Source organism: Pseudonaja textilis, chromosome Z (assembly GCF_049901715.1).
Source record: "Pseudonaja textilis isolate UNSWEBS1 chromosome Z, rPseTex1.2, whole genome shotgun sequence".
Taxonomy (NCBI): Eukaryota; Metazoa; Chordata; class Lepidosauria; order Squamata; family Elapidae; genus Pseudonaja; species Pseudonaja textilis.
This window is the reverse complement of record NC_142008.1, coordinates 73,260,701-73,332,789: the sequence shown is the minus strand read 5'-3', so window position 1 is coordinate 73,332,789 and position 72,089 is coordinate 73,260,701.

The window sequence follows — 72,089 nt, the reverse complement described above, 5'->3', positions numbered from 1 at the left end:
GACCTTTCTGCTAAAGGATTTCACTTTATGAGCAAGAGTTGGCTATATTTTAACAATTTAATTCCTTAATATGCTCTGGTATCCTGCCTGATTTGTAACTCTGGGTTGCAGGTATTGTTAATGGAAAGGAAGGTATTCAGATAGAATGGTTTAGCTTTGCATGACAGCTGTGACTCATTGATATTCAGGATGTATTCCCCCATTTCTAATCTACTGGTATTTAGGGCACCATTTTTTGTATTTTTATACAGGTAATCCTTGACTTACATCGGTTCATTTAGTGACCATTCAAAGTTAAAATTGCACTGAAAAAAGTGAGTTATCACTGTTTTTCACACAACCGTTGCAGCATCCCCATGGTCATGAGAGGCCGGGCAAGGCTAAGCGCCCCTCGATGTGAATGACATCAAGTTGGCCCACCCACTCAGTCACATGACCACCCAGCCATGCCCACCCAGCCAGTCATTAGGGCAAAGAATTGGTGGTTAAAATATTTAAAGTCCACCACTGACCATGAGTGTCAAACTCATGGCCCCCGGGCCAGATGTGTCACTTGCTGGCCATGCCACACTCTGTTTAGCAAAGGGGGGGAAAGTTGAGATACATCACGTGATGATAATGTGTCATCTCAAGTTTGACACCCCTGATATAAACAAATTGTATAAAATAGATCACATATTAATCAATACATTAAACTGGTCAGATCTAAACAAGAATACTCTATGAAACAATTCAGATTTTAGCATCTGTCTACTACATCTGCCTACTACCTACTGCAATCATATATCGCAGTAAAATATTGAAGTAAAATATTCTGCAGGTAGCCAACTGTGGTGATATATGAGAATTACCTTGGGAAACAGGAGGAAAAGCTGCAAACTAAACAAGAGACATCTAGGTCAATAGAAGGAATGGAGGTGTGGCAAATATCCATAGTTTCTTTGATTGTAACGGCAAGAGGGGACAGATGTGTTTTGAGGCTTGCAATATTCTGTTCATGTAACTTTATGATAAAGCTAGAAAGAGTATTCTTGTATGTGTTTCTTCTCTGGGCTACCTTGGAAGGATACTAGTGCCAAGTCATAAAAGGATTTAAACATCAAAACCAGCTCTTTAAAGGAGACATTCATTTCTTCAGAATATTTTTCAGTTTAAATCAATAAGAATATCAGTCATCTAAAGTGATATCATCCTCATGTAAGCCCAGGTACTGATAACATCTTCTTGCTAACCATATTCTCTGCTGAAGTCTGTAAAGTCAACCTTGACTATTTTATAATAAAAGTATAAATAAATAAAATAATTGGGTATGGGTTGGGGTTCTTTGGATATGAAGCTTTAGATTTCTACAAGGCAGGGCTGGGATTCTTGTTTGGACTGGTTCGGGTGAACCCCTTGCTCTGAAAATCAGCTGTCTCTGAACCAGTTTGCTGTGGCAAGCATTTGGGTCCACCCACCCAACCCTGCTCTTTCCTGTCCTTTACTTCCTTTGTTTAGAGCACAGCTGATTCACACGGCAGAGTGGTTTGCCATGCCTCAGCTGTTTTCTTCACAGGGACTGTGGTTTGCTGCACCTTCACAGGGACTGCTGTAGAAGGTAAGTATTGTAGCTGTTTGAATTGTGGAGCGCACATGTGGAATTGCAAAATGCGTGATCACCAAACCAGTTGTTATACCGGTGGAATCCCACCTCTGCTACTTGGTATGAAATATAAGCTTTTATTGCTTGAATAGTGTTAAAACACCAAATTTATTCCCCCATGTTAACATGTATTCCCTGTTCACTTAAATTATAGTAATTTCCAAAATTGCAAATATAATGAAAACAGTTGTTTTAATATTCATATATCTCCTACCCATCTTTTCTCTCTTATCTCCATCAATTGATAAATATACAAATAAGGGTCTATATTTGAAATATCATTCTTGATCTGTAAAATCATCATCAAGTTAAAAAAAACTTGCTCAAACATTGCAGGATTTCAGGTATGCTAACAGTTATATATAAAATTTTATATCCAGTTCAACCTTTAAGTAATTGCTCTAGGTTTATAAGAGACAGGCTTCTCTATCGCCCATTAAGCAAGGTCTAGTCTACATATACAGAACACCAGGTTTTGGCAAATACAATCCTAGCCGCTGTTAGTACATTTACAATCAGATATTTCAATTATTTACTATATATTTCAGGTAAAATTCCCAATAAAAATATCTCTGGTTTCAAATCTATATGCTTTTTTGTCATTTTTTCCAACCACGTGTGGATTTTAGTCCAATATTTTTTGGCATCCACACAAGTCCACCACATATGGTAATATGAGCCAGGTACCTGATGAAATTTCCAACATTTTTAAGATTTGTTCTTGAACATTCTTGCTATTCTTGTTGGGGGAAAATGCCACCTGTAAAACATCTTATACAAATTTTCTTTATATGCTGTTGACGTTGTCATTTTATAATTTTGAGACCACAATTTTTGCCATTTCTCTAGATCAATCCCATATCCAAAATTCTTTCCCCAAGCAATCATTGTTTCTTTAACTTGTTCTTCTAGTTTAATTTCTAATAAATATCCATACAATTTTTTAATCACCTTTTCATCAGCACCTGTCAAAATCTTATCTAAATTTCACCATATCTAACTGTTTGTTCCTTTTTTATAGGATAAGAAAATGCTTCAATAGTCAATAGCCAGACTGGAATTTTCAAATAACATTGCCTTTTACTCTTCTCCCAGTTTAACCACAGAGACTCCCGTATATAATGTCTTCTAAAATACTCCTGTGTTTTAGTTCCTTTATACCATAAAAAAAGCATGCCACCCCAACAACAGATCATGTCCTTCTAATGTGAACAATCTAGCATTTCTTAATGTTATCCATTCCTTAACCCACATCAGATTTGTAGCTTAGTAATAAACTCCCAATTAGGCAAACCAAATCCTCCTCTTATTCTAGTATCTTGCAAAAGTTTTAATTTTATTCTCGCTTTCTTACTTTGCCATATATATTTCAACACAATTTTATTTAAATCTTCAAAATAATCTTTTCCAAGCCTAACTGGAATTGTTTGGAACAAATATAAAATTCTGGGTAGTATATTTATCTTGATGATATTCTCCCTATTAATGATAGTTGTAAATTTTCCCATTTTGCCAAATCTAGTGCCATCTGCTGCTTACGTTTAATATAGTTATTCTCTTTTAGTGACTTTCAGTAGTTCTGACCACTAGCTGAGCCTGGTGAGCTCCTTTTATAGCCGGCTGTCAAACGGCATCAGCCAATGGGAGCAGTCGGCACTCCCGCTCGAACTGCGGACCTGGTTGGGGACTCCAGCCAGTTCTATAGACACAACACTCCTTTCCCCTGGCCAGGAGCATGCGTAGTCCTGCAAATAGGCCGGTCGTCTACAATGGCGGTAGGACTGCCTGAGTTCAGGGAAGTCTCTGGCTGGAGCGAAGTTCTCCGCTCCTGGGAGTGCCTCGGGGACTGCAGGAGAGCGGGATTGGTCTGCGAGGCCCTGCAGTGGATCAGGTAGGCTTCCTCGTTCGGTTAGTTTCTGGCGTGTCATTCGGCTGGGGCGGTAGACCGGCTCGCTCGGTTGTGAGTCCATAGCCCTTCGTTGGTAGACCGGGCCCGGTAGGGAGCTCTCGGCGTCGCTTGGGTAGATCAGGTCCATTGGTGAGCTCTCGGCGTTGTCCGAGTAGATCAGGTCCTGCAGGGAGCTTTTGGTGCTGGCTGGGTAGATCGGGCCCTACAGGGAGCTCTCTGCGCCAGCTGGGTAGATCGGCCCCGGCAGGGAGCCTCCGGTGCTGTCTGGTTTGGCTGAGTAGACCGGCCCCTTGGCGGTTGTCGGGTAGGCTGGATCCTTGGTGCTTGCTGGGTAGATTGGGTCGCTTGGCTGGATGCGGGAGCCATCGGTTGTGCCTCTCCACCTCCTCCTCAGCTGGTCCACGTGTCTGCCCCACATGCGTCCATCATCTAGGAGGATTCTTTAGGATCTTGGCCCTGCAACTGACACAACCTGTCCAGGTACCCACAACGGATCCCCTGCATAATTCCTGGCGTATACCAGGTCATGCAGGGCAAAGTCCCTGACCAAACTGTCAGACCCCAAAGGGGTGTCTGGGCTATAATGGGGATGTAGCCTGTCCAAGGTGGTCCTAAGACACCTCCCCATTAATAGTTCAGCAGGTGATTTATTTGTTGTGGTGCATGGGGTTGTATGCTGGCTTAGAAGATAACGGGACAGTTTGGAGTGCCAGTTCTCCTGGCCAAACCTAGCAAGTGCCTCTTTTACTGACCTGACTGCCCTCTCAGCCATCCCATAACTAGCTGGGTGAAAAGGGGCTGTGAGAATGTGTCTAATACCTAAGTTGGCAGCGAACATTCCAAACTCACAAGATGTGAACTGGGGACCATTGTCAGACACCACTGTGTCAGGGAGGCCATGGGTGACAAACAAACAGGTCAGAGCCTTAACAATTGCCTGAGTGGTTGTTGAAGGAAGTAGAGCCAAGTCAATCCATTTGGAATAAGAGTCTACTAAAACTAAGAAGGTCTGCCCGTGTACTGGTCCAGCCAGGTCAATGTGCAGGCGAGACCAAGGTCTCCCAGCCCTTTCCCACCTGGTAGGAGTGGCCGCTGGTGGGGCAGGCCTGGTAGTTTGGCAGGGTTGGCACGAGCTTACCCAGCTGGAGATTTGGGCATCCATGCCTGGCCACCATACGTAGCTGCAGGCCAGGGCCTTCATCCTCACGATGCCCGGGTGGCCTTCGTGAAGGACCTTTAAGATGGGTACACGGAGAGTGGCTGGGATGACCACCCTTGTTCCCCATAACAGACAACCCTGTAGGCTTGACAACTCTTGCTTGCGAATTTTGAAATGAATGAAATCAGAAGTGTATTGTGTTTCAGGCCACCCCCTCCCCACCCAGTCCAGAACCTGGGCAATTACCCTGTCTTTTTTTGAGTGCGTTGCAATGTCTTCAGCTGTAATAAGTAAATTGAGTTCATTTACCTCAAAAATGGCATGAATGGGTACGGGGTCTTCCACTGGAACTGGCAGGGGGCAGCGACTAAGGGCATCTGCGTGACTCAAGTTTTTTCCAGGGTGATGCACTAATTTGTATGAATATGCGGCCAGGAACAGAGTCCACCTGGTCATCCTAGGTGACAGGACCTGTGGGGTTTGCTTGTCCCCTGACAAAAGTCCTAGAAGTGGTTTATGGTCAGTTATGAGTTCAAAGTAATGCCCAAATAGGAATTCGTGAAACTTTTTTACAGCAGCTACTGCAGCCAAGGCCTCCTTATCAATTTGGCTGTAGTTTCTTTCTGCAGCAGAGAAAGTCCTAGAGAAAAAGGCGATTGGTGTCTCAGAACCATTTGGGAGTCTGTGGCTCAGAACTGCCCCAATACCAAAAGGAGATGCATCAGCAGCCAGGACTAGGGGGAGTTGTTGATCAAATTGGATTAAAACTGCATCAGATGTTAGTAAGGATTTGACTGATTTGAAAGCGTCGGCTTCCCTGGGTCCCCAATGCCAGGGGGATTCTTTGTCTAACAGTTTGTGTAAAGGCTCTGCAATGGATGCCTTATGAGGAAGAAATGAAGCGTAAAAGTTCAGCAGCCCCAGAAAGGCTTGGAGTTCCGTCTTGTTGGATGGTGTGGGTGCCTCGCGGATAGCCCTGACTTTGGATTCAATTGGGTGAATACCAGAGGCATCAATCCTGTACCCTAGAAAGTCCACTTGCTTAGTGGCGATGGTGCACTTTTCCCTTTTGAGTTTGAGGCCATGCTGCCTGAACCTGTCTAGGACTGTCCTAACCCTTTGCATGAGCTGAGGCTTATTAGTTGCTGAAACCAAAATGTCATCAAAGTAAGGGACTACCCCTGGAAGCCCTTGAAGGATCCTTTCCATGAGGGACTGAAAAATACCTGGGGCTACACTCACGCCAAATTGGAGGCGCTTGCATTTGAATGCCCCCCTATGGGTGACTATGGTTTGCAGCTCAGCTGTCTGATTATCAACAGGGAACTGTTGGTATGCCTGGGACATACCCAATTTGGCAAAGATGGTGCCAGGTTCAAAAGTATGTAATAGGTATTGGATCACAGGGACAGGGTATGCGCTGACCTGCAGAAAGCGATTGAGGGTGGTCTTGTAATCAGCACAGATTCTCACGCTGCCATCTTTTTTGAGTGGGGTGACTATGGGGGTCTCCCATTTAGCAAAATCTGTTGGCTCTAATACCCCTTGCTTTAATAACTTGTCTAATTCTAAATCCAATTTTGGGCGGATGGCAAAGGGTACCCTGCGTGGCTTGAGGCGAAGGGGAATTGCCTGGGGGTCTACAGTGAACGAGATGGGGGTGCCAGAATAGCAACCCAATTCATTGCTAAAGACATCAGAATAGTCTGTGAATAGGGTGTCTACTTCAGAGGTTGAGACAGCATGGATTCCAGTTATACTAAGGCCAAGGGAAGGGAACCAATCTAGTCCCAGCAGACTGGGGAGGGCACCATTAACAACCACCAAAGGCAAATGGCCTTTAAAACTTTGGAACTGAACTAAAAACTTGCCTTTCCCGAGGACAGGGATGTTCTTGCCCTGGTAGTCCTGTAGGGTCAGGTGGCATTTCTGGAGCTTCTTTTTGGAAATTCTGGGGTGAATCTTCTTCAGGGTCTCCCAGGAGATGATTGAAAGTGCAGATCCTGTGTCCACCTCCATTCTGCAAGGCTTACCTTCTAAAAAATCAAAAATACTTATTTTGTTAGAGGTTTTAGAAGTGTGGTCTGCATGGTAGCAAGTATAGCAATCTTCCACTTGCCTTTGGAAATTAGCAGTAGGTTGAGGTCTCTGAGGGAAGGTTCTCCCTGCTTGGCAGATTCTAGCTAGGTGGCCTTTCCTCTGACAGTTTAGACAAGTAGCATTCCTGAACCTGCAGGATGCCCTAAGGTGGGAACCCCCACAGCTCAGACAAATGGGAGGTTGCTTGGGGGTGAAGTTGTTCCTTTGTCCTGCTCCTTCTTGTGGGGGCTTTTGCTGCCTAAGGCGGTTTATGTCTGTTGTGCCTATAGGGTCTTCCTCTAGGGAAACTTCCTCAGAGTGGATAGTGGAACTGCCTGGCCTGATAGGGGTTCCTTGAATCTCAGCTGCTGATTGAGCAGAGAGCTCAGCAGCTTGGGCTTCTTCTATTGCTATGGCCAAGGTTAAGTCTTTTTTGGCTAGTAAGTGTCTTTGAAGCCTAAAGTCCCTGACCCCACAGACAATCTGATCCAAGAGCATGTCTTCTAGGTAGTCTCTGAACCCACACTGTAAGGCAGCTGACCTCAGGGCTGCCATATATTCGCTAATTGACTCCCCCTCAGCCTGCCTTCTGATTCTGAAGGCATGTCTTCTAGCTATCTGGGAGGGTTTAGGGGAGTAGTGGTTGGAAAGAATCTCTTGGAGCTCTTCCCAGGGAATGGTTCTGACAGAGCGAGGGGCAACCAGTGCTGTAGCGGTGTCAAAAACCGCAGCCCCACAGTAACTGAGAAAGAAAGATTTTTTTCTATGCTCCGCAGCGTCTGCGAGGTCGATAGCATCCAGGAAATAGATAAAACAGTTTTTGTACGACTCCCACGTTTCTTCGGCTGGCTTGAAGGGTGGGAATGCTGGGTTGGTGTTCATCTTGAGGCGGCAGTGCCTGTCACCTCAGCTGCTGCAGGCTTCGAAAATCACGCTCTTAGAAGAGCGTTTTGCGGCTGCGCCTGTCAGGCGGCGTCTGTCTCCTCAGCTGAGGAGGCTTTAAATTTCGCGCTCTTGGTGAGCGTCGGTGGCTGTGACTTCAGCGCTCGGTGGCTTCGCTCTTTTTAGTGACCAGCTCAGCGATCAGACGTCTGGTAGCCTCTTATTGCATCCCACCCTCGTCGCCAGTGTTGTGGAGCGGCGGAGATACGAGGCTGAGCCAGAGCGTTCGTTAAGGAAGGCTTTATTCAGGTGAATAAAGGGTTGCCACGTCTGCCAGGCTAACTCGGCGGATCAGCTGGTGGCAACAGCTGATGCCGTTTGACAGCTCCTTTTATAGCCGGCTGTCAAACGGCATCAGCCAATGGGAGCGGTCGGCGCTCCCGCTCGAACTGCGGACCTGGTTGGGGACTCCAGCCAGTTCTATAGACACAACACTCATATTTTTAGTTCTGCACTAAGCGAACTGTTTGTTAAATTATGTGATGTCCACTTCTGACTGTGACCTGCTAAATTGAGGGCATATACTAGTCCAATACCTGATTTTTAAAAAAATATAAATGATGCTATGCTTCAATTGTTAGATGGCCTAAACACTGGTGTTTGAACATAGATCTTTTTAACATTTATATTTTATTATGTTTTATTAAACTAAGTGATGCGTGTGTGTGCTAGCATGTATATGCCCTACGTCAAATAAATAAATAACCGAAGAACATGGAGATAGTGTTAGTGCAGTAGAGTGGGCTTGCCATTTCAGACTATGTGCTCAAGTATATTTTGCCAATGTGTCAAAAAAAATTTAAAATTAAATTAATACTTAAAAGGGATCAGTCTCACCAGATTTCTCTGTCATTATAGGCAAAATCCAGATTATGGATCAATCAATATTTCACAGTCCTAAGCAAGCAGGAAGCCACTCATCAGTATTCTTCCAGCACCACCACCACCCCCGCTCCATTTTGGGGCCTTCTGGGCCTCCTAGGGGGATATTTTGCTCCCAGAAGACTCCCCTGGGCTTAGGAAGTAGAAAAAATGGAGCCTAGATGGGGTTATGCAGTAACCCCCTCACTCAGTTTTGGGATTTTCTGGGCCTCAGGGGAGTCTGATGGGGGGCATGTTTGCTTCCAGAAGGCTTCCCTAGGGCTCAGGAAGAAAAAAAATGGAACCTGGAGGGGGATGCAGCACACACACCCCACACTTCATTTTGGGACCTTCTGAGCCTCAGAGAAGTCTCCTGGGAAGGTGTTTTTGCTCCCAGAAGGCAGCAACCCCCCTCACTCCATCTTGGGATGTTCTGGGCCTCAGGGGAGCCTTCTGGGGGAGCATAACCTTCTGGGGCACAGAAAGAAAAAAAATGGAGCCTGGAGGAGGTATGCACTACCCCCTCACTCCATTTTGGGGCCTTTTGGGGCCATGCCTCTCCCTCCATTTTTTGCTTTCCTGGGCCTCAGGGAATCCTCCTGGGTGAAGCAGTAAGACAAGCTATAGGAATCATACAACTGATTGTATGAACAGCTGATTGTCAGGAGGCGGGAAAAAGACATACCTTAAGGGACCAGCGTCAGGCAGGCAGGTTGAGCGAGCATTGGGCAGCCAGGGCAAGTGAGCCAGTGGCAACCAGGCAACTGGGTCGGGGCGTGTCCAACTTACTACTGGTTCAGCAACCCATGCTAAACCCATGCCTGAACCAGTGCAAACCAGCTGAATACTACTGCTGTATATAGCCCTGCAACACTAAAAAATAAATGTGGTGCTTAAGTAGAAAAAAGTATGTCTATCATTTCTGTTTAGCTCAATTCTTTTAAGTAACAGCAGGCCTAGAATTATTTTCCAGGATTATGCTATATATCTAGGCCAGAGGTGGTATTCAGCAGGTTCTGACCAGTTCTGGAGAACAGGTAGCAAAAATTTTGAGTAGTTTGAAGAACTGGCAAAAACCACCTCTGACTGGAAATTTTACAGTATCCTTTCCCTGCCACGCCCACCAGGCCATGCCCACTGAACCAGTAGTAAAAAAAATTGAGTCCCACTACTACTATTGAATCCCATCTAGTCCCACTACTGTATGCTTATATCATCTCTCTTGTTCAAATTCAGTGCATGTACAGTTCATTTAAAAGGGAAATAGCAACAGCTGTGGCAAAAATATAAGGCTCTAGAACAAATTTGAAGAGTTTTAAATATATGATGTCAAATTTTTGCTTTACAGGGGAAACTTTATATAACCAAGCTGCTCTGATAGCGAGTTTGAAGTCTAATGTTTTATATTTGAGTAGCAGATTATCTGAATATTTGATCAGATTGCAGTTAGTAATATTTTCAGTGAAAGCTTTAGTGATGCAAAAGAAGCATATCTCTACTCCACAACCTATATGAAGGAACTATATTTAATTGAATAGGAATATAAGAGGAATAATATAATAGTATATAGTAATATAGTATATAGTAATAACAGGAATATAGGAGGAATAATAGAATATTAACACAGGAAGAAGGTGTTTGACATAATTCAGCAATATTTCAGCCTTTTCAAAGACAGATCCATAATCAACAAGGCCACATTAAATAAAGCAATAGAAATAACTTTTCCTGAAAAAAATCATTATTCTTTCGGATTCTTAACTAACTTATTACAACTTTAAGAACATCTCATCAATTTAATTAGCAATAAAAAGAGTTCATTTTTGAATATATTTCAGTTAAGTAGGACTATATTTTATTCTCAAAGCTTTTTTGTAATTCATTTTATGCAGACTAATTTATCCTTAAGGAAAAAAATGTTTTCTAAATGCGAGAGTGATATTAGGATGTCTTATTCTTGCAATACTTAACCATGGTTACTGCAGTACTAATTTTATCAAATCATTTACATTATGAGCAAATAAAATGTTTTAAGATATTGGAAGATTTTGTTTCACTGAACATTAAATATATGTTTAACTTGTCATCTTTCTACTTGTTGGGTTTGATTGCACATGACGTTATGTTTTGACATATAATTTTTAAAAAATAAATAACTATATAAAAAAACCTTTACTAAATGTATAATTATATATACAAAATGATTGAAGCAAAATATGGTGTGGTTTATAATGATGCACAAGAGTCAACAAATATATGTTTATGGTGCTGAGGAGAAAGTAAAACTCTTGTTTATCAGAAAATCCTCCCCTGTATATTCAGTTGACAGGTACTGATTTATGATGCTCGGTATGACCAAAAGGCCAAGTTATTAGGATCGTCACTATATTTACTGAATTGTGTTCAAAATGATGTGAAAAACATCTGTCAAATTGCTTTCTTCACTCAGTTACAGGAACTCATTTCGGCAAAAATACTTTTATGCAAGTATTTTATTTTATTGTTGAATAACGTTCTGTTTCCTCAGAAACAATGGGAAGAGGAAGAAAACGACCGAATGAAGAGTGAATTGAGAACAAGAGTAGTAGAGTACCAGCAATAAAATGGATGGAGGGATCACCCTTCTATCACTTAATATAAATGGACTTAATTCGCCATCTAAAAGGAAACAAATGTTCAGAAAACTCATAAACCAAAATGCAGATATTACATGTCTACAGGAAGTACATATTTCAAAACAGTATACATGCTTATTAGAAGTAACCAAATTGGGTAAATTACATTTTGGCCCTGACAAAAAAAGAGAGGTGTTGCAGTGTATGTCAAGAATTGGTTATATCCAAAGTTAGTATACAATGATGAAGATGGAAGGATACTTCTTATAGAAATAACAACAGAACAAAGGAAGATATTATTGGCAGTAATCTATACTCCAAATACCAATCAAAGGGAATTTTATTATAAACTCCACAATGAAATCATAGAAACTGAACTAGCTAACATATGGATAGTAGGGGCTTATAATGCGGTGTCCAATATAGAAAAGGATTATAAAACCACTAAAAACAATAAGAAAAAGAGAAGAATACTCCCAATAACATTCGATAAATTAGTTCAAGAAATAAACCTAAAAGATGCCTGGAGGGAATTTAATATATCTAAAAGCCAATTTACTTTCTTTTCAAACCCACACCAATCATGGTCCAGGATTGATATGATATGGGTGGATCTGGAATTATTGGAAAAAATAGAAACAGTGGAAATTTTACCAAACACCTGGGCTGACCACAATCCAATTAAATTGATTTGGAGAGGAATGAAAAAGACAAGTAGATGGAGCTTTAATAAGAGTATCTTGAGAGATAAAGAATATATTCAAATGATAAATAAGGAACTGAAAATATTTTTTGAAATTAATATGAATGAACATACAATGACTCAAAACTTATGGGACACAACAACATATGTGAGGGGTCTGACAATGTCATTTGTAGCAAAAAAAGAATAGAGATAGGAAGAATCAACAGATTGTGAGGCAAGATAAACTGGAAAAATTGGAAATTAAATTACCAAAAGATCTGGGTAATGAATCAATTAAAAAAGAATTAAACTTGACTAAACATGAAATAAACGTAAGCCTCCAAGAAGAAATGGCTTGAAAATTAAAATTAGCTAACAACATTACTTTGAGAACACGAACGAGCCTGGGAGATGGCTTTCCCACAAATTAAAAAAAAGAGCAGGAGAAAAGAATTATAATAGCCTTACAGGATGAGAATGAAACACTGTGTTCACAATTAGAGCAAAAGAAAACAATAGCCCAAAACTTTTCTGCTAATTTATACAAAAAAGAAGAAATTCTAGAGGAAAACATCACACAATATTTTGAGGACAAAGAATTACCTATCTTATCGGAAACTCTAGAGAGATACTAAATTATAAAATAATCTTAAAAGAGGTAAACGAGGCAATTGGAAGACAGAAAACCAATAAAACCCCAGGACCAGATCGAATGCCCACGTAATTCTATAAAGAATTCCAGGATATACTAGGCGACCTGCTGGTGGAAATATATGATGAGGCCCTGAATTGTGCCAAAATACCTCAAACCTGGACGGAAGCTCTGATATTCCTCATTCCCAAGGAGCAAACAGATCCTCACCAAATTAGAAATTACAGACCTATCTCACTCCTGAATGTAGATTATAAAATTTTAACAGTAATACTTGCAGATAGATTAAAAAAATTATTGAATGATATTATTCATCCAGACCAGGATGGTTTTCTCCCAAATAGATATATTTTTAAAAATATAAGAATAATAATGGATGTCCTAGAGTATTATGAAACTAAATCTAACAGCCAGATGGCATTGATGTTTTTGGATGCCCAAAAGGCATTCAACAATTTAAATTGACAATTTTTGATTGAGCAAATATCTAGGATGACATTTGGTGAAAAATTTATAGGACTAATTAACACAATATATTCTATACAAAATGCAAAATTAGTAATTAATGGAGAAACCACAAACAATATAAAAATAAGCAAAGGAGTGAGACAGGGATATCCGCTTGCTCCATTATTATATATCTTATCAGTGGAAGTGTTGTTAACCCAGATAAGGAAAAATTGAAAGATCCAAGGGTTGACGATTAAACAGGAAACATACAAATTGCAAGCGTTCACTGATGACATGGTCTTCATAATGGAGGATCCATAAGAGTCAAGCAAAAATTTAATACAAAAGATAGAGGCATTCGGTAAAGTAGCAGGACTCAAAATCAACAGTGAAAAGACTAAGATAATAACCAAAAACTGTACTAAAAAGTAAAATGAGGAACTGACAAAAGAATTAGGGATTCAGACAATGTAAAAAGTAAAATATTTAGGAATTTGTCTTGCAGTGAAATGCTCTACAATAAAGGCTGATAATTACGACAAGTTGATAGACCAGATACAAAAAGATCTAGATAGATGGGTAAATTTACAACTTTCTTGGATGAGAAGGATAGCCACCATTGAAACAAATCTACTTCCAAAATTGTTGTATCTCTTTCAAACTGTGCCAGTCAAACTAGGGAAAAAAATTCTTCGAAGATCTGAACAAAAGAATTAGTAAATTTATTTGGCAAAAGAAAAAAGCTAGAGTAAAATTCAAATTAATGCAAGATAGTAGAAGTAAGGCAGGATTGGTGCTCCCAGACTTTGAGTTAAACTATCAAGCCGCAGCGAGTACCTGGATCAAAGATTAGATTAAAGACTGGAGAGCAAAAGAATACTGACAATAGAAGGCTTTGATTTACAGATTGGCTGGCATGCATTTCTCTGGGGTGGAAAAAATAAAACCCATAGTTACTTTCAAAGACTGGATAAGGGACACTTTGTTATGTATATGGGAAAGAATTAAAGGAAACCATTATGTGAAAATACCTCTCTGGCTATCTCCAATGGAGGCATTAGTATATCCCAAAGTTATGGATCTGAACAAAACAATAAAATACAAAGAATTAATAACAGATGAAAGTGACTTGAAAACACAGATACAATTAAAAACACAGGGATTTGAAATTGGGTGGTGGCCATATGCTCAAATTCAAACAAAACACAAAAAAGACAAGGAACAATTTGGATTTTATAATACAGATCAGGAAATTGACAAAATTTTACAAGGAAGTGAAAAAAAGATGATTACCAAAATGTACAATTGTTTATTGAAATTCAAAATGGAAGAGGAAACGGTTAAGGAGAGCATGATAACATGGGCTAAAAATTGTGGCCACGATATTGAATTAGAACAATGGGAACGAATTTGGTGAACTAACTATAAATTAATGTTATCAGTCTCGTATAAAGAAAATATTTATAAAATGTTCTATCACTGGCCCCTTCCACCAGCAAGACTTGCTAGAATGTTCCCTAATATGTCACCCAAATGTTGGAAGTGTAACTTTAGTCAGGGAACATATTTTCACATGTGGTGGACATGTCCTAAAGCCCAAAAATTCTGGTCTAAGATACAGACGTGGTTAGAAGAGATGACAAAACTAAAGATTAAATTCAACCCAGAGACCTTTCTACTTGGAATGACAGAACCAACATGGAGCAAAAAGCACCAACATCTGATATCACATATCATTACAGCAGCAAAGATAATCTTTGCCCAAAACTGGAAATCAACAATGATACCCACGGACCTGGCAATAACTAATAAAATCCACTAATATGCAGAAATGGTTAGACTAACCATTGTATAACCATGTTACTAAAAAATAAGGAAGAGGGGGAGTTTTTTACAATTTGGAATATATGGTACAAATGGTTGTATAAAAAGGAAGTAAAAGATGTCTTGTGAAACTGATTAAACAAACAACAAGGGAAAATGGAAATAAGGATAAATGTATATGTATATATGTAAAGTAATAAGTTATAGATTTATTTGTAACAAATGACTTTAATTGACACTAGAAATGTACACTACTATGAAAACATTGCAAAAATGTGAGAACATGTTTCTCTTTTTTTTAAATATATTCTTTTTTAAAAAACTTTCAATAAACATTATTTTTAAAAAAAGAATAACATTCTGTTTCCTAATTGCAATCCAGTTAATTTTTTTTTAAACAAATTTTATTGATTTTCAAAAACAATACACCAACAAACAAAACATAAAACATAAAAACATAAAACATCTTTTCCGAAAGCAGCTTGATCCCGGGTTACATCTCTTCATACAGACACAAATTCAAATTCATGCTCATTTTATATACCATTCCATATCTTATTGCCATTTTACATTTTCTATATAGCTTTTCCCCTCTTTTAACTTTCTTGATTTTATTTTATTTATCTCAGTTCAGATCATTATGCTTATTATTCTTTGTCTGTCCTGTTTCCAGCTATCTATTATCTTTTCCCTTTAAACAAAATTTCTCCTGTACACTGATTGGAATATGATGCCTTTATCTCTTTTCCCTAAATTTATAACACTTAGTATAGTACATAACTTCCATTTGGATTCTGCTTAGTACATTCTAAAGTTACACACTATATTTTTTTAAAAAGAAAAGATTATAAATATGTAATATAATTAAAACAACAATCCATACCAATTCAAATTTATTATTAATATTCATTTAAATCTTGAACATTTTACACATTACTTTTCAGTTAAATATCATACTTTTATGGAAACACTTATAAATTTTCCATAGTTATTCCCCACCCCACTTCACTTATATTTTAAAACATTGTGTCATTAAAATGTTCCCATTCCTTCCTAATTCAATTATCTCATTTATTTCATTGCCTTCCTTTCGTTCACAAAAATTTCACTGAATTACACTGAATATTTTATCCCACTTTTTAATCACATGTTATTTCCAATTTTCTAACATTATTTCTAATACAAATATAACAATACAATCTTATGTACCTTTGCAGAATCCCTTTTTCAATTAAATTTTTACCCATTATCTCTAAATAAATCCTGTTTCTTTACATCTTGCTCCACACCATTGAAACTTCTCATCCCTTCCTTCCTCCCTTGCTTCTTCTCCCTGCCCTTTTTACCCCCTTGTCTCTCCACCTCCATTTTCCTCTTCTGTATTCCCCCTTTCTGTTGTTTTCTAACATTATATCCAATTTTCACCTTATTTTTTCCTTTTTGGGTTGTTTTTTTAGATCTTAAAGTCTCCATTTTCTTTTCCTCCTTTCCTCTTTCTTCCACAAGTAAATTTACTTGTTCATCGAAGATGGCTTCTTCTTTGTCCCAATCATCTTGTTGCGCAGTCAATTTCTCATAGGTACAAATTGCCATTTCTAAAAATTGAAAAAGAGAGCCAAGAGAGCCCTTCCCTTCTTGTTCCTCTTCTTTATATTTTTTGAATTCAATTTTCAGTTCATCCACAAGTGATGCCATTGTAGAAAAAAAAAAACTTTTTTTCCAAACAACCACCCAAATGTTTTTAGTGCTCCAAATATAATTTCCAAAACGCACTGCTACCTGAATCTGCACTGAATAATAGAAGCTTCAGGCTCAGCTCTGCTTTTACATTAGCTATAAAGTAAAACATCCAATGATTTATTGCTTTGTAGCTAATCTAAATCTCCCAGCACAGCAGAGCAGCTGATGGGGGGGCGGGAGGAAAAATAGAAACTTAGCAGGCATGTTTGATGGCGCACATGCCAGGTAAGGAGTGAATGCGTGGGGCAGGGCCAGCCAGTGGCACAATTTGCTGGTTCTCTAGTAGGTAGAATCCCACCCCTGGTGAGAGTGCATTTTGCATGTGTGTATGCAGACCATTTCCCAAAAAAACCCTCAGCTATGCCGCCCGGACAGCTGACAAGCACTGCGTGCGGGTGTGCAGCATTTCAAACTCCTCTTCTTTCCTGCTTTTTCAACCTCAGTTGTGCCGCACAAAGCAGCCGAGGCTAAAAAAGCAGGAAATAAAGGACCGACAAGAGCTCAGGCAGATGAGTATGTCAAACAGAGCAGCAGAAACCAGGCTGATTCAGAACCGGGCTGAACCAGTAGCATCCCATCCCTTCAAGAAGGGCTCTCTAATTAAGATTTTGCTGAAGAACTTGTCTGTTTCCTGTTTAAGATGAATATTATCAAGACAGAAAAGGTTACAGATTGGCAGATTAGTTGTGATATTTGCCAAAGATTCTACTATTTTTTTCTGAAGATATCCTCCAACTGATCACATCCTTTGTACTATTATAGTCAAATAAATTTGCTTTATTCAGAATGTCTTTATGATTTTCAGTTCATATCAAGGCACCCTACCATCTTTGTTTTTTCTTATTATGCTACATGCACTTTCCTCAGAAAAGTAAGAGATGCATCTTAAAATACAGTTAATTCATACATTTGAGCAGCACTTACTGGTTTAGCTGAGCCCTTGTCATACTTTTTAAGACCTGTCAGCATTTTTGCCATAAAGTTGTTTACAGCTCCACAGGTTTACTTCCTAGTAAAAGAATAATGTAGCAACATATACATAAAGCAGCTTTCTTATAATACAGTTATTTACATAAATCTCAGTAAGGTTTATTTTAATTTTCCATGCAAAATAATTTTCAAAATGGAGCCACAATTTGTAATGACATTGCATAATATTGTTTATATCAAATAATAACAAAACTCATTAATGGGGTAAAAAACAAAAGAAAACTGCAAATTCAGTGTTACTTCTTCAATTCACGCAAATGTAAAAATGTGATAAATACAAACTAAAATAAAATAAAATAAAAATTTAGTTCCTAAAGTACAATCAGGCAGGCATCCAGATGAGGCCAAACACTGCAGTCCCTGGCAATGATTTAAAATACAATGACATACTGTCTTTTTTGTGGCTTTCAATAAGACTAAAAGAATCTATGCCAGGACATTACATTGTACTCCTAGAGTTTGGCATCACCTGTGAGGAGAGGTTTTAAAAATGACAAAAATTGTAATGCTTTTAAGGAAAATGTATTAATTCACATTCTCAGCAGCCCTGCATTTTTGCAATGAAGCAAATTATTCTTGTATACTGTACCTCAAAAGCATCCCAAATCCAATACCTATTAGGTATTACATTCATTAATGTAACTAAAGAAATGGGCTTTTAAAAATATTGTTTGGAAGATATGTACCATTGGGTTCAGGAGATGTAACTCTATACGTAGTGCAACTGCAAATTGAATACGATAATTAAAAGTGGGAAAACTTTTAATTATCATATTAGAAGTTTCCCACTTTTAATTAGAAATATTCCTTCTAGCCACTTGCTAATATAGAACCCTTGACAGGGTATTCAGCACTGTGGCTTTTTGCCAGCCAACTAACAAACATATGCAGGAAACACACAACAATAATAATGGGAGACTTTGATTATCCTGATATCAATTGAAAAACTAATTTTGCACCAAGTGAGAAATCAAATAAGTTCCTAACCAACCTAGCTGACAACTTTGTTGTCCAAAAGGTAGAGGGTGAAACTAGAGGGACAGCCACATTGAACTTAATTCTTACAACAGAGAAGAAGTGACAGAGAGAAACTGCAGGAACCTTGGGTGAGAGTGACCATGTCATACTAGAATTCAACATAACACAAACATAAGCAACAGAACATAATGACACCAGAGTCTTGGATTTTAAAAGAGCTGAATTCAATAAACTCAGAGAGAACTTGGGAAAGATTCCATGGATGAAAATCCTAAAGAGGAAAACAACTCAAGAATCTTGGGAAACTCTAAATAGTATGATCATAGAAGCCCAGACCAGCACAATACCACTGAGAAAGAAAAACAAGAAATCCAAGAAGAAACCAGCATGGCTGCACAAAGATCTCTCTGGCAAATTGAAAACAAGAAAACAAGAAAAAAAGGACAAGTACAAAAAATGGAAAGAAGGACAGACAACTAAGGAAGAATATCAGCAGATACCCAGAATCTGCAAAGACGAAGTCAGGATAGCAAAGGCTCAGAATGAACAAAGACTTGCAACAAAAGTCAAAGATAATAAAAAAAAAGTTTCTTCCAACATATAAATAACAAGAAAAAAATCAAGGAAACAGTGGGTCCACTAAAGAGAGAAGATGGCAAGGAAGTTACAGGCAACAGAGAGAAAGCAGAACTGCTTAACTCATTATTTGCATCCGTCTTCACAGAAAAAGAAACTATAGCTCAACCCACCAAAAACATAGCTGTGAAAGACAGGCCAGAAATAAAAGTTAAAATAAGCAAAAAAAAAAAAAAAAGTAAGAGAACATCTGTCTGATCTTGATGAAAACAAATCACCAGGGCCTAATGCATTACATCCCAGAGTTTTAAAGGAGCTGGCAGAGGTCATCTCAGAACCACTGCACCATATCTTTCAAAAATCCTGGAGCACCGGGGAACTACCAGAGGACTGGAAAAGAGCTGATGTGGTTCCCATCTTCAAAAAAGGGAAAAAAACAGACCTAGGAAACTATACACCAATCAACCTAACATCAATACCCGGGAAGATATTGGAAAAGATAATTTAAAAAAACAGATCTGCCAGGGTGATTAGGGGACTGGAAGCTAAAACATACAATGAACGGTTGCAAGAACTGGGCTTGGCTAGTCTAGTAAAGAGAAGGACCAGGGGAGACATGATAGCAGTCTTCCAATATCTGAGGGGCTGCCACAGAGAGGAAGGGATCACGCTATTTTCTCATGCGCCTGTAGGCCAGACAAGGAATAATGGATGGAAACTGAACAAGGAGAGATTTAACCTGGAAATAAGGAGAAACTTTCTGACAGTGAGAACAATCCACTAATGGAACAGCTTGCCCTTGGAAGTTGTGGGAGCGCCATCACTTGAGACTTTCAAGAAGAGATTGGACTGCCATTTGTCAGAAATGCTTGGGCAGGGACTAGATGATCTACAAGGTCCCTTCCAACTCTGATTATCCGTTATCTGTGCTAGGAGAAATTTCATGATTTGTTATATAAACAAATGAAGTTTTTGCAACTACCAGAGACTACCAAATATTGACTGTTGCTACATTTTTGTTGTCAAATACTTTTATGCAAGAACTATTGAAAAATCATTGGATATTGAATGATGTTCAATCTCAATTTTTTTGTCCTATAGTATTACTTTATCCAGATAATATTAGGAAAAACTCATTTCTTATAGCTGTAATGAGAAATACTGAAGAGAACTTAAAATTGGGAGGGAAATGCAGTACCACTCTGCATTAAACTGGAAGTTGGTCCAATATTTAAAAAGAATGGAATAGTATGAATCTCTTAACTGAGTGGTAAATTTATGATGATAAATTCAAAACTCGCTCTATTAATATAGAGTAAGTTTTATTTAAAATGATGGGGTTCATTTCTGATTGAAGATGTAAAAAACATTGCTGCAAAACAGAAAGTCCTGATTCCTGGAAACTCTGAGACCATGCTCCAATGTAGGAATCCCTGAGAGAATAGGACAATGTTTTTTAATTCATTCAAGGTTCAAGTGCTGATATCCACATCCAATTTGTCCCAGTCCAGGTATGACCCAGTAACATTTCTTGAGGGCAGAAATGTATAAATTGGTTCTCTACTTGCCTACTTTTCAAAAGTACACTTTTTTCCATTTATACTTTTTCCATTTATATAAGTAATGCTATCCTGTAGACCTGCTTTATATCTTTATTTTGTAAACATTCGTTTCATCCTGTGGTTCATTACTTTGTAGCCATATCTTCCACTATTATTTACAAAGACAGAAATATCCCTCCTTCCTGGTCACAAAGCTAATTTCATTGTGGGCTAATAAAAATAAAAATAAAGGAGTCCCTGTAGCTCTTACTCCACTAATAGTTGTCAACTGTGGGGATGCTGCTCATCTTTATTTCAAGGCCATTGAGCCAGCATTGTACGAAGATATTTACATGGTCATGTGGCCAGCATGACATCATGGAGTACTGTTACCTTCCCACCAAAGTGGTACCTATTTATCTACTTCTTTTCACATGCTTTCTATCTGCTTGGTTGATAAGTGCTGGGGTGAAGATGGGAAGTCACCGCATTACATGACACTCACTGTGTTGAACATGGGCTGCTGACTAAACCATTGTGCTACTCTGGGCTAATAAACAAATTTAAAAATGATCAGAGTGAAAGATGAGTAGAGACAGAGATCCTTAAATAGGTTCAACAGTGCAATAGAGAAAGACTAGCTGTTTGTTTTCTTTTGTTTTACATGTCCATGGGATAAATAGAGAATCTTTTTTCTTTTAACAAGGCAAAATTGACAAGTTCTTCAAGTTTTCCCTTATAATGACAGTAATAACAATAAAACTAATTTCTTTTCTTCTTGTCCTTTTTTCCTTATTTCTTTGGACAGAGAAATAATAGGCTGTTACTTATTTTCTTTTTTAACAAGTTTAAATTTGAGATGAATTCTAGCTTTAGAAAAGAGCAAAGGGGAGACAATTTGTTGCTCCAGTCCTAGAATCTTGTGATGATAAGAGAATTTGAGCATTTTTTTTGTCTAATGATTTACTTACCTCATTGTTTCCCTCCCCTCACATTTAAAAGTTTTAGTTTCAATCTAGTAGCAAAGATGCAATTTACCAACACTATTTCCCTATTATTTATTTATTTATTTAAATTTGTTTCTTGCCTATCTGGCTTCCAAGTAAATCTTGGTGGATTATAACATTAAAAGCAATAAAAAGATAAAAGATAACTATTTCCACTTGTCTGGAAAGATACAGGGTCTCCTGCTTGAACAGTGAGTTAGACTAGAAGACCTTCAAGCTCCCTACCAATTCTATTATTCTGTTCTATTCTGAAAACAATAAACAATAGAATTACAATTCAAAGTGAAGTTTTACAGTTAAAAGATTTTATTTATTTATTTATTTTTTTGTCAAACAATTATTAGACAACAGGTATAAGTATAAACATGGTAATAAACACATGAAATGGATACCAACAAGAAAAAAGAAACAATAGGACAGGGACGGTACATTGGTGCGCTTATGCATGCCCCCTCTTAGGAAAGGGGTGAGGTCAATAGTAAACAGTCTAAGGTTAAAGTTTTGGGGGTTTGGGGAAGAAACCACAGAATCAGGTAGAGTATTCCAGACATTGACCACTCTTTGCTGAAGTTGTATTTCCTGCAATCAAGTTTGGTGCAGTTTATCTTTAGTTTGTATCCATTGTGTGAAGTATTCATTGACAGGTAGGACATTGCAATATATAATTTTATGTACTATACTTAGATCGAACCGAAGGCGACATAGTTCAAGGTTGTCTAGGTCTAAAATTTCAACTCTGGTGGCATAAGGTATTCTGCTATGAATAGAGAAGTGGAGGACTCTTCTCATAAAATATTTCTGGACTTTCTCAATTGTATTAATATCAGATATGTAATGTGGGTTCCAGACTGATGAACTGTATTCAAGTATTGGTGTAGCAAATGTTTTATATGCTCTAGTTAGTAAAGTGATATTACTGGAGAAAAAACTACGTAGGATTAGGTTAACAACTCTTAATGCCTTTTTGGCTATGTAGTTACAGTGGGCTCTAGCACTTAGATCATTTGAGATGAGTACTCCAAGGTCCTTGACTATTCAGTCTTGTCTATTCAGCTTGTATTTTATTTTCTGATTTTTTTGCCAATATGTAAGACAGAGCATTTTTTTGTTGAGATTTGAAGTTGCCATTTGTTTGACCATTCTGACACATAGTCGAGGTGTTTTTGAAGGGTAGCAGTATTGTCATTGGTGTTGAATAGCTTTACATCATCAGCAAAAAGAACACAGTTGCTCTTAATATGATCGCAGAGGTCATTTATGTAGTGTATGAAGAGAATATGAAGATAGGAAGGGGCAGAGCAGGATTTGTTGTATTCATGTATCACACTAGGCAAGATTACTAAAAGTGTGACTTACAAGCAGTATTCAGCCTAGTGGGGCATCTGGTAAGGGTCATGATGCTTTCACATGCCTACCAATATTAGCCAAACAAATTATGATCCATAATATACAAACCACAAAGTCTTCTCCTTAAAATGTGCAAAATTGTGGAGAGATCTAGAGCAACCACAAGAGTTAATAAGAGGTGTGTTAGCAGTTTTTAGCCTGAGCAAAATAAAAAGAATAAAACACTTTAGCAATGTTGTATAGACAGGTGTGATTAATCAAAATACTAGCATAAGGAAAAATAAACCCTGATGACAACTTGTGTTTCAGACAAGCTTCTATATTCATTCAAGGACTTTATTTACTTAGATTTGGTAGAGTGTGTCAGTAAGAGGATGGAAATTCTACATTTAAATATTTATAGATGCATTTTGAAGTTTATACATCTTAGATAATAATATTCTCAAAGCAATGTATTACTTTGTTGCAGTTCAGTCAGGAGATTTCTAAGAATTCAAAGATAATAAGGACTGCTCCAGAGTACAGCTTCCTTAAATTTTAGTACACAAACCAATCCTGTCTGTAACCTAGAGGAATCAACTGGTCAGTGATCACTTGCAAAAGAGTGGTTTCTTGTCATACCAAATGACAACATGATGTTTTTCACACTAGGCTGTATCAAACTGACACTCAGTCCAGAGAAGACACCACATGTGGCTGGAATATCCTCCCCAGAGCATTTGATTAACGTCATTTCTGTCCCAGTTGAAAATGATTATTTTCCTTGGCTTTTAAACACTGATTTATATATTCTGATCACACTTTAATTTATATTTTTAGATTTTAACAACAGCCTTCCTGATGGCTAGTTTTGATTTGCTACCTATTTTGTATTCGATTTTCTTGTATGTATTAATTCAAAATGAATTATTTTTTCTTTATTTGTATGTTTGATAGGATTCGGTTTTAGAAATTGTAACGTATAAATACAAATAAAGTAAAATATGTCAGATCCTCTTCAATAAAGTTTTGTGACATGATCTCCAACTCGCATTTAAAGAGTGATGTTAATAACAAATACTCTTTCTATTGGCTTTAAGTGAATTTAAAAATGACCACAAATGCTACTTTTTATGTTACCCCAACTATCTCTGACTCTGAGCAGTTTATAGAGATCCATAAAGAAATTTAAGACTAAGCTCAAAATATAACAACAGAGACAGATGAAGAATCATTGCTCATTCTTGCCTAGATACACCACCAAAGCATTATGAACAATTTGAAGCCAATGCGAAGGAGTATTAATCCTAATCAGAATATGAAATAGAAGAGTAAGAACAAGATTCAGAAAGATAAGAGAAAATAAGTGTGGGGGGAGGGAGGAGGGAGCTGTAGCCTGGAATCTAGAAAGTATACAAATCACACAATTCCTAAATACAGAATGGCAAGAGAAGATACTGCAAATATTGGTTTCAGTGACCTATGCATTTATTTATTCCCTGGATGGCCAAGGATGATCTAAATTCAGCTTGCACGTGATAATTCATGCTTAGTTCCTATACCTCTTAAAGAGTCCACATTTACAGCCTCGCTATTCTTGCCATTCAACTCATCAAGGCCCCATATACTATAATAGCAAAGTTGCTGTATTGGGGTGAGAATAAAATAAAGTCATGATTGTGGTTTCAGTTGCACTGGCTACCAATTGACTGTTTTGATATCCTGTCCCCACTCAGATGTTCATGATTGCTTAGGTTTAGATCTCGTCTCTCTAGCTCAAAGTCTACTGAAGCAATTGGAAGAGGTTTCAGTTTGTATTGTTTATAATGGTCTAAGTCTCCAAGATATTAGAATCCATCTATTTCCTCTCCTTTTCATAGTGTGAATTGGATACCACGGAAATACTTTAAATTAATCAGTTTTGGCTCAAAAGGCATATGATCTCTCTAAACAGCAATAGCAAGTCAAGTATCTAACTCTGTAGAAAGCAGAAAGTGAAATTTCTTGAGACGTAGAAATGAACTGGCTCATATATTCATATTAACCCCCTATTAAAGTTATGGAGAATAGAAACAGTATGTTCTTTCTGGGGAAAACATAATGGGCAAGTCATTCTGCAAAACATTTCATATTTGTCTTCTCAAGTGACAGATAATAAATAGATTAAATAAACAAATAAAGAAACAAAAAACAACATAATGGAACAGGAACAATTGCATGCGTCTAAATACATTTTAATCAGCGATCTAGTATCTGCTTAATTTATCTGGCACACTCATCAGCTAACATACCAAACATGAATTATAACATAATAAATGCAACAAAAATCACAAGAAAAAATAAAATAGTCTTATTAGTAAACAGAAAAATGTATGTTGGAAACATAACACCTTCAACTATCCACATTACAGAAAAGAAGGAAAGATCAATCATATTAGGGTTTCCATATACAAGATCTTGCCATTTTGTCCCATTAAGTGATTTACATTGTATTGAGATGTTGTTAAAAACACCTATATAACTGTGGTTAGGAAATGAACTTGCTAGTAGTATGATGCATTATTGGGTCCCCTGGGGTCTCTATTTCTAGATGAAAACTAAATCATTGCTATTTTTAGTAGAGTTTAGTTTTGATCAGAATAGGGTGGCATTATGCCTTTACTCTGATAGATCCCAGACAATAGTTAAATTATTGAATTGAATGTAAATTTCAGTTCAGTTTATTAACCCTTGTCTAATTAATGACGAATTTAAAAATGACTCCAAAGTACAAGGAGATAGCAAGGAGAATTATAGCTGAATGTCTTTTATGGTTGATCTATTTTATATCTTTAGATGATCTGGTATTTTCATGCAAATGTTAAAAGAAGATAGGATGGAACTCTCGGGATGTTATAATTTAGATGCAAAGGTGTCACACTTGTATTTTACTAGTCCTGTGTTAGATTCTAGGCAATCAATGGAGGTTCAGCTGGAGGATTCAAACAACAACCTTTTATTAAGATCAGCACAGGAACATGGAAGAAACTAATCTGAAGCATGCTGGCTGGCAGTGCTCCTTTATAAAGGGCTGTCAGCCATTGACCAATCAATTTAAAGTATTTTCCTGAGCATAATGCAGACCAGAGTAAAACCTCCTGACTACACATGCACATACACAATACCCCTCCCCACCTAGCTGAAACCTGTCTTCAGTCCTTACGCTACAGACATAGTCCTATAGGTACACAGGGCGGCAGTGGTTTTGTTCTGACCTGTGCGGCTCTTCTGTCATTCTTGTATCATTGGCATATGGAGCAGGCAGCTGGGCAGAATCCTCTTCAGGAATCAAGTGCAGCAGCTATGGGGCCTCAGCAGCAGGTGCTTTGGGTGCTACAGGATTCAGCTCCACAGATACCTGTGCCTGGTTTTCTTGCTTTTGTCATTATGCGTCCCTTAGTTGTTGGGCCGTTCCTCCTTGACTGGTGCCTTCTATAATTGTCCATTCTGGCCGGCACTGGGTGGAGGCCCTGAAGTGGCTCCATAGTTGATCAATATGGCAGGGCCACACCCTGACATCTAGCTCCACGACTCTGGCCAGTAGTTAAGTGGGGCAACCCACGTAGTTATGGGAATACATCTGGTTGCCCCTGGCAAATGTTCAGGCTTGAGTGGTCAAGTCAGTGGGGGCCTCAGTCGAATAGTCTGGGTGTAATCAGTCCAAGTTCATCCTTAGCCAGCAGTCCATTCTGCTGGGCTCCAGTTTGTTGTGGTGCTGGGTGTGATTTTTTTGGACAAGCAGGTATTTGGTTATTCACACCTGCCAGTCCCTTGACCCCATTCATGCCAGCACCTCTTTTATGGTTCATATCATTCTCTCTACATGGCCATTGCTGGCGGGGTTAAACAGTGTGATGAATGCATGGCAGATTCCATTGCTTGCCAAAAACAGTTCAAACTGGCTTGCAGCGAACTGTGGCCTGTTGTCTGACATTAGAACTTCCAGTAGCCCGTGGGTTGCAAACATTTTTTGAAGTGTCCAGATCATGGCATCTGAGCTGGTTGACTTCATCAGCACCACCTCGAGCCACTTTTAGTATGTGTCAACCTCTGAACAACTGCAGAATTATCAGAATTATCCATCCAATTTTCCCTCTTAAAAAAAAAAAGACTACCATGTTTGAAGATATCAAAAGTAAATGAGAAGTGAAGCACAGATTCCAGGGACAACCTTATCTAATTCTTGACCATTCATTATTTTAAATAAGTGTGTTCTAAAAGTGACCAAAAGCAAAACCAAAAGATATATTTTTAAAAAATTGTGTCATTTGTTGCTTTGGATGCTTGCTGTCTTAACTCTATCCATTCCCTGGTCTCTGCTAAGTTGACTAAAAGTGGATTTACAAGGCAGACTTGTTTTTTGCAGGCTCATTAAATCCCTAAACTAAATTTCTTTATCCTCATCTCTCTAGTAGCATCCTTGAAACTGGTTCTTTTCATTGTTTAAATAATAGATTTGTGAGGAAAGGCAGAGCTAATTCTAGAAATGAATGATTTCTTCAGACCAAAGGTATCAAGAACCAGGTAAAGGAAACTAGGAGCTTCAATGGAAATGATTTGTGTTTGCACTCATTATTATTAATAAAAGTGCCCTTTTTGTCACCAGCTGGAGTTAAGTGAATATACAGTGAAATAATAGCTTGGGCTAAAAAAAGCTTTTAGGAATTGACACTACCTAGAAACAGGGGAGTTTTTAAATAGGAATGAGGCTTGATAAGTGTGCAGCCTCTGCCAGTGTGAAATATAAGCGTATTATGAATAAAGCATTTTCTTTCTCTCTCGACTGTCTTTTCACACTGCACAATAGGGTAATGGAAGAACCTTGAGCAGCAGATGGAGGTGTTATTAATCTCCCCTGCTGGAGTGGAGAGTTTGAAGAGAATATGAGATCACAGGTGAAAGTTCACACAATGCAACAGGATTTTCAGACACCTCTTCATTCTTTTTTTTTTCCCTTTAATCAAAATTCCACGGACTATTTCAAAAGGCTCAGCAGTATAGTGTAACTATTTCATGCAGCTCCTTATTTATGCCATAACTTGGTTCTCTAGTCCTGGTTCTCTTCATTGAGGATCGTTGCTGCTGGCCTCTAATTTCCACTTTGAGAAATGTTGAAAATAGCAGGCTTTGATTGTGCTGCCAATGGATAGTTCTATTCTAATATAAAAAGCATTTTGCACCAAAAGCATTTTACCTGTGACATTATTTAACTTTATCAAGTATTGGATTAACACTTTTTAAGTATGGAAAAATTTCCTAAATCCAAACAAAAGTTCTAAGAACCAGTCAGGTTCTTTCAAAAAGCCTATAACTAGAACATGGACTCAACACTCAGATGTTGAAAGCATATACACTATATAGTATAGGCTAGATTAGCTGGTTCATCATATAGCTGAATTATTGTAGAGCCTTTTTCTAGGGAACAATCAGCATTTAGAATAATGCCTGTATAGTATAAAATGTTCATAGAGGAAAATACTAGAAACTACCCTGGCCATGCAATCAGTCAGAATTGCCAGCCATGGTTTCAAGGATAACTTCACACTAAATAACATATATTTTCTTGTTTAATTATAAATCTATAACCTTACACTAATTTATTTATTTATCTATCCATTGATACATACAATGTATATACTCAGGGATGCGATGCTACCAGTTCGGCCCAGTTCTATAGAACTGGTAGCTCTGAAGAGCAGCAGACACCAAACTGGTTTGGTGTCTACTACTTTGGTTGACCTACCCACCTGCTCATGCTCTTGGATGTCCTTCATTTCCTGCTTTTTCAACCTCAGCTGCTTTGCACGGCACAGCTGAGGTTGAAAAAGCAGGAAAGAAGAGGAGTTTGAAATGCTGCGCACCTGCACACAGCACTTGTCAGCTGTCCGGGAGACACAACTGAGGTTTTTGGGAAATGGCCTACACATGTGCAAAATGCACTCTCACAAGAGATGGGATTCTACCTGCTGGAGAACTGGCAAACCACACCACTGGCTTGCCCGCCCCACCCCACCCCACCCTGCCCATTCACTCCTTACCTGGCATGCACACCATCAAACTTGCCTGCTAAGTTGCTATTTTTCCTCTTTTTTCCCCTAACCATCAGCTGTTCTGCTGTGCTGGGAGATTTAGATTAGCTAGAAAGCAGGAAATTGTTGGATTTCTTGTTTTCTAGCTAATCTAAAAGCAGAGCTGAGCCTGAAGCTTCTATTATTCAGTGCAGACTCAGGTAGCAGATGGCAGAAACACAGATCTCTAAGTGAATCTATGATTCTGTGATCAATTCAATCTGCCTGCCTGCCCTGCCTGATTTTGGGTAAAAGTTGCTCTTTTTTTATAAAAAAAGATATTTACATACAAGGTGTGTTGTGAGTTAATTTTGTAAGTTTGCTTGCTAGCAAATTTTATGAGTTAGCTTGTAAGCAAATTTTATGTGACAGACTCAGGTACTGATTGCAGAAAGATAGATCTCTGAATGAATCTGTGATTCTATGAGCAACTCAATCTGCCTGCCTGCTTTGCCTGATTTGGGGTAAAAGTTGCTCTTTTAAAATAAAAAAAATCAATATTTACATAAATATTGATAATATTTACATACAAGCCATGCCTAGTCAGTCACATGACCACCAAGCCATGCCCAGTCAGCAAGTTATGCCAAGCCAACTGACCACCAAGCCACATCCACAAATTAGGCCACACCCACAGAACTGGTTGTTAAGAAATTTGAACCCACCTCTGCATATGCTACTCAACTCCCAATGACTTTGGGTGGCTTAGGGAAGGATAGGAGAAAAAGCCACTGTCAAAGCAAAATTAAATAAAAGCAGTCTGAGCTCAGGGCAAGAAAGTAACTTGGTGTGTGTGTGTATGTTTGTGTATGTGACAATAGCAATAGCACTTAGAATGATATACCACTTTGCAGTGCTTTACAGCCCTCCCTAATGGTTTACAGCTTATTGCCTCCAACTATCTGGGTCCTTATTTTACCACCCTCAGAAGGATGGAAGGCTGAGTCAACCTTGAGCCTAGTGAGATTCGAACTGCCAAATTGCAGTCAGCTGGCAGTCAGCAGAAGTAGCCTGCAGTACTACATTCTAACCACTGTGCCACCATGGCTCATATGTCTGATACATTGTCCCCTGTATACAACATTAAAGGGAGGGAGGAGGGGGAGGCACATTCAAACTGGCAAAATTCTGTCACTGTATCTATTACAGGTCGTCATAGGCTTACAATCAGAATTACAGCTGCAATGGTAAGTGAAAGCATCTTGTGATATTTTAAATATTTTAATATGTGGTCATTAAGAGAACACAGCAATTGTTGAACAAATTAATTTTCCCTAGTGGATATTTTTGGCTGGAAACCAGAAGTAAATGCTGGAAACTGGCAAACAGGGAAAAAAAACATATGTGAAGACTAATTCTCACTTTCACCTACATTCTGTCCTTCACTTGAAGGTTGACAATAACAGGGTATGGGGGCTGGATGGACTGCAAGGGAGGGAGAATGGTATTCACGCATCCATTAGCATTGTGGGACATTGCTGGCATCCCAAGGACGCACCGAGCAGATGTCCCAAAATGAACAGGAGTGATTGGTGAATATTTTGGACTGTGGGTGGCCCATGGGGAAAAGAAATTATTAACTATGCTTGTTTTTGTGAGGGAAACCTGGAACTGGTTTTGCTTCTTCTGTGCTAATGTGGTTTATTCAGTAAAATTTAAAACCTTGGAAAAATAATGTTCCAGGAATTCCTTTTTCTGGCCTCACCAACTGGACAGATGACACCATGAATCAGGGTGACAGTCAAATGGCCATTAAAGTGAGCCAATTCCCAAGTTCCCCAAATGTGATCACATAGTCACAGGGGGATACAACCATCATAACTTGAAAAATAGATGAGAAGGTGTTTTAACTTTGAAGAATTGTTAAGTAACTAGTCATAAGTTGAGGACTACCTGTACAATAAAAGTAGTTCTTATCCACATTGCATTGGTTTCTTAGTCATGTCTACTTTGGAGAGCTCACAATTTAAAAAACAAACAATACAGAGGATAAAAGGCCACAAAACAACATATAAAATCATTTTTCATTCCAATGAGTCTGGGAGATTTTATTCAGATATATCCACATATAATTCTGTAGTTTTGTGAATATCAGCAGAGTGAAGTCACTCTATCTCTGAAGGAATAATGATCCAGAGAGAAGATATTGCAATAAGAAAAGCATAATCCAGAGGATGACTTAATCTATGGGATTGAAATACATCTATTCTACCTGATTGTACTGACAGGAAGAAGCAAGATTATAACTGGATTGGGAAGTCCTGCTCCCAGTAATTCATGCCATTGTAACTTCTTGTTTAGACTGGTGTAACATGCATACGGGACTGCCCCTGAAGAGCATTTGGAAATTTCAATAGGTACAGAATATGGCAGTGTAGGTCATAAATGATGTTAGATATACAGCATATGTACCACCACTGTTGTGTGAGCTGCATTGGTTATTGGTATATTTCTGTGTGCAATTCAAGGTACTGGCTGTCATTTTTGACATGACTTGGGTCCATGTTACCTGACTTTTTCCAAGAATCTCTAGATCTTGATTGTATCCCTCTGTTGATGCAACTTAAGATTGTGTTGGCTTTTTTGGCTGTTGCTGCACACTGCTGCTCATGTTTAATTAATTGACCACTAAGACTTCAAGATTCCTCTCACAGTGACTGCTATTAAGCCTGATTTCACCCAGTCTGTATGTGTACTTTTGGTTTTTCTTGACTAAGTGTAAGACTTTACTTTTCTCTACATCAAATTTCATTTTGTTAGATAGGAGCAGGGTTCAAATCTGTCAAGACTCAAGATCCATCTAGATCTTGAGCTGATCTTCTAGGGTGTTAGCTATTCCTGCCAGCTTAGTATCATCTGCAAATTAGGTAAGTTCCCCTTCTATTACCTTATCTAAGTTGTTTATGAAGATATTGAAGAGTACTGTGCCTAAGACAGAACCTTGTGGTACCCCTTGTGCTTACTTCTCTCCATGTATTATTATGGTGATTATTTGCTTTTAAGTCAGAAGGATACTTCTCTCATAGTGAAAAGAAAACCAAATTAATGGAAGCAAATCATAGTTTCACACTGGACTTTAAGAAGGGCATAACTCATCCCAGCCTTCAAACCCCCTTTTCTCATCTCTGTCTCATTTAGTAGAATGGGCATGCTGGAGATCCCATTAGCCAAATAATGTCAGATGGGAGGAACTATAAAATGGATTATTTTTCTGGCGTGGCCTCTATGGAATATCTTCCTTTGGAGATCAGAATGGCCCTAACTCTGTTAGACTTTCATAAGGTCCTAACATACCTAATCGTCTTTTCTCTTCCTATTTTCAACACAACAATCCTGTGAGATGAGTTGGGCCAGAAGACATTGACTGGCCTAAAGTCACCTAGCCAACTTTCATGCCTAAGGCAAGACTAGAAGTCAATTTCTTGGTTTCTAGCCTGGTGCCATAACCACTAGACCAAACTGGCTCTCTCTCCTTTTCCACCATTTATTGGATTTTGTTTTTTGTAATAACAGTTCACCTTTCATCCTATTTTCAGCCGCTTGAAGTAAATGTCAGTAAGAAAATAAGTCAAAGTAAGAATATAAATTATTTTAATTCAATCATTGGAGAAGTGATGAAAGGGTGCATTGCTGGGCTTATTAATAATAATAAAGACACATTGGTAAAGTAGGTAGTTCAAGAAAACAATAACTTCTTGAATGTTGTATATATAACTTTAATTTATACACACAAGCATATGTAAAGCATATGCATTCAATAAATCTCATCAACAAAAAAGCAAATGACACTTTCCAATCTGTTACCAAATTGTTTCAAGACAAGATTTTCTTAAGCCATTTTACAATCAAATCAGCATTACCTTCTTTTGATGGTAATTCTGGAGCCACACTTTCTTGAACTCTTGGAATTTTTTAGCCAATGCTATCAAATATATTATGTATGGAGCAGCTGAAGCAATGTTACAAGAGAGAGTTTTCTATTTGGCAGCAGGGAGGTAAGACAATCATCTTTGTATAGTACAGTGTAATAATGCAGGGAACTGCATTAGTGCTCTATTGACTTTTTTTGTATAGCATTGCCAGATTCATGTGAATAAAATTTAAAGATAATTTCTGGCCTTTTTTGTCACAATACTTAAGACAGGATATATTTAGCTTTCTGGATACTTTGCTTTCAGCTCTTGTCAGCCCTAGACCAGCTTAGTTTTAACAAGGCCTAAAGCTTAAATTAAGAAATCTTTTCTCTGTTATGGCATTACCTTTATACCCAAACAGCTGGATGCAGTTAATAGCTATATCCTCTTTGCCAGAACAAACAAATTAGTAATCGCTGTGCATAATGTACAAAGTATGGTTCTAACATCAGTTGCAAAGCACATAACCACAGATAGTCTCATATGTCTCTGTTCCACAGTGATACTTAATGAGAGATAATAAATTTGTTTTTAGCTTCTAGACTTTACTTGTTTTACTATCATTATGGCCTTTGCATTTTATAGGGGACAAATAGGGCAAAAGACTGAAAAAAGATCTTTTCAAAATGTTTTAAATGTAGGGGAGGGTTTAAAATTGCTGGGCATCTATGCAGGGATATGGGCATCTATGCAGTTTGGATCAGTTTGGGTGAACCCCTAGCTCCGATGATCAACTGGCAGTGAACACAAAGCAAAGACCATGAGCTGAACCTCTTGTTCCCAATCAATAAAGGGACAGACCACAAAGGAAGGAGATGAATTAGCACAAAACTGTGCCCATCACCTCAAGTCCAAAGTTGACACCAAAGAATAACCATGGTCAATTATATCAAAACTGACTCAGAAAAAGAGCAAGGATTGATGCACTATTTTCATCCTCTTCTGATAGATATCACTCAATCATAACTGCTTTGTCCTATATCCAGGCCTTAAACTTTGTTGCATCCAGGATCCTCTTGAAGCTCCAGCAAAGTTGACTAAGCCTTCCATCCTTCCAAGGTCAGTAAAATGAGGATCCAAATTGTTGGGGGCAATATGCTGACTCTGTAAAATGCTTAGAGAGTGCTGTAAAGCACTATGAAGTGGTATATAAGTCTAAGTGCTATTGCTGTTGCTGTTCTCAACCACCTTCCATAGAAAGAGTAACCCAGATGAAAAATATCCAACAAAATTTCCACCAATGGCTTCTTGAGAAAAGGCTTTTTTAAAGGGTATCAAAAACACACCCTCCCTCAAAGATGAATTAACCATCACTAAGACCCACCCTTGATCAACCAGGAGTAGAATGAGTCTAGAACATAGGTGGCCATGTTTACAGTCCCAAGGATCCTGTTCACTTCCTCAGGACCAACAGGATCAATCTGTTCTCAGATAACTGGGTAAGTCTGCTTCCCAGGCATCTTCAAAAGATCTGTACCCTGCTTAGCTTCCAATGAGAACAGATTCAACAAAATTTCATTCACCAGATGCAGAGAGAATAAACCTCCAGCTCCATATAACTTTGACCACAAGGCAGCATTGTGAACACAGTGAGAGTAGAGAAATACCAAACATTTTGACGATTATTATTTATTTGTTATTTGTTATGACTATTATTTGGTTATTCTATTTCTCAAACTGTAATAATATTGGAAGAATCATAATTTCTCTGCACCATGGCTTAATTAATCATCCCCCATCCTTCCAAAAATCCATATACCTGGAAACAAAAACTATGCTCCGGTTTACAAATTAGATTTTAGAAATGTGATCATTCTACCTGTGACATGAAATAGAAAAATAATAATTAGAGGCTTTTAAGTCATCCATAATCTACAAACATCCTTGGATAATCTAACATATTATACCTTTGATGGGCTTTTGTCCAAGACCTACGAAACTATTAATTCTAAGACTCAATAAATTTACATGTATGTATCTGTGAGCCTATTCCAGCTCCAGGGACAATTTTCATCAATATCTCTTGTCAGGATAGTAGAAACAGAGAACCTGAGACTTTTGCAAAAAACTTATTTTAGAGTTGTGATGAATACATCACCATGAGTAGTTCAATTTGCTGCAATAGCCCAAAAGCTGAATGGGGTGGGTGAGATTTCATGACAGAAATGTGATGGTTATCATGGAGATTAATTGTTTTATCCTTTATCTTGCCATGGTTGGTGAAAATGTTTTAATACATTTTATATTTTTTCAAGTGATGCCCATTTGCAGATCTCAGAGGCTGTGTTCTATTGCTCCAGAAATGTTTTTGATGTATATCAGGGTGTGCTATATAGTTTGTCTTATACCTTCTTTCTTCCTTTGTTTTCCTTGCATGTTGTGCAAGGATCTTGTAATAGATGCTTGTACCCATTCTGATCTGTTTATGTGTTGTAGGTACTTTCTCTCCAGTTGTTTAGCTTGTTGGGTACTGCAACCTTGGGTGGATTCTTACCCTGTCAATACAGCTCGTTTTATGTGACACTGGATGGTTATTGTTAAAACTAAGAATGTACAGAGTGTGATGAACCATGGTTTCTAGGCTTCCATCTTCCTACCTGCTGACAAGCACATCTAAAAATGATAATTGTCTAGCCATTTTTTCCTCCATTGTGAATTGTATGTCTGGGAAGATAAAGTTCAGTAGGATATGAAAATCTTTCAGTGCATGGATGCTGATTTTTCCATAAACCATTTTTCTTCCATTAAATTATATGTGAATCTTGGAGAAGCCTGGACAAGTCCCTGCAGTTTTGTTGTTGTTGTTTGCAATTTTTCATAAGTGGTTTACCACTTACCTAAGATTGGAAGAAAATGATTGCCCAAGATAACTCAGCTGATTTTGTGCCTAAGATAGGATCAGAACTCACAGTCTCCTGGTTTCTAGTCTGATGCCTTAACAATAACAGCACTGTACTACAAACTTAACCACAACCATTATACCAAACTGACTCCAAGCCCCATTAATTTTTCCTAAAACTTCATTAATTCATCACAAATCTAGCTGCAGTCATTCTGAGATGCATAAACCCATTCACATCTTGTCAACAGTGCTGCTAAGCAGTTTACTTAACTCTACTTATGTAATGTGGAGACACCTCAGATCCAGATGATGGAGTTATTAATTAGACCAGTCCTGACAAAATCAAGCTTTTGTATAAATATAGTATGAAGCTAATGGATAAATAAATAAGGGAAAAATGTTCTTCGTGTAAGATCAGAAAAAGAAAAAAAAAACATGAAAGTTACCTGGGGAACAAAGGAAGAAATGAAGAATAAAAAAGCAGTATTTCTTCAAATAATGTATAATTGATGTATGAATCTATATAGCATATGATTGCTAACTTAGAAATGTTTACAGCAGTCTCTTTATTCTGAATTTCAATGGTCATGACAGCCAAACTATATGGAAGCTGTAGACCGTCCAAGCTGGAAAGCAGCAGTGGAGGAAAGTATTTCAAATAAATTATATTTTCAAGCCAGCATTCATTACATATAATTAGATCAATAAACAGTTGGATTTTATCTGGGTATTATACAGAAAAATAATGATCTTGCAAAAAGTCAGAGCACTGTATATTGTAGTTATTTGTTCCAAATGTACATTTAGCGGTGAAACAAAGAGTACACTTGATGGAATAAACTGCCAGACATATACAGTATAAAAGAGTAAGTACTGTTTTGAACAACATATAAGTAATCCTGGATGTTTGATCAGAATTGAGGCTTCCTGGCAGCAAAAACACCCCCCCCCCCACAGGAGGCTTCCCTGAGGAAGCAAAAAAAATGGGGGGGGGTGTTTCTGTAAAAAGAAAAAGACCCCGAGAATGGGTTATTTTTATGCTTTTGTTTTTTTAAGCTGAATTTAAGAGAAGGGTTAGCAAGTGGTGTTGTTTGATTTGGGTGCCAGCTTGCTTCCCAGATGCTATGCTTATTATTAAATAGATGCTAGTAAAACCAATGCAGATTTCAAAAATCTAGTATCAACTTAAGGCAACAGAGCCAACAAAGAGATATATATATTGGATTTTGCTATCCCCTCGGATAAAAGGGGATGATAATAAGCACAAACTAGTTTTGAACATTTAGTTAAATGATATATGAAAATTAAATAGAGCTCTTTTGTTGCAAATTTCTGTAAAATTAAACTTTCAAATAGATGAGCTCAGATTGATTTTTAGCAGCTTAATTCAGATGCTTAATGTATGTTACTCACACAGTATATGGCAATATTCTATATATAGAATGAACGAAATCTCATTTATTTCTGCCATCACGAAAAATACTGCATTCTTTCTCTTTTTAAAATTCCTTGGCATAGAAAGAGTTTTTAAATCAAAAACCGTGTGTGCCACTCTGTGGTCTGAACAGCCATTAAATATTGATCCTTCCATTTATGTAAAAAATGCATGAGTCATAGAACAGTCTTTGCAGGATGATAAACATAAAAACTCATTTAGCCACCTTTTATTTTATTCAAATTGGCAATAGACATACTTTATCTAGAGCAGAGCAAGCTAGCAAGAGGGCATTTTTCTTGGGATCAGAGTCATGCATATATTATATTCAATCTTCTATAGAAAGCAGTGTTTAGAAATAGTTTTATATCTTGCTTTTTTTTTTGGAGTGGTATCTGCCATCTTTCTCCAGGTACATATATGAATATTAAGATAGTTCAATAGGCCTCCATTTCAATTTCCTAAATCCATCCAAAGGGTTTTGAAATTGCTACACCTTTAGTTTATTCTTTTGCTTGGAACAATGACAACAAGCTGGGAACTTCAAATGAAGCACTTAGTGATTAACAGAGAGTTCAATCAACCAATTACTTGTTGCTGCTATGACCACAGAACAACAGCTCTTCCTGAATTAACCAAAACATCCTTCCACACTCCTGCTACTGAAAGGGGAGGGAAATGACCCTTTTCCTCTTTGTGTCACTGCTTTTTCAAACTCAACATTGTGCAAAAATTCCAAGTATGAATATAATATGAAAACTGACTGGCAGTCAAAATGCCACTCTTCCAACAGTTAAGTTCCCACTTAAAATGATGGAATGACACTATAGTTTGGCAACCACTGCTTTCCCCAACACTGATACAGAATTCCATGTGTGTCAGAGATGAGCAGGGACAAGGGTGGGATTCAAAATTTGTAACAACCGGTTCTGTGGGCATGGCTTAATTGGTGTGTGTGGCTTGGTGGTCACGTTATTGGCTGGGTGTGGCCAACTCAATATCACTCACATCGAGTCATGCATCTCCTCATCTGGCCCCTCAGGACTGTGGGGATGCTGCAACAGTTATAAGTGTGAAAAATGGTCCTAAGTCACTTTTTTCAGTGCCATTGTAACTTTGAATGGTCACTCCACACAAGCAAAGTACCAGCAAAGGAGGGGAAAAAAACTCCAGAGACATTCCTGAGACAGGAAGTCTAGTCCTGCCAAGAATGTAATAAGAGTTAATGGAGAGGCAGTTTCTGTAAGCAACACCAGAACATTTCCTTCCTGCCTTCCTTAGTAATTAGTAATTTCTTCTAACAAGCGGTTCTCCAAACTGCTTAGAATGTTAACAACTGGTTCTAGTGAATAGGTGCGATTGGTAGAATCCCACCCCTGGGCAGGGAGAGAAAATACAGGTAGTCCTCACTTATGACTACAATTTAGTCCAAAATTTCCATTGTTAAGCAAGACTGTGGTTAAGTTAATTTTGCTCCATTTTACATCATTTCTTGCTATAGTTGTTAAGTGAATCAGTGAAGATTTTATATTAATAATATGGTTAAGTGAATCTGGCTTCCCCTTTGACTTTTCTTGTCAGAGTCACAAAAGTTGATCATATGTCCTTGGGACACTGCAATCATCATAAATTTATGCTAGTTGCCAAGTGGCCAAATTCTGACAATGTGACCACAAGGATGCTGCAAGTCATAAAAATAAAAAATGTTCGTAGATCACTGTTTTCAGTGCCACTGTAAATTTGAATGGTCACTAAACAAATGTTTTGCCATTGGAGCTGACCACAATTGGGTCAGAAGAAGGTGGGATGGGTTATCAGAAGAAGATATTGTGGGAACATAAGAGCAGAGATGACACATTATAGAGTAGAATAGAATGGAATGGAATGGAATGGAATGGAATGGAATGGAATGGAATAGAATAGAATAGAATAGAATAGAATAGAATAGAATAGAATAGAATAGAATAGAATAGCTTTATTGGCCAAGTGTAATTGGACACACAAGGAATTTGTCTTGCATATACTCACAGTGTACATAAAAGAAAAGATACATTCATCAAGAATCATAAGGTGCACCACTTAATAATAGTCGTAGGCAATCAAATCATACTAGAAAACAGTCAATAAAAATCGTAAGGATACAAGCAACAAAGTTACAGCCATAGAGTCATAAGTGGGAGGAGATGGGTAAAAGGAAGGATGGGAAGATTAATAGTAATAGTAATGCAGACTTAGTAAATTGTTTGACAGTATTGAGGGGATTATTTGTTTAGCCGAGTGATGGCGTTCAGGGAAAAACTGTTCTTGTGTCTAGGTGTTCTGGTGTGCAGTGCTCTATAGCATCGTTTTGAGGGTAGGTGTTAAAACAGTTTATGTCCAGGATGTGAAGAGTCTGTAAATATTTCCACAGCCCTCTTTTTGACTTGTGCAGTACATGGGTCTTCAATGGAAGGCAGGTTTAATAATTGTTTTTTTTCTGCAGTCCTAATTATCCTCTGAAGTCTGTGTCTGTCACGCTGGGTTGCAGAACCAAACCAGACAGTTATAGAGGTGCAGATGACAGACTCAATAATTCCTCTGTAGAACTGTATCAGCAGCTCCTTGGGCAGTTTGAGATTTCTGAGTTGGCACAGAACGAACATTCTTCGTTGTGCTTTTTTGATGACATTTTTGATGTTAGGTGTCCATTTTAGGTCTTGAGATATGATAGAACCTAGAAATGTGAAGGTCTCTACTGTTGATACTGTGTTGTCTATATTGAAAGAGGTGATAGTATGGGAGTGTTTCTCCTAAAGTCTACCACCATTTCTACAGTTTTTAGTATGTTCAGTTCCAGATTGTTCCAGTCACACCATGAGGCAAGTAGTACAACCTCCCATCTATATGAGGATTCATCATTGTCTCAAATGAGACCAAACCCTGTTGTATCATCTGAACAGAGATGTGTTCTTGGCTTGCACTACTGTTTACTGCTTAGCCCATTTTTCTTTAAAAAGAAAAAAAAATCATAGTATTCTTTATATTTTTCAAACCAACATGCTTTCCTTCAAATATTATCTGATAATCTGGAGAATAGCCTAGGCTGATTTTTTACATGTGTTTCATTTGTTGACTTATAGGTAAGCCTGAAAATTGTTTTTATTGAAAAGAAGCTAACTAGTTTTGTGCCAAAGCTGAGTAGCTTTGCCAATGTTTCCTTATATATTTATACCAAATGGTGATGTTTCTAGGTTTCTTAAAAATGGTAATCCTCTGCTGGGTCTTGTTATTTTCACCAGAAAATCTGTTCTATAAAAGTCTGAGTGCATTTGGAGAGATTGTCCAGCTGGCTCCTTCAGCACAATAGGATTCTTAAGTGCATAGCAGCTTGTGGGTTTTGCCTTATTGAAATATCATTAAAACCTGGAAGGCTTAGTTCATTATATAATTCTATCAGTTACCAATTCAGGCATGAAGGCTGTTGTCTCCTTTCTCTGAAACAAATAATTATACATTTTTTTTTGCTTTATTCTTTGCCTATAGCCATTTTGTTCCCTTAACCCACTATTTTCACCAGCATGTGAATTTGCTCAGCAGACTTCAAACATTGTATTTCTAATTCCTTGTGCTTCCTTCCACTTCCACAATTACTGTGATTTTTTTTTCATTATTTCTGTGCCAGGACAAATAGAAAGAATACATATTTTTCTTTTTAATTTTAATATTTGTAGGATGATGTGGCCTTAGCAGAAAGAAAAAAATGCAGCTGGGGAAATGGTTGAATATATGCCACAGCAAAAATGTGCATGTGGTAAATGTCTTAGAAGGGACCCTCCCTAATTTCTTGGTGGAGGGGAGGAAACTTTCACAACCTTTAGATACTAATTCCAAGCAAAAACCACTAGATAACCAATCACATAAGGAGGTAGGCAGTAGAGAAAAAGAAGAAATAAAAAAGAAAACATAATGAAGTAGAGAGTGATGGAAAGGATGGAAATCCCAGTTACAAAGTAGGAGATATAAGAAACATACCCAAGATCCATAAAGCACTCAAATGCATATATGCTAATGTTCAAAATTTAGGGAACAAACAGAGTGAAACTGAAGTATTAGTACATGAAGGCAGTTATATTGTTGCCATTACTGAAACTTGGTGAGATGAAACTCATGACTAAAATGTACTGATGGAAAGAAATAAACAATTCAAAAGAAACAGACCTATCAAAAGAGGAGGTGGAGTTGCATTATAGATAAGATAAGAAGAACTTCATTGTCATTGTAGAAGTACAATGAAACTGTGGATGCATCCCAGCAACTGTTCGCAATACAATAAAACCAGAGCACTTGAAGATGAAGATAAGAAAAATAGAGTACCCGCGTCTCCATTTGCAATTAGAGAATACAATATCTATGAATATACACAAAATATACATCCAACATCCATTATATATAGAAGATTACTACATTGCTACAGAAATACATAAAACAAAGGATGAAAACCTTCTAGAATCCATATGGGTCAATATAAAGGGGAAGGGGGGCTGAATTACATTGCTACAGATGTATACCTCAGGCCACCCAACCAAGCAGGAGGAATAGACGAACTTTTTGCTAATCAATTAACAAATGTATGTAGAAAACATATTGCAGTAGTAATGGGAAACTTTAACTACCCTGATATCAATTGGGACACAAAGTCTTCAGAAAATGGGAGATCAACCAGATTTCTAACCAATCTAACTAACAACGTTGTCATCCAAAAGGTAGAGATGGGAACTAGAGGAACAACTGTACTGGATCTAATTCTTACTAATAGAGAAAAAGTGATACAGGGAGTTAAAATTGCTGGAATTTTGGGCAAGAGTGATCATGTCATATTTGAATTCAATATAACGCTAACACAAGCAATAGAATATAATCAAACCAATGTCTTAAACTTTAAAAGAGCTGATTTTAGCAAATACATAGACAGCCTAAGCAACATTTCATTGATAAAAATCCTAAAGAAGAACACAATTCAAGAAGCATGGGAAAGTATGAAAAATATGTTCATGAAAGTCCAGTCCAACACAATACCACTGGGAAAAAAAGAAGAAATCCAAGAAGAAACCAGCATGGTTGCACAAATATCTCTCTTACAAACTGAAAGATAAAAAGGATAAGTACAAAAAATAGAAAGAGGGACACTTAACTAAGGCAGAATATCAGCAGATAGCCAGAATCTGCAAATATGAAGTCAGGAGAATGAACAAAGACTTGAACAAAAGTAAAATGTAAGTTTCTTTTAATATATAAAGTAACGAGAAAAAAAAAGTCAAGGAAATAGTTGGTCCACTAAAAAGAGAAGAAGACAAGGAAGCAACAGGCAGTAAAGAGAAAGCAAAGCTGCTTAATTCATTCTTTGCATCAGTCTTTACACAGAAAGAAACTATAGCCCAACCTACCCAACCAGTCATAATTGTAAAAAGACTAGAAATAAAAATTAAATAAGCAAGAAAATGGTAAGAGAACACATATTTGATCTTGAGGAATATAAATCACCAGGACCTGATGGATTAAATCCTAGTATTTGGAAGGAGCTGGCATATATTATCTCAGAACCATTGTACCATATCTTTAAAAAAATCCTGAAGTACCAGGAAAATACCTGAGAATTAGAAAAGAGCTAATATGTTTCCATCTTCAAAAAAGGAGAGAAAAAAACAGACCTAGGAAACTATAGACCAGCCTAACATCTATACCTGAGAAGATACTGGAAAATTTATCAAAAAATAGATTTATGAACATCTAGAAACAAATTAAGCTATAACTAGTAGCCAGTACAGGTTTGTTAAAAATAGATTATGCCAAACCAATCTTATTTCATTCTTTGACAAAGTGACTAAATTAGTATGAAATGGTGTGGATGTAGTATACTTAAGACTTCAGCAAAACATTTAACAAAGTAGACCATAACCTACTTCTTGGTAAACTAGAAAAATGTGGGATAGACAACTAACCACCAGATGGATTTGTATGACTAACAAACCATACTCAATGAGTAGTTTTTAATGGTACTATGTCTACATGGAGGACAATAATCAGTGAGATACCACAAGGTTCCATCTTAGTCCCAGTACTCTTCAATGTCTTTATAAATGACTTAGATGATGGAACAGAAGAGGAGCTCATCTAACTCTAACCCTCATCAAAGAAGAGGAGGTCAAATTATTCTATAAAGCACCAGAGGGTAGAACAAGAAACAGTGGTTGAAAACTAACTAATCAGATGTTCGGACTTCCGGTGGCAAGGCAAGGAAGAACAGAGGTGCAGAAGCCCGTCTGTGGTTTCAGTTAATCTCTTTTTGCAGTTGGCATGATCCTTTGAGGGTGCACGAGTCCCGGAGAGATTTGTGCTGGCGTGGGAAAGACTCGGGTTGCAGTGTGGGGAAGGCAACCCCCCTGCAGCAAAGAGGAGCTCTCCAGAGCCCAACGAGCAAGAAACAGCCCCCTATCAATGGCGGCTCTGAAGTCTGGACTGCCACCAATGTAAAGAAGTGAGTGAGTGACAGTGTGTGAGATCATAGGGGAAGAGTATGGCAGAGAAAATTAGTGGTGGAGAGGAGGATTGGAATGCCATAGACTTTTATAAGGCTGTTACAAGTGTCTGTCTGGAGCCCTAAAAGAAAGCGGCCAAAAAGCGGATGCAAGGCAAGTGAAAGTGAAAGGGCTTGGCAGACAGAAGAGAGAGAGAGGACAATAACAAGTAAAAAGGGAAGGTTGGGAGGTTGGGAGACTAGCAGCTGGAAGGTGCTTGGAAGTTGTGGAGGATTTGGACTATCTCATTTGATTTTTATTCTGAAAGACTTTATTAAAGTGGAGACGGGAAGAAGATTGGAGCTGATGGAACAGAGACAGTGTGGCACCACAGGCGATATTTAGAAACCCTGAAGCTATCGTAACAATATAACTGATATAAACCACTTAACAGCCCTTTAGGGAGCATACTGATCTAATTGAAGAGGTGGTTCCATTTGAAGAAAATCAGGAAAATTAAACTTAAAGAACACTAAGACAAAAAGTAAAAGTGGAAGATTCCAAATGTTTGGAGATACCATGTAATTGCAGTCACTACTCAACATTTTTTACCTCCCCACTTCTGGTGCATTTGAAATGAAAGCTCTCAAACTTAGAGACGGAAAGCTAAAAACTTACTTCAAAATTCCTTCCCCCCGCTTTTTCCTCCCTTTTTTCAGTATACATTTGCTCAATTTTTTCTTCTTCTTTCTCCCTCACCATCTGGCGCTATGATGAACTATCTCTCCTTCTTTATTCTGTCTTTGTAATGATTATAAATATGCATACTGGGGAAAGGAAAATTGATTGTTGTAACTGATTGTTAAATAATTGAATTAATTGATTTAATTGATTTATTAATAATAGTGATAGTTATACTTTGATTAGATATATAGGGAAAATAGTAAGAACATTAAGTATTATTTAATTAATAAGTATAGGATTTTATGTATTAATATTATAATTTATTGTGTGATCACAATTAATCCACTTGGGAACGAATGTAATACTGTTTGTGCCCATGGCACAAAAAACCATAGAAGAAACATTACCAGTGGAGAAACAAGCTAACATCTCGCATGCCAACATCCAATCAATTTTGCTGACTTTACAGGAATCGATGACGAAGCCACAAGAAACAATGATGAAAACCATAACAAGACGAGAGCAGATATCAATGAACTAAAAGAGGAGATGGGGAAATTAAAAGCAGAAATGAAAGCGGATATCTCCAAAGTAGAGGACAAAGTTGGATTATTACAGCAGGCCTTGGAGAAAAATGAAGCAACAATAAAAGAGGTAGAGAAAAGGACTGAATGAACTGAAAGGAAATTAGAAAGGGAAGATGAAGAATTAAAGAATGTGAGTAAAGAAATGGAGGACTCACTGGTCTACGTAGAGATGGACAAGGCTGCTACATACTTGAGATTCCAAAATGTAGTGAAGAAGATGTAGTTCCAAAGAAGAAGACCTGGAACAACTAATGGCGGGAATACAGGAATAATGGAAAAGGATAACGATGACATCTTAAGGGAGTTTGAGGAAGTTTACAGGATTAGCACTAATTATGCGAGAGGGCCACAAATGCCCAAGAGAAGTCCATATATGATTTGTGAGAAGGAGTGTCCGGGATATCATATATAGGATGTCAAGAGATGAAACAATCACGTATAAAGGTAAAGAAGTCTTGATTCTCAAACAAATACCAAGAAGAGTAAGAGAACAAAGACGAGACTACAAGTTCTTAGCAGCTTACCTAAATCAGAAAAGAATCGTATTTAAATGGCTAATCCCAGAGGGGATGTTAGTTTTTTGGAATGAAAGGAAAATTAAAATTGACTCCATGGAAAAGGCCCAGGAATTTTATGAGCGATTGGAAGGTCCGGAAGACCAGAGCAGTAAGGAGGAACTGGAAACAAACTCCCAGGAAGATGAAGGCTATCATAAGAACAGAGATGGAACTTTAGGAAATCAAGGAAATACTCATCTACATCAGGAGAGAGAAGAAAGTAGGACACATCTTCAGGCACACGGAGAGACCAGAGCCATTACAAGACAAAGAGCAAAACAGAATTAATTAAGTGGAAGAAGAAAAGAAACTACTATCAATTAATATAAATGGTTTAAACTTGACAATAAAAAGGAAAAGGATAATAGCTAAACTAATCAAAAAAAATGCTGATATAATATGCCTACAAGAAACTCATATAAAGAAAACAGATGAAAAATACCTAGAATGTCCAAAATTAGGGAAGCTATTTACCGTACCAGCAGACATGGGGAAAAAGAAAGGGATTGTAGTATATGTTAAAGAGGATTTGAAAGCAGATTTAATATGGTCAGATTCTGAGGGAAGTACTCTGGTTTTGCAGATCTGGATTAATGCCATCCAATTCTCTTAGTGGTAATCTACGCCCTGAACGGAGATCAAAAAGTGTTTTTAAGCATCTTTATGAAAAAATAGTAGGATTGGAAAAAAGAAATATTTGTATCATAGGATACTTTAATTCTATTGCTGATTATCAAAAAGACCACAGTAATGGGGGGAAGAACAAAGTGGGGGAAAGAGAGCTTCCCAAAATATGTATGGAAATGATGAAGGAGTTAAATTTGATTGATATATGGAGAAGATTAAATCCCAAGAAAAAACAATTTATGTTCTATTCAAATCCTCATCAAATATGGACATGAATTGATATGGCATGGATGAATGGGGAAATAGCAAATGATATAAAAGGGATTGAAATGTTACCTAACGAATGGGCAGATCACAATCCAATTCAGATAATATGGAAGGGTAGGGAAAAACCCAAGAAAAGATGGACATTAAATACTCAGTTAATAAGAGAAAAAGAATACACCAACAAACTCAAGGAGGAATTAAATTATTTCTTAAAGGAAATGATAATGGAGCAACTACGAAACAAAACATTTGGGATACAATGAAGGCAGTAATAAGAGGTATAACAATCTCTTATAATGCCAAGAGGAATAAGGAAAAATACGCCCAGCAAAACAAATTACAACAAAAAATTAAGGAATTAGAAACTCAATTACAGAGTACCCCAAAGGATTCAAAATTGCAAAATCAGATAATAATAACTAAACGTAAATTGAATTTAATTGAACAAGAGAGAATGATTATAAATTTGAATACAACTAGACAAACTTATTTTGAGCATGCTAATAAGCCAGGGAGATGGCTATCATATAGACTTAAAAAAGGAAAGAAAAGAGATTGATATACCAGCTAATAGATGGAAAGGGGGATATACAACAGGAGATAGAACAGAAAAAAGAAATTGCCCATAAGTATTTTGAAGAGTTATATGAAAGGAAGAAGTTAACAAAGATAGAATAAGAAACTATTTAAATGAAGTGAAGGATAAAGCAATTGGGGAAGAAATGGAAGAATTATTAAACAGAGACATTACTTTGCTTGAATTGAAATCAGCAATAGAGAAACAGAAAAACAATAAATCTGCAGGACCAGATGGGATTCCAGGGGAGCTGTACAAGGCAATAGCAGAACAAATAGGACCGCTTATGGTGGAAGTTTTTAATGACATCTTATTGGCAGCCAGGATGCCGGATTCGTGGAGGGGGGCATTGATTTCACTGATCCCAAAGGAGGATTTGGATCCCCGATATATACATAATTATAGGCCGATTTCACTGTTAAACATTGATTACAAAATATTCACTTCTATTATAGCAAGTAGACTAAAAAGAATGTTAAATGAGCATATATATGAAGATCAAAATGGATTTCTCCCGACCAGACAAATCAAGAACAACTTAATAATAGTACTAGATGTCTTAGAATTTTATGAAGCCCACCCCGAAAAACAAATTGTACTTATGTTTTTAGATGCAGAGAAGGCTTTCAATAATTTAAATTGGCAATTTTTAATCCAAAAAAATTATAATATGAATTTAGGCACCGAATTTGAAAATATTATTACAACCATTTATGATACACAACAGGCTAATATTATAATAAACAGGGAATATACCCGCCCAATAAAAATAGAAAAAGGAGTCAGACAGGGCTGCCCACTCTCACCCCTGCTCTTCATATTATCATTAGAAGAATTACTAATGAGAATTAGACAGAACCCAGACATAAAAGGATTAAAGGTTAAGAAAGAAGAATATAAGTTGCAAGCGTTTGCGGATAATATGATTTTTTTTCATTGAGGAACCCATAGAAAGAGGACAAAAATTGATGAATGAATTAGAACAATTTGGAGCAGTAGCAGGACTTAAAATTAATAGGAAGAAAACAAAATTAATGACTAAAAATTTAACAAAAAACAGAAAATAGAACTAGAAGAAGTTACGGGAATATAAGTGATAAAGAAAGTTAAATACTTAGGAATGTGGTTGACAGCACATTGTAAGACACTTAAGGAAAATAATTATGATAAATTGATGCAACAGGTAAAGAAGGATTTAGAAACATGGAGCAAGCTGCAACTTTCATTATTAGGCAGGATTGCTGCTCTTAAAGTGAATATTCTTCCAAAATTCCTATATATATTTCAGACGATCCCAATCAAAGTACACAAAGTTTTTTTTGAAGAACTTAATAAAATAACTGTAAAATTTATCTGGCAAGGGAAAAAACCTAGAATAAATGTAAAGGCAATGCAGGATATGAAGAGCAGGGGAGGGCTGGCACTTCCAAATTGGGGAGTTGTATTATAGTGCAGCCTCTTTAGTATGGTTGAAGGAATGGGTGAATTTAACCAATAAGAGAATATTATTCTTAGAAGGCCATGACTTGCAGAGGGATGTAGGGAAAACTAGCCAGAAATATTTTCACAGACACCTAATCAGAGACTCATTATTAACTAATCAGAAGAAAATATGGAAAAAACACTATTTAAAAATATCAATTTGGATTTCAACAATGGAGACAACGATTCACCCAAATAATCTGAATATCACTAAAATGATTAAATATAAGGACCTATCGGATACGCAAGGAAATTTGAAATCGCGGCAAGAACTTCAAGAGTGGGGACTAAAAATTGATCAGTGGGCATATCTTCAATTCAAAGTAGATATAAACAGAACAAGAAAGAATTTGGAATTAACAATAAACTCCAGCAATTAGATAAAATTTTATTAGGATCAGGCAAAAAAAAAAATTTTTTTTTTATAATTATTTATTAGAATTAGAAAAAGAAATTGTAAAAGGGAACATGATAGCCTGGAGTAGGAACATAGGACATAGCATCACCATAACAGAATGGGAAAAGGTCTGGGGTAGAAATAATAAAATTACAAAATCAGTAGCATACAAAGAAAACGCCTATAAAATGTTTTATAAATGGCACCTTCCTCCTTTGAGATTAGCGAAGATGCACCCCAATATGAGTCCAAATTGCTGGAAATGCAAAAAAAAAAAAAGAGGGAACTTTTTTCCATATGTGGTGGCCCTGTACAGAAGCTCAAAAATATTGGGAGAAAATTAGAAATTGGCTGGAAGAAATGACAAGAGAACAGATTGAATTCAAACCAGAGTCCTTTCTGTTAGGGATCTTTGATAAACTAATATCAAAAAAGTGAAATATATAATAATACACATTTTGACAGTGGCCAGATTGGCTTTTGCACAATGTTGGAAGCAGCCTCATGTTCCATCAGAGGAGATGATCATTCAAAAATTTCAAGTTTTGGTAGAAATGGACAAATTAACTTTGGCATTAAAAATAAAGACACTTCAATATACTACAAGAGCTGGAACTGCTGGTACAAATGGATAAACCAAAGATAGACTTCACACTAAAAGGCAAAAGACGATAGGATAAATCTATAGTAGTGATACACAGATATATGTAAGAATTAGGTGTGCGTAAATGGCATAAAAATAAGGATAAAAAAAGAGGTCTTACAAACTGTTGAACATGAGAATGTTTTTAATTGTTTTCTATTTTTTCTTTCTATTTTCTTCTCCCTTTCTTCTTTTTCTCTCTTTCATTTATGTATGTGTTGTTGGTTTGTTTTAATTGTAAAATCAATACAATTTATTTTTTTAAAAAAAAGAAAACTAACTAATCAAAGAAAGAAGCAACTGGGCATCAGGGTGATGGGCATCCATTGGACCCAAATAGCTGATCTAGCAGCGGTATGCCAACAATATTCAGCACTGAGCTGGGACAATACAAAGGGGCATCCATTTCACTCAACCTCGATCTAGCAGTAACTCCAATCTGATTAAAACCATGCAGGGTTCCCTTTGCATTGAAACCTAAAATTGATGCAGAACTAGACAAGCTGGTACAGCAGAAAGTGCTCCAACCTGTGGACTGTAACCAGTGAGGAGACTCCACAATGACCCAGTTAAGGCTAATGGGGAAGTTTGTATCTGTGCAGACAATAAGTGCACCATACAAACAAGGCACTACAGCAGCATGCTTACCCTGTACCAATGGTAGCTATATACTCACTTCGCTCCACGGAGGCCGAATCTTTGCTAAGCTAGACCTCACCCAGGCCTACAAGCAGCTACTGGTAGATGACGCTACTGCAGAAGCACAAATAATAGTCACACACAGAGATGCATTCTGAGGTGCATCACTTGCAGTTTGGGGTAAGCATAGCACCAGAGTTGTTCCAAAGTATTATGGAATGAACACTGAAGAACATTCCCAGTGTCTGCCCATAAATGTCCTGATTGTGGGGCAATCAGCAGCAGTCTTGATGGAACATCTTCGCACAGTACTCCAATGTTTCTGGCAAGGCAGACCTAAAACTCAAGAAGGAAAAGTGCCAAATCAGCATACAATCCACAGAATTTCTGGGTTTCCACATTGACATTGCCAGAATCCACCCATCTGAAGCAAAGCTAAAGGCAATTCAGCAAGCCCACAGACACCAAAATTCAAGGGGGAGCTTCAAGCATTCCTGGGTTTGCTCTAATTTTTACCATTCTTTCTTACTGCATAAGGCTACCCTGACAGAACCGCTACACTGCCTATTGGATTAAAAAAAAAAAAAAAAAGCTCCCTGGGTCAGATCAGCACTCAAGACAAAGCATTCAAGGCAGTAAAATCATTGCTATCCTCGGACTCTGTCCTAGCTCATTTCAATGAAACCCTACAGTAACCCTAGCCTGTGATGCTTCACTATTGGGGCATTACTAAGCCACAGGATGCCAGATGCTACAGAGCCCCCTTCTCATACTATTCTAGAACATTATCATCAGCTGAAAGGAACTATGCCCAGATAGACAAGGAAGCCCCGCCTTAGTGACTGGCATTAAGAAGTTCCACAACTTCTTATGTGTGGGCAAACCATCATCATCAGCATAAACCACAAACCTCTGCTTCTGGTCTCTTCACAGCTGACAAACAGACACTGCTGATCCTGTCACCGCAAAATGCTATGATGGTCCATTTTCATGGCTGCATACTTCTGTACTGGTTAATTCACAAGCTTAGGCAAGGAAATGGGCCACACTGATGCTCTCAGCCAACTGACTCTACCATAGACTGAGCTGGGTCTGGCCCTAAGCTTGTTGTATTCTGGGAGAACCAGGAACTGTCTGAAGCATCCCTGCATGCAGGGGACATTGCAGCCGAAACCACCATGGATAGAACACTTAGGCTGCGTTCTCAATTGGGTGTTAAGGGGATGGCCAGAGGCCCAGCCAGGCCCTGAATTCCAGTACCACGCTTTTCAGAAAATGAACTGTTGGCCTGCCAAGGGATGTGTGCTGCTGTGGGGGCAGCAGGGTCATCATTCCACCCAGCTTTCTCACTCCACAGCGCTGGATTCCCTCACACGTGGGGGCACCCAGATATTATTTGGATGGCTCTAACCAGGAGCTACTTGTAGTCAGCATGAGGCCTGGACAAAGACATTGAGAATCAAGTAAGGAGTTGTCAGGCCTGCCAAGAAATTGACCAGAGATGCCACAAGCACCTCCTGCAAACAGTGGAGACCCTCCATGGTCTCGTATGTGCACAGCTTAACTTTGTGGCTCTTTCCAAGGGCAGATGTTCCTGACAGTAGTGGACAGTTATTCCAAGTGGTTGGAAGTGGCACCAGTCTCATCAATGCCAATGACAGGGTTATCAGAAAGTTGCACTGGGCTATTTGCTACATGCATGGTCTACACATGGTCTACATGTCGCGGTGATTGTGTCCAACAACAGGGCACAATTCATAGCAGAAGAGTTTCAATCTTCTTTCCTCAATGCCAACATAATTTGGCATGTAATATTCCACTCCGCTTCACATACACCCAACCAATGATCAGTCCGGAATGAATGGTCAGGACCACAAAGGAGCTGATAGTGGATGATGACCCAGGAACTAGAACTCACTACCTCCTGTGTCAACACACAACTCCCAGTACAGCAACAGGGTTGCAGCCCAGAGGAGCTGAGGTGAGGCCGCCGGCTCACCACAAAGCTCAACTGACTTCATCCAGACAGAGTAGCAGTGGAAACGGCTGCCAGGCCAACCCCCAGTCCAGAAACTTTCTAACTGGGTGAATTTGGTCTGGGCTAAGAACTATGGGAGTGGGGGTACCTTGGGTGGCAGCTAGATAACTAATAACGGCCCTTGTCAAATGAGGTTATTCTAGGGAATGATCACACAAAGTCAGATGCCACATTGATCAAAGTTAGCAGTGATCAGGCACGGCTGAGCCAATGCTGTCAAGACACCTGACCAGGAGTTGCTTGTTACGTGAAGCACCAATGCACTACTCAAGTCCCATGGTCTCGTGTGCACATTGACTTTGGCAGGCCTCTTCCAGGGGTAGGTGTTCCTGATAGTGGTGGACAGTTATTCCAAGTGGTTGGAAGTAGTATTGGTCTCATCGATGACAGACTAATCACTGGTCATCCAAGAGTTGGGTACCTGGTTGTTCCTAGCACATGTAGTCTGCCAGATGTAATCATGTCAGATAATGGGGCACAGTTCATGGCAGAAGATTTCACAACACACCTCAATGGCAACATGATTCGTGCGTAAGCCATCCGATGCTTACATTGAGCAGTTACAGTGTACAATCTCAGATGCCACATTGACCAGTTACGCGGGCATTGGCAGGTCACGCTCAGTCCCAGATGAGGATCCCAAGGCTTTATCAGACCCAGCGCGAGAACGTGTTTTCCTGAGTTTGTTTACACCACCCACGGGCCACCTCTGGAGAGACAGAGATTGCAGTGGCCGTAGAGCCTCCGCCACTCATGGGGGAACAAAATGGCCATCAAGACTGTCCAATTGGGGATGGATAATACTCAGCCTAAGCAGGACTATCCAGTAATATTGCGGTGATCCACCAGGATTCATGGACCCCCCATCCTATCTCAAGGCACTATGAATATTGAACAGACTGAGGATAAGAAACTACATCCCAGGAAGAGGAGTGTTATGTATTGAATATATATAGTTGTGTTAAGCCCTGCTAAAGTGAAACTAGCCTTTAGATGACCTAACTCATTAACTCCAACTATTTTGGATGGAAACTTAGAACATTCATATTTGGGTGGGCTTTTTCAAGTATTTGATTGATAAAGGCTCTTGTGGGCCTATAGAGTATAAAGTGCTATAGGATTTACCTGCTGTTCCTCAGTTCCAGTTTTGAGTCAGTAAGTGCTGTTGCAGTTATGCTGGTCTGCTTTTTCCTTTTTGTTTTTTTGTAAAAAAGATTTTTATTTTTTCACATTTCAAAAACATCTTTTTTTTAGTGAACAGCATTATTCTGGTTTTCACATTTTCATACAAACATGTGACCTCAGTTACATATTCATCTTTCACATTTAATTTCATATCCTATCATTACATTACATGTTTTCATAAATTTTCTCAAATACTTTCCCCAAATTTATTTTATATATTTTCTACTCATTTCTTGACCTATTTCTTTTAACTTTAAATAATTCCTTAGTATCTTCACATTCATTAACTTTATACTTTTTTAAATTCTAATTTTATTGTGTTTTCCACCAATATAAAAATCATATTCATGGTTTAAACAGTATTTTGACATCTACAAATATTATTATCTTATAGTTTCTACAATATTTGTATTACATACCAACCAATAACTATTACTCTATCTATAATTATTACTAATTTATATACTTGTATATTTTACATATTTACATATCTACCATCTTCATTCTTTTAAGTTCTCTTCTGGGTAATTCCTCAACTTCCCTATTTCTTATTTCTATTTTCAACCATTCTGCACCATTTATGCCAATTGAGTAATAGTCGGAATCCTCCTTTTCCTTCATTTTTAATGAAAAGCATGTCCATTTCCACACATTCTTTAACTTTTTTTGTAGGACTAAGTTGTCTGTTGGAGTAATAGGGTCCACATTTGTGCAAAAGCTATCCTGACTACGTGTTAGAATATGTAAAATAATATATTTTATCCTTTTGGGGTATTGATCTCTAATTATTCCCATTAGAAGAGTTCTGATTTAGGTTCAGTTTGGTATCCTGTAATTTCCTGCATCCAATCTTTTAATTTTTGGTACCTTATCCACAGTCCTTCTAAGTCTAAAGTTGACATCCAAAGTTCTGCAGCCATGCCATCATAGTACTCTGCAATAATTTCATCTTCCACTTTTAAAGTCTAACAAGTAGCTTTTTGATATATATTTTTGTTCTGGTCCAATTAAAATTTTATCCAGTTGATTTTGCCCCCCCTTATCAAATCATCTGAATTTTCTAAAAAAATTATATTTATTTTGAATTTGGTATAGGTATGGACACCAATCAAATTTTAATTCCCTGTTCTTTGAGCTCTTGATTTGATTTTAATTTTTCCTTGGTGTCTAATAATTCATTGTAGTTTATCATTTTCCCTAAATCTAATCTATGTGGATGTATCATGGCCTCCATTGTTGACAACCAACATGGTATCCCTGTCATAGGACATAGCATCACCATAACAGAATGGGAAAAGGTCTGGGGTAGAAATAATAAAATTACAAAATCAGAGTAGCATACAAAGAAAACGCCTATAAAATGTTTTATAAATGGCACCTTCCTCCTTTGAGATTAGCAAACCTAACATGAGTCCAAATTGCTGGAAATGCAAAAAAAAAAAAAAGAGGAACTTTTTTTTTTTCCATATGTGGTGGCCCTGTACAGAAGCTCAAAAATATTGGGAGAAAATTAGAAATTGGCTGGAAGAAATGACAAGAGAACAGATTGAATTCAAACCAGAGTCCTTTCTGTTAGGATCTTTGATAAACTAATATCAAAAAGGAATATATAATAATACACATTTTGACAGTGGCCAGATTGGCTTTTGCACAATGTTGGAAGTAGCCTCATGTTCCATCAGAGGAGATGATCATTCAAAAAATTTCAAGTTTTGCAGAAATGGACAAATTAACTTTGGCATTAAAAAATAAAGACACTTCAATATACTACAAGAGCTGGAACTGCTGGTACAAATGGATAAACCAAAGATAGACTTCACACTAAAAGGCAAAAGACGATAGGATAAATCTATAGTAGTGATACACAGATATATGTAAGAATTAGGTGTGCGTAAATGGCATAAAATAAGGATAAAAAAGAGGTCTTACAAACTGTTGAACATGAGAATGTTTTTAATTGTTTTCTATTTTTTTCTTTCTATTTTCTTCTCCCTTTCTTCTTTTTCTCTCTTTCATTTATGTATGTGTTGTTGGTTTGTTTTAATTGTAAAATCAATACAATTTATTTTTTTTAAAAAAAGAAAACTAACTAATCAAAGAAAGAAGCAACTGGGCATCAGGGTGATGGGCATCCATTGGACCCAAATAGCTGATCTAGCAGCGGTATGCCAACAATATTCAGCACTGAGCTGGGACAATACAAAGGGGCATCCATTTCACTCAACCTCGATCTAGCAGTAACTCCAATCTGATTAAAACCATGCAGGGTTCCCTTTGCATTGAAACCTAAAATTGATGCAGAACTAGACAAGCTGGTACAGCAGAAAGTGCTCCAACCTGTGGACTGTAACCAGTGGGAGACTCCCATAATGACCCAGTTAAGGCTAATGGGGAAGTTTGTATCTGTGCAGACAATAAGTGCACCATAAACAAGGCACTACAGCAGCATGCTTACCCTGTACCAATGGTAAGCTATATCCTCACTTCGCTCCACGGAGGCCGAATCTTTGCTAAGCTAGACCTCACCCAGGCCTACAAGCAGCTACTGGTAGATGACGCTACTGCAGAAGCACAAACAATAGTCACACACAGAGATGCATTCTGAGTGCATCACTTGCAGTTTGGGGTAAGCATAGCACCAGAGTTGTTCCAAAGTATTATGGAATGAACACTGAAGAACATTCCCAGTGTCTGCCCATAAATGTCCTGATTGTGGGGCAATCAGCAGCAGTCTTGATGGAACATCTTCGCACAGTACTCCAATGTTTCTGCAAGGCAGACCTAAAACTCAAGAAGGAAAAGTGCCAAATCAGCATACAATCCACAGAATTTCTGGGTTTCCACATTGACATTGCCAGAATCCACCCATCTGAAGCAAAGCTAAAGGCAATTCAGCAAGCCCACAGACACCAAAATTCAAGGGGGAGCTTCAAGCATTCCTGGGTTTGCTCAATTTTTACCATTCTTTCTTACTGCATAAGGCTACCCTGACAGAACCGCTACACTGCCTATTGGACAAAAAAGCTCCCTGGGTCAGATCAAGCACTCAAGACAAAGCATTCAAGGCAGTAAAATCATTGCTATCCTCGGACTCTGTCCTAGCTCATTTCAATGAAACCCTACAGTAACCCTAGCCTGTGATGCTTCACTATTGGGGCATTACTAAGCCACAGGATGCCAGATGCTACAGAGCCCCCCTTCTCATACTATTCTAGAACATTATCATCAGCTGAAAGGAACTATGCCCAGATAGACAAGGAAGCCCCCGCCTTAGTGACTGGCATTAAGAAGTTCCACAACTTCTTATGTGGGCAAACCATCATCATCGTTACAAACCACAAACCTCTGCTTCGTCTCTTCACAGCTGACAAACAGACACTGCTGATCCTGTCACCGCAAATGCTATGATGGTCCATTTTCATGGCTGCATACTTGTACTGGTTAATTCACAAGCCAGGCAAGGAAATGGGCCACACTGATGCTCTCAGCCAACTGACTCTACCATAGACTGAGCTGGGTCTGGCCCAAGCTTGTTGTATTCTGGAGAACCAGGAACTGTCTGAAGCATCCCTACATGCAGGGGACATTGCAGCTGAAACCACCATGGATAGAACACTTAGCTGCGTTCTCAATTGGGTGTTAAGGGGATGGCCAGAGGCCCAGCCAGGCCCTGAATTCCAGTACCACGCTTTTCAGAAAAATGAACTGTTGGCCTACAAGGGATGTGTGCTGTGGGGCAGCAGGGTCATCATTCCACCCAGTCTTCACTCCAAGGCGCTGGATTCCCTACACGGGGGGGCACCCAGATATTATTTGGATGAAGGCTCTAACCAGGAGCTACTTGTAGTGGCCAGGCCTGGACAAAGACATTGAGAATCAAGTAAGGAGTTGTCAGGCCTGCCAAGAAATCTGACCAGAGATGCCACAAGCACCTGTGCAACAGTGGGAGACCCCCCCCCCATGGTCTCGCATGCACATTAACTTTGTGGGCTCTTTCCAAGGGCAGATGTTCCTGACAGTAGTGGACAGTTATTCCAAGTGGTTGGAAGTGGCACCAGTCTCATCAATGCCAATGACAAGGGTTATCAGAAAGTTGCACTGGCTATTTGCTACACATGGTCTACACATGGTCTACACATGGTGATTGTGTCCAACAACAGGGCACAATTCATAGCAGAAGAGTTTCAATCTTTCCTCAATGCCAACATAATTTGGCATGTAATATCCACTCCGTTTCACATACACCCAACCAATGATCAGTCCGAATGAATGGTCAGGACCACAAAGGAGCTGATAAGTGGATGATGACCAGGAACTAGAATCACTACCTCCTGTGTCAACACACAACTCCCAGTACAGCAACAGGTTGCAGCCCAGAGGAGCTGAGGTGGGGCCGCCGGCTCACCACAAAGCTCAACTGACTTCATCCAGACAGAGTAGCAGTGGAAACCGCTCAGCCAACCCCCCAGTCCAGAAACTTCTAACTGGGTGAATTGGTCTGGGCTAAGAACTATGGGAGTGGGGTACCTTGGGTGGCAGCTAGGATAACTAATGTAACGGGCCCTTGTCAAATGAGGTTATTCTAGGGAATGATCATACAGTCAGATGCCACATTGATCAGTTATGGTATCAGCAGGCTGAGCCAATCTGTCAAGACACCTGACCAGAGTTGCCACAAGCACCAATGCACTACTCAAGTCCCATGGTCTCGTGTGCACATTGACTTTGCAGGGCCCTTCCAGGGGTAGGTGTTCCTGATAGTGGTGGACAGTTATTCCAAGTGGTTGGAAGTAGTATTGGTCTCATCGATGACAACTACCGGGGTCATCCAAGAGTTGCACTGGCTGTTCCTACATGTGGTCTGCCAGATGTAATCATGTCAGATAATGGGGCACAGTTCATGGCAGAAGATTTCAGTCATTCCTCAATGGCAACATGATTCGGTATGTAACATCCGATGCCACATTGAGCAGTTACAGTGTACAATCAGATGCCACATTGACCAGTTATGGCATTGGCAGGTCACGTCAGTCCCAGATGAGGATCCCAAGGCTTTATCAGACCCACATGAGAACGGTTTTCCTCTGAGTTTGTTTACACCACCCACGGCCACCTCTGGAGAGACAGAGATTGCAAGGGCTGTAGAGCCTCCGCCACTTCCGGGGAACCAAATGGCCATCAAGACTGTCCAATTGGGGATGGATAATACTCTACTTAAGCAGGACTATCCAGTAATATTGCGGTGATCCACCAGGATTCATGGACCCCCATCCTATCTCAAAGACTATGAATATTGAACAGACTGAGGATAAGAACTATCCCAGGAAGAGGAGTGTTATGTATTGAATATATATAGTTGTGTTAAGCCCTGCTAAAGTGAAACTAGCCTTTAGATGACCCTAACTGTTAACTCCAACTATTTTGGATGGAAACTTAGAACATTCATATTTGGGTGGGCTTTTTCAAGTATTTGATTGATAAAGGCTCTGTGGGCCTAGAGTATAAATTATAGGGATTTACCTGCTGTTCCTCAGTTCCAGTTTTGAGTCAGTAAGTGCTGTTGCAGTTATGCTGGTCTGCTTTTTCCTTTTTTTGTTTTTGTAAAAAAGATTTTTATTTTTTCACATTTCAAAAACATCTTTTTTTAGTGAACAGCATTATTCTGGTTTTCACATTTTCATACAAACATGACCTCAGTTACATATTCATCTTTCACATTTAATTTCATATCCTATCATTACATTACATGTTTTCTATAAATTTTCTCAAATACTTTCCCCAAATTTATTTTATATATTTTCTACTCATTTCTTGACCTATTTCTTTTAACTTTAAATAATTCTTATATCTTCACATTCATTAAATTTTATACTTTTTTAAATTTAATTTTTATTGTGTTTTCCACCAATATAAATCATATTCATGGTTTAAACAGCATTTTGACATCTACAAATATTATTATCTTATAGTTTCTACAATATTTTACACATACCAACCAATAACTGTTACTCTATCTATAATTATTACTAATTTATATACTTGTATATTTTACATATTTACATATCTACGCACCATTCTTTTAAGTTCTCTTCTGGGTAATCTTCACTTCCTATTTCTTATTTCTATTTTCTAACCATTCGTACCATTTATGCCAAATTGAGTAATAGTCGGAATCCTCCTTTTCCTTCATTTTTAATGAAAGCATGTCCATTTCCACACATTCTTTAACTTTTTTTGTAGGACTAAGTTGTCTGTTGGAGTAATAGGTCCACATTTGTGCAAAAGCTATCCTGACTGCTGTTAGAATATGTAAAATAATATATTTTATCCTTTTGGGGTATTGATCTCTAATTATTCCCATTAGGAAGAGTTCTGATTTAGGTTCAGTTTGGTATCCTGTAATTTCCTGCATCCAATCTTTAATTTTGGTCCAATAAGTCCTTCTAAGTCTATGTTATATCCAAAGTTCTGCAGCCATGCTATCATAGTACTCTGCACAATTTCATCTTCCATTTTAAAGTCTAACAAGTAGCTTTTGATATATATTTTTGTTCTGGTCCAATTAAAATTTTATCCAGTTGATTTTGCCCCTTATCAAATCTGAATTCTTCTAAAAAAAATTATATTTATTTTGAATTTGTAGGTATGGACACCAATCAATTCTAATTCCCTGTTCTTTGAGCTCTTGATTTGATTTTAATTTTCCTTGGGTGTCTAATAATTCATTGTAGTTTATCATTTTCCCTAAATCTAATCTATGTGGATGTATCATGGCCTCCATTGTTGACAACCAACATGGTATCTTCATATAGTATTTTTTTTACCCTTCCCTATATTTGGATAAGTTAATCTCTTATTTGGTGTTGATTGAAATAGGCATGTGGTTTACCTTTTTTTTTCAACAAGAATGCATGCCAACCTATCTGGAGGGCATAACCTTCTAATGTTAATATCCCTTTGTCTTTTAATTTAACCCAATCTTTAATCCAATTTAGTATTGCTTCCTGATAATAAAGCTCCCACTCTGGTAGTCCAAAACCACCTCTGCTCCTACTATCCTGTAACAGTTTTAATTTAATACATGGTTTCTTGCCCAACCAGACAAACTTAGTTATTTTATTTTATTCAGTAAAAAAGGATTTCCTTAACTTTATCAGAATCATTTGAAATAGGTACCTTAGTTTTGGTAGAGTATTCATTTTCAATACTGCAATTCTCCCTAATAATGATAGTAGTACTTTTCCCCATAATTCCAATTCTCTCCTAATTTGTTTAACTAATTTAGTATAATTATCCTCTTTAATTGACAAGCATCTTCTAGAGGATAACCATATTCCCAAATATTTCATTTTTTTTGCACTCTGTAATCCCATTTTGCTTTCTAGTTCTGTTTTCTGAGTTTCAGTGCAGTTTTTAACTATCATTTTGGTTTTATTTTTATTTATTTTGAATCCTGCCACTTCACCAATTTTTTCTATTTCTTGTAATAATGTTTGCCCAGTCTCTATTGGTTCTTCTACTATGAATACAAGGTCGCCTGCAAATGCTTGGACTTTGTATTCTTCATTTCTAATTTTAATCCCTTTTATTCCTGAGCTTTGTCTGGTTGTGTCTAATAACACTTCTAAAGATAAAATAAACAGCAGGGGTGATAATGGACACCTTGTCTCACTCCTTTATCTATTTTGAAATCGTCCATACCATCTCCATTTAATAATATGCTTGCTCTTTGACTAGAATATATGGCTTGTAGTGTTTTTTCTATATTGTTACTGAAATTAATTCTTTTTATTTGTTGTAGCATAAACTGCCAATTAAGATTATCAAAAGCCTTCTGTGCATTCATGACAGCAGTGGTATTCAGCATGTTCTGACCAGTTCTAGAGAACCGGTAGCGGAAATTTTGAGTAGTTTGGAGAACCAGCAAATACCACCTCTAACTGGAGATTTTACAGTATCCTTCCCCTGCCACACCCAAGCCACGCCCACAGAACTGATGGTAAAAAAAATTAATTCTACCACTGATCCATGAATACTAATTCTGGTTGCTTTTCGGGATGTGCTTCATAATATTCAATCGTATTTAACACTGTTCTAAAATTGTTTCTGATTTGCCTATTTGGTAGGAAGCTATTCTGATCAGGATGTATAATTTCATTTGGGATTGGTTTCATTCTCCACTAATATTGTCATAAATATTTTTTTAATCTGTATTCAACAGCAAGATTGGTCTATAGTTTTGGATTAATAGTTGATCAGTACTGTCCTTCAGAATTAAGGCAATATATGCCCCAGACCAGGACTTTGGCAATCTAGCTTCTGACAGTGCCTCATTATATACCTCCAGTAATATTGGTTCAAATACTGTATATATATTTTTATACATCTCACTAGGCAAATCAGCCGGTCCTGGAGTTTTATTATTTTTCTGTTTTTATACTGCTTTTTTCAACTCTGCTGGGTTATTTCTCTATTTAATATTTCCCTTTTTTCTTCAGAAATTGAACCTAAACCATTTTCCTCTAAGTATTTTGTTATATTTCTGCCCATAATTTCCTCTTGTTTGTACAGTTCCCCAAAATAGCTTTGCACAATCTGATTTTTTTCTTCCATCTGATAACATATATTTCCCTCCTAATCTTTCAGTTGCTGAATTAATCTTTTTTCTTTTTCTATCTTCAACTTATGGGATAACCATCTACCTGGTTTATTTGCAAATTTGAAAAAGTTCTGCATGCTCTTTCCTCTAAAATTGTCAAATTTAATTTGTGTCGGGCCATCGTTATGTCTTTTTTCGCTATAATGTTTTTGGTGTCTTTTGGGAGTTCACAACTCAAATATTTTTATCTTCCTCTGCAATTCATTCTGTTGTTTCCATTCTTCCTTATTTTTCCTGATTGTATAAGTTATGGTTATTCCTCTCACATATGCCTTCATAGTATCCGACAAATTCTGCAGAGTGGTATGTTCTTTTAAATTTATTTTGAAGAATATTTCTAATTCATTTTTATCCTTTGATTATATTCTTTTTCTTTCAGGATTTATGAGTTTAATATCCATCTCATTTTTCTTTTCCTCTGCCCCTTCCGAACAATTTTCAATGGATTATGGTTGGCCACCCCAACTGCCCATCTTCGGAGGGGAGTATTGCCTAGCCAGAGAGGGGAGATGTGGCTCCCCTTGACCCAGCTGGCAGTCTCCCCCTTCTTCACCACCCCTACAGGGTGATTTTGGCCCCAAAAGCAAATGCTTGGAGCCCTCCGATGAGATAGCATGGATCAAAGCCACGCATGATCGCGGTCTTTGGTCCGTCAGCAAGGAGGATGCCACCAGAAGCCCCCTTTTTAAGATTCTGATCTATGCTAGTTTGCTTCTTGCCTACTGAAGCCCACTACACAATAAATACCACTCTATAAAGCCTTAGTAAGACCACATTCTAGAATATTGCATCCAGTTTTGGTCACTACACCATAAAAAACATGTTGAGGCTCTAGAAAAGGTGCAGAGAAGAGCAACTAAGATGATTAGGGAACTGAGTGAAAACATGTGAAGAATGGTTACAGGAATCTCTAATGAGGAGAAGGACCAAGAGAGAATGATAGCAGTGTTTTAATATTTGAGGGGCTGCCACAGAGAGGAAGGAGTCAACCATCTGAAGGTCGGACAAGGAATAATGGATGGAAACTGAATAAGGAGAAATCCAACTGGGAATAAGGATTTTTTTTTTACAGTGAGCAGAATCAACCAAGAGAACAGCTTGCCTTCAGAAGTTGTGGGAGCTTCATCTCTGGAGGCTTTCAAGAAGAGACTGGACTGCCATCTGTCAGAAATAGTGTAGGATTTCCTGCTTGGGGAGGTTGGACCTGATGACCTACAAGATCTCTTCCAACTCTATTACTGTTATCTGTTAACTATGAGAGAGACCTTGGAGTCCTAATGGACAATCACTTAAAGATAAGCCAGCAGTGTGTGGCAGCACTCAAAAAAGCTAATACAACCCTTATCCTTATATAACAGAAGCATAGAATCAAAATCATGTGAAGTGTTTTATAAAGCCTTAGTAAGACCACAGCTGGAATACTGCATCTAATTTTGATCATCACGTTACAAGAAAGATATTGAGACTTTGAAAAAAGTGCAAAGAAGAACAATTAAGATTATTAAGGGCCTGGAGTCAAAAACATATGAAGAATGATTGCAGGAATTGGATATGGCTACACTAGAGAAAAAAAAGGACCAGGGGGGACATGATAGCAGTATTCCAGTATTTGAGGGACTGCCACAAAGAGGACTGGGATCAACTTATTTTCCAAAGAACTAGAAGGCAAGACAAGAAACAATGGATGGAAACTAATCAAAGAGAGAAGCAACCTGGAATTAAGGAGAAAATTCCTAACAATGAGAATCATAGAATAGGTTTTTCAAAAGTTGTAGGTGCTTCATCACTGGAGGGAAAAAAAGATGACAGCCATTTGTCTGAAATGGTATAAGGTCTCCTCTTGAGCAGGAGGTTAGACTAGAAGTCCAGCTTTATTCTGACATTGATTGACTATTACAGGGTCCTTCTTCTAAAACCTCACAAAGTCTTTTATAAAACATTGTTGCAAAGACTAGGTCATATGATGGCTTATAAACTAGCAAAGTTCAGAATGTAAAAAGCTGGCTGAAACACTTATCTCAGAGGCTGTCTTTTTCTCACTGACATTTAAAACACCACAGAATGTTCAGCATTTTCCAGATGTTGAGTTTACCTTATCATACATACATTTACATATATACATACATACATACATACATACATACATACATACATACATGTCAATGAATCGGTTCTGTGGGTGTGGCTTAGTGGGCATGGCAGGGGAAGGATACTGCAAAATCCCATTCCCTCCCCACTCCACTAACCTGCTTTCCAGCTCTGTTGTCCTGTGTAGAGCAACGAAAGAAGACCCAGATGATCAGCTGGGACTCAGGAGGCAGAGAATAGATGAGAGTGGGGCCAGTCAGAGGTGGTATTTGCCAGTTCTCCAAACTACTCAAAATTTCCACTACTGGTTCTCCAGAACTGGTCAGAACCTGTTGAATACTACCTCTGGTATATGTATGAATGATAGGGTAAACCCAACATCTGGAAAATGCTACGTATATATGTATATGTTCTTTATATTCTTTCAAATATGTGCAATATAATTCTTGGCTGCTTGTAAAAATAAGTTGATGGGAGAGCAGCACACAGAATCAGGGAAGTACAACAGGAGTTATAATGCAGGTAAAATAAGGATAGTCCCTTAAGCCAGTGGTTGCCAACCAGTGGGCCATGGCTCACTGGTGGTCCATGAGAAAATTTTGGTGGTCCATAGAGAAATGTCATGCCCAGAGCACCCCCCAAAGCAATTAATCCAGGCTGCCAGAGAACATAAGGCTGTGCTGCCCACATGGCCCGCAGGAACACAAGGCTTGCATTAGGAACAACACAAGGTAGTGATGGGAGGGGGGAACTTGCCTAGCCACCAGGTTGTTTCTTCTGCTTCTTTCTTCTTCCGCTTTTGGCTGCACACAAGGAAAGCAGCAAAAGTCTTTCTCTCCCCCAAACTCTGCCAGAAATGAGTCTTTGGGACCCTGCAAGGCATCCTGCTCCAAGAGGCTGCACCAGCAAATACTCATTTATGGCGGAGTTTTGTGGGGGAGAAAGAAAGACTTATGTTGCTTCTGCTGCTTTCCTTGCATAAAGCCTGAGAATGGAGCTCAAAAGCAGGCTAGGAATGTGGCTGCCTTGGAGGGGGTAGGGGTTTGTGAGGGAGAAAAAGAGAAAGAGAAAGAAAATCACCACCCCTCGAGGTGAGATCAATCTCTCTTTTTTTCCCCCTCCCTCTGAGAAGGGCTAGGAATGTGGCTGCCTTGGAGGGGATGGGTGTATGAGGATCTGTGTGTGTGTGTGTGGGAGAGAGAGAGGGGGGGAGGGAGGAGAGAGAGAGAGAAAACACATCACCAGCCCTCTGAGGTTAGATCATCTCTCTCTCTCTCTCTCCCTCCCTCCCTCCCCCTCCCTGTCCCTCCCACCAATGTCAGCAAGCTATGTCAGTCAAAATTCACATTAGTGGTCCGCAGGATTTAAAATAATAAGTTTGGTAGTCCCTGAGGTCCAAAAGGTTGGAGACCCCTGCCTTAAACTATGGAATAACTGACGTGAGACAGAAAGGGGAACCTGGTGATGATAAGTTACTTGTGATATGTCCAACTTTCACTCTGTTATTTTAACAAGCTAAGAAATCCTTTCTGGTTTCTAAGTCTTATTTCATGAGTTTTTATAACCATCTTGAACTGAACTTTTTACTGAATGTGAATTGCTCAAAAGAAGACAAGCAGGAAGGTATCAATTTCACAGAGATAATTAAGAACATACATTTGTCTGATTATGCTAAAACAATCTGAGCAATTAGTATAAAAATAAATCCTATTATTATTCCACAATAAAAAGGCAGATAGCTTCATCTACACAATGTATCTAATTAATTTAATTCTTAAACCTTATTCACAACTGAAACGGGGAGATTTTTTCTATGTTATGTGTAGGTTCTATCTTTGATGACTTTTAAAGAGTATTTTCTAAGACCAACTACCATTACCCTTATAGCCTATTGTTATGCTGCATTTAAGCATTGCACAATGCATTTGCTTTATTGTTCAAATGCCCATTCCTGTCATTCATTTCATAACTGTATAACTGAATTTTATTACTATATTATTCATTCCACAGGAGCAAAAATTGAATATATGTTGGAGATACTTTTTCCCTCCTTGGGATATTTTTAATTTTAGGTGTTGCAATAACAATTTTTTCAAGTATAGAATATGCTCTGCTTGAAAGATATATATAATCAAATGAATAACAATGATATTAATGTATTTAATACTTGATTGAAAATATGAGAATATATACAATGTAATTGTGATTGAAGACTATGAAATGGAAGCACAAAACAATTTGTAAACCAACTGGCACACTGCATGTATATTTAGGGAAGATGGCTTGATGTTTTTTATGTTTTGTTTGTCTATGTTCACTTTAAAAACCAATAAAAAGAAAAAAGAAAAAAAGAAAGAAAGATGGAAAACAATTTATTTCTCATTTCATTCTTTTTAAAACTAATGACTATTGTTGATTTTTTTTAAAAAAACTGAGTAGTATAGCGCCATACATTTTTGTATATGTAGAGCCAACTGCACATTGCATCATCTATTACTGCTCTTATCAGAATTTACTATGTTCTCTGCACTCAGTTAATTGTTTCAAGTTCTATACAAACATTTGCATTCTAAAGTTTTGTCCTTGGTTTAAGACAAATTAGGATGTTATATTGTTTCAGAGATTCTGATATTCTGTAATTGATTTTTTTTTTAATCCTCCAGTCAATGAAGATCAGAAAATATATTAGCCAATAAAATAGAAAGGCCAGGTCCCATGTCTGCTGCCAAAAAATTAAAGTAATTGAGAGGAATAGAGGAATTATGTGGGTAATTGTGAGCAAGGACTGCTTAAGCATATATTTATTGCCTATAATTATTTTGGTCTCTTGGTTTATGTAAAGGGATACGCTGTAGATCACAGACATGTGTAAACCATTAACTATGGATTACTGAAGCACTCCCCACTTGTATTATAGTCACTGCATGTGCCACATTTAGTGGTGGATTAAGGTTCCCTGGTACCCTAAATACTGACAAATCTTGGTGCCCCCCTCCTTTGTACATACTGTACAAATGAAGCCAAGTTTAGGCTACGTAAAAGATTTTGGGGTGCCCCCTTTGGACCTGGTGCCCTAAGCATGTGCTTAGTCTGCTTAATGGTTAATATACCACTGGCTACATTCTATGTCACATTGTATAGATGCCCTTGGTTTGGAAAATATATTCTGTGAAATAACTATTATCATTTGTGAAGAAACACTATAAGATTTTAGATTATTTCCATTGTATGTAAGTGAAGAAGATGTCAGAGAAGAAGCAGATCATGCTCATGGTCATGTTATGATAGAAAGTTATAAATAGAATAGAATAGAATTCTTTATTGGTCAAGGGTGATTGGACACACAAAGAATTTGTCTTGTTGCATAAGCACTCAGTCTACACACAAACAGCAAAGTGATAAGTCACAAATCATAAATCAAAGTTACAATTATTAATCATAAGATACAAACAAGTGATAAATCATAAGATATTAATAGCAGAAGGTAGTAGGAAAGATGAGAAGATGAGAAGTATAATAGAAAGACAGCCTACTATATGGCTAAATTTTTAAGCCTAAGACAGTGCTTTGCTCAGCAGAGTTTATGTGTCTTTGTATCTAATTGTTTTTGGCATGCAATACCCTATAGAAGTGTCCTGAGGGGAGAAGTTGAAACAGCTTATATCAGGATGCAAGGGGTCTGTAGATATCTTATCAGTCCTCTTTCTGGTCCATGCAATATACAGTTCCTCAATGGAAGGCAGACTGGTTGCAATTGTTCCTTCTGGAGGCCTAATTATCTGTTGAAGTCTGTATCTGTCGTGTTTAGTTACGGTACTATTACTATCTTTTCTTTGTTTGCAACAGTCCTTCTACTTCAGAGTGAGGGTGGGGCTGGGTATGGGATATGTCATGACATGCAATCATAGCAACATTCCTTTTGTAAGTGAAAGTAACATTGGTGTGTGTATGAAGAGTTGGGCTTTAATCACATATTCAGACTTACCATCTTGGCTTTTGGTCCCTCTGCTAAAACCCCATTATTAGTCAGGAAACCCTCACTTTGAAAAATATTTTTACTCAAGAAACTAAATTAATTGATTTCATTGACTTGCTCTGGTTAACAAAACGAGATGTTTTTTATGCCATAATATTTAATATAAGCACTGTATCAATTTCTTAGATTCTGCCCATTAGATCAATACCATGTTCAGTATTTGAAATAGTACACCAATCTTTTTCTTTATGTAAACCAGTTTATTGTTACCAAAAGCTTTTGAAGTGTCATTATGGTACATAATGATAGAACATATGAATCGTTCAGTGCCTGATTTGGGATAGAACATTAATTATACTCTTCATAGCTCAAGACACATATGTGTCTCTAGAGAGACACATAAATCTTGTAGGATTTTGGTATGCAACCTGAAAGCCTTTAAGATTTGGGGCAATAATGCCAAATCTCATAAGATTTCAATCCAGAATATTAAAACCCTGCACAGTTTAGTGATCTCTTAAGGTTTTGTTTACTTTTATTTGTTTTTTGGGGCGCACCGTGGATCTGATAGCTGTTCAGTACCAGAACGAATAAGAGCTGGCTATAGGAATTCTGTTTCATGGCCTTTATCAGCATTGAATTCATCTTTTAGATGGCATGGAATATCTAGGAGGATTCTGTAAAGTCACAATAGTTACAGTAGCTTGTTGACTGAAAAAAATTAAGCCTCTGGGACCGGAAATATGAATCAATATAAATGGTTAGAGTTATTGATTGTAATACAGAAGTGACATTTATGGAAATGTTTTTATTCAAATACAGGTAATCCTTACTTATGATCACAACTGAGCCAAAAATTCTGTTACTATTAACAGTGGTTAATTGAATTTTGCCCCGTTGTACAACCTTTCTCACCACATTTGTTAAAGTAATCACTGGAGTTGTTAAAATAGTAACACGGTTGTTAAGCTTCCTCATTTACCTTGCTTTTAGAAAGTTTCAAAACATGATCACATGATTCAGGACACTGCAACCATCATAAATTCAGGCCAATTGCCAAGCATCTGAATTTTGAACACATGATTATGGAGATGCTGCAATGGTTGTAAGTATGAAAAAATGGTCATAAGTCACCTTTTTTCAGTGCCATTGTAACTTTGAACAGTCATTAAATAAATGGTTGTAAGTCAAAAACTGATTCTAGGTTTGAATAGAATAAATCAGTCTAGAAAGCAGTAGTCCCCAACCTTTCTGGCTCAATGGACCAGCAGCAGCAGGGAGGGGATGGATTCCTGTGCCCAACTTAATCTCACACATGTGCAAATGAAGCTTTGCATGCTTGCCCATTGCTTGCATGACCTAATTCCCAATGGGCTGCAGACCAATTGGGGACCCTTGCTAAAAAGGATTGTTGAATAATTTAGCAAATGCAAATTATATCTAAAAATTTAGAAATTTGACAGTCATTATATAGTAAACCCTAGCTTATAGATTACTAACATTACTGCTGCATAGCAGAATCTTTCCTAAGCTACTGAACACAAATTACCATTATATTCCCAATAATACATCCTTTTGAAATTATATTTTCTCTGTAGAATAATGAATTAATATACTGCGATGGTTTGGTAATGTATCAGATTATTCAATTAATATCAGTCTTATATATTTCCTATAGGTTCTAATATAACTATGGAAATATTATAATTTGAGTTTTATTTGGCATTTGAATTTTAGATATTTTAGTATGTAATTTTTATCAAAACATTTAAAAAAGAAGCTAAAAGTTAACAGAAATTAATATAAGATAAAGTAGAAAGAAATCAAAGAAATAGCAAAATGTGCAAGAAAAGAAAAATGTTGAAGGAAAACAGAAAATTATATAAAAAGTGGCTTCTGGTATTCTTCATAACAATTATAAGTATAAATATATTTCTGTAAAGTTATATTACATTTCTATCTATAATCTATGCTATCTAATCATTAAAACTGTAAGTTACAACTTTTTTCATTTTTTCTCCACTTTAACATATCAACTTTGGATTTTTGAAGCAGGGGGTATAAACAAAAAAGCTTTCTCTTTTGTGATAAAAAGACAATGGTAACCTAGTCTGACCATTCCTGAAAAATGAATACAATAACTTACCAATAAAAAAATTAATGGTGTACATATAATCATGTGGCTAGCTGAAGAATGCCGGCAGACAATATTCATCTGATATCCTCCCAAATAGTGGATGATGTCATAGATATATACAATTATGTATAAGTTAAGTTAAGATTTTCATTGTGACTATTTTAAATAGTATTTTCACAAAACCCTCCATTTTACCCCACACATAGAATGAATAATGTTTCTTCTATTTAATACACTGAGCCTTTCTACAAAATATAACTATGAGGTTTTTCAGAGTCTTTTCCTTTCATTCTTTGCTTGGCATTTGTTAAGTGTTAGGTTTGATACTTAAATGACTGAATCTCAGGCCATATAATGCACCCTCTAATGATTTTTTAAACTAATCCTGCCAGGTCCAACCATTAGAAAATGTTTTGCCAATATATCTCATTTGAGAGTTTTAGTATTTCAATATTTCTTTCCTCCTCTCCTCCCTCCTTCCCTCTATCCCTTCTTTTCTCTTTCCTCGTCCTCCTTAACAAATGCTCTTTGCAATAACTGAACTAGGGTATTCATGTATCAGATGCAAAATTCTTTTGCCAGCAACCAGTTTAATACAGCAATTAAAACAGATGAAGGCTGGGTTTAATCTGAGGTAAAAGTAATAAGAGCTGATGGAATTGTACATGCTGTATTTCTTGAATTGTGAATTAACACATTAAATGGTTGCAGTGCTAGCAAGGTGATGGTTCACCCCTCCTGTTTTAATCTTTTTCACTTTGCTGTTTCTAAGGAAACAGTGATAAAGGATAAAGTGGACTTGACTGCTTTGGGAGATGCAAATTTCACAGGTCCAGATTTCAGGTGGAGAGGAGATTTGATGGAACAGACTCAAAAAAACAACCACCTGCCATTTTGCAGAGAAGAATTTGATCCCATTGCCTATATATAGAGTCTAAAATCTGTGCTTTTTTCATAACCTCATATCCTTCCAAGTACCCTAAAACTTTCTGGATTACCTTAGAATTTGCATAGGACATTTTTCTGCATGGGAAATTACCCAAAAGGAAATCAGATATTTTAATATGCCCATTTCAACTTTGTGTGTTTGAGTCCACCATTTTTTCCATGTTCCATTCCATGATTCTCAATAGGTGAGTCAATCCAATTATTCCCACTATGATTTAACAGAGATTACCAATTAAAATTCTGTCAACTCGTCCTATATTTTTTTATTCACTCCCATCATCAATCTATCTGAGAATTTATCAAATATTGATTAACACATCTATGTTGTTTATGTTCAGCAAAGGCTACTATTCCTTTAAAACACCATCAAGGTTTTCAAATAACTATGATGGATTTAGTAGTTCACATGAGCTGCAGACTTATTGTTTCCCAAAGCCACTATAGAATGCAATGAACATGTTTCTCCCAGGCCAGAGAAACAAGGAGATTTTGCCTTGGCAGAATTTACTATAGTTCACTGAGTCTCTCTAAACAATTATGAAATTCTAGCAATATTTCCTACTGTTTCACATGACAGTAAGAAATAGTGCTGAGTGCTATCCTCTTTACAATAGGAGAAAAAATTCCAGAACAGACTAATCAAATGATGGGTCTATTTCCTATTATATTCTTCTGGGTTCTATAAGTAAAAAAATATTTTCTCAATGTTCTGAGAGACTCCATATGGCTCGTGGCTATTGGTCAGTGATATAATCTTCATAAATCATTGTTCTTTTTTAAAATTCCCTATGCTAACAGGCAAAGATAGTGAGAGTATGAGAATGTATCTT